Below are 72,089 nucleotides of genomic sequence, written 5' to 3' on the forward strand. Positions count from 1 at the left end.
CTATTCCTCCATCCAAATCTCACAATCTGAGATACATCTTTCCTCCATCAGTCCATCACCCCTCAAGGTGTGTGCCAATGTCAATCTTGCCAACATTTCTATCCACTCAAGCACAGTTCTTCCAATACCCTATCCATTATCCAATTCATATTTTCCATCCTTCCATCCCTCTGGTCCAATCCTTTGCATAAATCCTTGCCTTAATTTCATCTCTTTTTCCATGTCCTTATCCTACCAACGTCTTTGAGCATACTTTTAAAGGTCATGGTCCATTTTTTTAAAGGCTACTATCTAAACAAAAAGATGTTTAAGTCCTTCTTCCATCCCCTATCATGTGTCCATCTTCTATTGAAAAAGTTAAAATACAAAAAAAAAAAAGTGAAAAAAAAAAGAAAAAGAAAAAAAATGTAACGCAAAAAATAATTCGTCCACTGGTGAAAACCTGGCAAACAGGTGCCTTGGGTAAGTACTGTGATGAAAACCTGGCAAACAGGCACCTTGGGCAAGTACCGTGATGAAAACCTGGCAAACCCATGTCATACTCCTCCATTATCCTATTGTCCCTCATGTCCATTTCCTCTTTCCACCTTTGATCTTGACAAGGTTGATGATTTTCATGAGCATCATGCATCTTGTTTGCAGCTTTCAATCTATCATAGCTTTTGGTCATTTATCCATTTGCTTATTATAACTTTTCATTCATATTCCCTATCTTATTGCAACTTTCTGCCACTATCCCGTATCCTATCCCGACCTTCAGTCCATGTTCCTTATCCATTCTTGGTCTTGCTTATCCTATCCATATCTTATCACTATCCATACACTCTTTTTTTTGTTCCTTGATCTTGATATGACATAAGGATGCAAAATTTTAACATGGTTTCAAAAACCTCTTGACATGTCCCTCATGCCATGTTCCTGCTTTACATTGTCATATCCAGTCTCTTGTCCCATCATGCAATAGCCCTTGAAAATTGCATCTGTATTGTCTCCATGATAAAAGGCCTTTATCTTCCCTCTATCCACCATCATTTTAGAAAGCGTATTTATTCACCTGTCATATTCTTTGCCTTGCTAGACATTGGGGGCAAAATCATAAAAATTGAAAAATGTCTTGAAATAATCAAATAAATTGAAAAAATCCTAAAAATATTCAAAAACATAAAAAAATCATGTGTTCATTCTCAGCTAAAATGTCTTGAAAAAATCCCTAAAAAATCAAATAAAGTCCTGAAATAATTCAAAAAAAAAAATCAAATAAAGTCCTGAAATAATCCAAAAAAAAAAAATCAAATAAAGTCCTGAAATAATCCAAAAAAAAATCAAATAACGTCCTGAAATAATCCAAAAAAATAAAAAAATCAAATAACATCCTGAAATAATTTTAAAAAAAAAAAAATGTTCTAAAAAAATCCCTAAAAATCAAATAATGTCCTGAACAAATCTTTAAAAAGTCAAATAAAGTCCTGAAAAATGAACAAAAAAATTTCAAAACATCAAAATCCAAAAACAATTCTTTGGCATTTTACATTTTGTCAATAAATGGTCCCCTTTGTGCATAGACAGATCGCTGAGCATACATCCAACGACAATCTATCAAACATTGTACTTTAATGAAATCATGCATTAACAGATAAACTGTTTGACCAAGCAAGCATTCAACCTGATCATAGTTCTCACATCAATCAAAATAGCATCAACATTACCATTGATCCTTGTCAATATTATCATGGGTCTTATACAGGGTGTGGTATACTCAAAACCAGACTGTGTCCTGTCCTAGATGGGGTACCGCATTCCCTGGAACCAGACAGCATGATCATTCTTGTTTTCCACTTTTGACAATGACGATCAGACTATTTGTTTGACTTGGTTGAATTTGTGTGTCTTATCTTTTTATTGATTTATCTTTGGCTTCGATCATGTTCCTATGTTGTTCAATGATCTCACTAAGTGATTTAGAGTGACCGGGGTGGTTCATGGTCCCTTACCTTTTTTGTTGTGTTTGTTGTTTGTGGAATGTTTGTCACAAACTGAGGCAACTATATCATTGGGTGTCTATGATAAGTACGTTCGCTTTGTGAATGCCACACATACCTCGACCCTTGATGTATGCACCCTAGGATGCTTCACTCATTGCTTGTGTGCGATGTGACTGTCTTTTGCAAAAGGTTTGCATTCTAGCTCTGGCCTTCAATGCCATGATGCTCTGCATCCGCTTTGCTACAATAGATAAAGGTTCTCACCTACTTATGTGCATTTGTGAAAGCAATTTTTCCTTCATCTCTAACTATCCTCTGTCTAATTTCTTCTTACTAACATTTCTTCCATCAATCTTGGCAGTCCGTTTGACCCTATCATTTTCTATCATTCTTATCAATCAATTGGCCTCTTTTCTGGATGTTTTCGGCCAATTCCTCAAGGGGGCCTGCATATGTCATTGTTATTTTCTGGGGCATTCTCATTATTGTTCTTTGAAACAACACTTAGAATTGCATTGTCTCAAAGAGGGGCAAAATGTAGATGTCTAAAAATGGTCAACGCTTGCGGAGTCATACTTTAACATTCATGCATTGCCTTATTTTAGGGTTCTTGCAACGCATTAACATTTCTTCTATGTTGCGCACTTGGTCTTTATTATTTGCGAGCATCGAGTCCTTCTTCTACATTCCTCATTTTTATTGCTTTCGAATTAGGGTTTTGTCCTCTTGTCAATCTTGTCATTTTGCGATTGATTCATCATCGATCCTCGTCCTTGTCAATCTTGTCATTTTGTGATCGATTTGTCATCGATCGTTGTCCTTTTCAATCATGTCAATTTGGATCAATTAGTCATTGTTCCTCGTCAATTGGCACCTATCAATTTGGTCTCTTTATTAATCTTGGTCAATTTGTCAACCAATCTCAATCGTTTATCAACATTGGTCCTTTGTCAATCAAAATCATGATCGAATCGACATTAATTTCTTGTTGTCTTGACCCAATTCCTTGTCCTCTTATTTCTAGGATTTTATGATTTATTCATTTCATCTTGATTGTCATTTTCCCTCTAGGTTAAATAATTTATTTATTTATCCTAGGTCTTCTTCTCACAATTAAATATTTATTTAATTGGCTAATTAATTCCCCCTCTTTTTGTGAATTAATTAATGAATAAAAAATTATTAATTAATTCACCTAATTTTCTAATTTCATCAATTTCTAATTTCCTAATTTCCAATTCATCATTTCTAACCTTATTTATTAATTGCTCCTAATTCCTAATTTTCTATTTCTCCTATTTTCTTCAATTTTTCTAATATTTCTCCTAATTTCATGGGAATGGCATTTCAATTTTGTTAATTTGTCATAATTTGTCAATCAATCAATCTTGCATGTCAATTTGTCATAATTTGTCAATCAATCAATCTTGCATAGAAAGTGTCAATTTTGTCATAATTTGTCATATTTGACATTCTTGATTTGAAATTTCCTTTCAAATCTCTTCATGCTAATCTTGTCCTCTCTCCAATTTGTCTATAAATTGGATGATTTTCTTCAATAGAATCAATCACGCTTCTAGTAACCTTACGCTGCCATTTCATCTTGTCAATCTTGCTTTCATACTATGCTTTTGCACTTGTAGGTGAGATCCACAAACAAAGTAATTTGAAGGAGAAAGAAGGACAATGGAGAATTATGGAGGAGATATTCGTGTTTGTAATGGTTTGCATTTGGTTTGATTATCTTGTCTTCGTATCTCTATTGAATGTTTTTAGGATTTCTTATCATTGCAATCTAGTTTTTGTGATTGAGCTAGTTTAATATCTATTTGCTTTGATGTTTTCCAAATTCCTATCTACAAGTTCATCCTTTAACCATTCACAAATATCAATTTTAGCATTGTTTAATATCATCTCATGTCCACTATGACTGCATGAACTAGATACATAATTCAACCTATTAGTATGACCAACTTTATAGCCAATGACCATGCTAGCAAATTTAACATTTTTATCCTTTATATCATTGACCCTAAGTGACCGGTTGTCAAATGTAGCTCCGGTTAAGATCATAACCTCTTTGTTAGGGATTGTCAAATGTAGCTCTGGTTAAGGTCTAGAACTGGTGGAGGGTAAAATAGTAACAACCCTAATAGCTTCCTTGGTAATCTTAAATACTGAGTCCAACCACATAAATTCACCATGAACCTTGCTAAGAGCATAGCGGACGGCTTCATCTGAGAATTTTGGCATATGGAGGATATATATGAAACCTAAATCCTCAACTACCTTGTGTTCCAATTTCACTACCCCATTCTTGTCAGTGATTACATTCATGTACCTGTTCATCAAATCTTCAGACCCTAAATTTTCTATGTAACAATGTATGTATGCCCTAAGGTCTTCACCAAATGCAACTCCCTTCGGGATTCTAGAAAATGCACCAATAAAGTCATCCAGTTTTTCTATCTTAGGAATGATCTTGAAAATGGGTCTAGGTCATTTTATGTTCTCCACAATGGTAGGGTTTGCTATGAATTCAAGAACTAAAGATGAAGATGACATTACGAAAGATAAATACCTTTTAACTTAGGAATCCTTGAATGCTCTGAAAAGACCTTTGTTGCTTCACCTTTAGAATGCCTTTTCTCAATTTCACTCTCTTCAAATGCTTGGATGGTTGGTGAATTGAAATGAGAAGTTACCGAACCTTTGTAACCAAAAATTAACTTACAGCTGCAATAAATGCTTCGTCGGTGAAGTGAAAACTCCACATATCCATTGGTAAAGAAGAAATATAACTTCTTACCACCAATTGAGGGTAAATGCATGATTTTCAATCTGTTGCCTTACCCCTAAGGATTATTCCTTAGTTAGATGAAGAATCTCTTGCTGGTGCAGGATTACTCTATTCTGTCGGTGTAGAGACAAATTCATCACTTCTGTAATCTCTCTTCCTAATCCATTGTTTAGAAAATTCTTGCTTGATTTCAATCACCTTTTCTTTGTCTTTGTTATTGGATCCTTTATTGTTTGTCAATACAGACTTGCTTCTACAAAATTTTGCAATATGCTCAATCTTGTTACATGCATATAAAGTTACATTGTTCTTCTGAATAGTCTTTCCATTGTTGTATAATGATGAACAACAAATACCCTAATCAGTACTGTGAGGGGGGGGGAGGGGGTGAATCAGTATAGACATAAAATTTCTCAACAACTTATCAAGTTAAAACAATACCAACCGGTTGTCTTCATCACTGAACTTAACCATGGTAATATCAGTTAAATGTAGTAAGACTTCAAACAACATAAACTGATAAGTCTGAATACTTCAAATATATTCAATACTTGATAACAACTTCACCCACAAACATATGCATGTGGTATACTAGTAATACACTAACCTATTACCTCTGCATGCATAATCACTCAAACATAGAATACTTAATCATCACATGAAAAATGCACAACTCATGACACACAATATTTTTCATGTAGAAACCCAAATGGGAAAAACCATGGTGGGCATGAATACCCACAAGCTTGTTTTGAACTCTTTTGAAGCTCGCTCTGTTAGGAGCCTAGTCCAGTTAAAGACTTTACAATAAGGTTTAGTTAGGAACCGATCCTATTAAAGATTGTTGGTATTTTGGTTATGTTGATATGGTTTTGTCAATGATTTCAACACCTTAAGCACTTATCAACTCTAGCACTTTGGAGGATCGTCAATGTTCACTGGCAAGCAAGTGACTTTATGCATAGTCACTGGTATCTAGTACATCAGAAGGATATATTGTTCACCAACACTTGGAATGACATGGAAAACATTTGGTTATGTTGAAGACATCATTTAGACACTTTGTCTTGGAGATTTTTTCATTGGATTATTCATGTTTGCATATTTGTTGTTACCGGTAAATAGGTCCAGAATAAGCATTGACAGGATTATCTATTCTAGATCAGCATGACACGCTTTGGAGATGATTTTGTTGTTATTGTAAATGCATTAAGCTGACATGTTGAATCGGATATTGCATCATTTATTGATTTACTTGTAATTGTTTTATTGTAAAATCTTTTAGAAGCTGACCTACTAAAATTGGTCTTAAGTTATGGTAAATATATAAGATCTTATTTGTAAGATCGATATGCAATAGGGATAAGGAATTGTAAGAAGTTATATGTGAGAATAAGCAGAGCTATACATGTTGACATCATTTGAAGGTAAAGCAAGGTTTTTGTGAAGGCAATCAGAACTACACTGGTACTGAATCCAGCATATGAAGATGCTATTTTGAGTAGTACATCATTATTCGATTTAACCATCCAATTTTAGTCAGTGTGACTCCTATTTGTGTTTGAGCAGTGAGCTCTAGGTTCTTGGCCTTTCTACATGTGCAGACCCCATTTGTATACACATACTATCTGCAGTAGTATCATCTGATTGTGGGTAAGGTTTCCCATTGTGGGTTTTCCCCTTATAGGGTTTCCACATACAAATGTTGGTGTTATGTGTTGTGGATGTTATTGTCTTTTTGTTTCATGCATTAATCTTTACCGGTACTGCAATTAACTGATAAACTGTCTACCAGTATAAAGTTTGGTTTACCAGTATTAAGCATTAAGGTTGGTTAAGTTGTTTTTGGTTTGAATTTATTAGACAACTGATTCACCCCCCCCTCTCAGTTGTCTCCGGGACCTAACAATTGGTTTCAAAGCTTAGTCCTCTTTTTGCAGAAGTTTAACAACTTGAGGAGATCCAATGTCTACTAACTATTTTAGGAAGGACAGTCCTAAACTAGATGGAACCAACTATAGCATATGGAAGATCAAAATGGAGACACATCTAAATTGCATTGGAAAGGACATTTGGGATGTTACAAAGAATGGCTACTTTGCTCCTACTCAGATTTAGCCTAATCCACCTACCTTAGGAAAAGATGAAGAAAATGATTGCAAAGCAAGGGAAGCACTTTTGAGTGCATTACCAGATCAGAAAATCATGGGATTATCAGATAGGTCTACTGCTAAAGCTATTTGGGATCATTTGGAAACATTGAATGAAGGAGATTCCACAGTTGAAATTGCGAAACTTGAAAGATTCCGGGTCAGGTATGAAAATCTGAAAATGTAAGAAGATGAAAGGATTTCTGCTTCTATGGAAAGAGTTAATGAAATTTGTTTTCAGTATTAAATGTTGTGGAGGAACCTTAAGTGAAGATGAAATTGTTTCAAAAGTTTTAAGAGGATTGCCACCGACATATAAAATGAAATTTACTGCTATAAATGAGTTGAGAACAATGCCCAATACATCAGTAACTATGGATACATTGATTGGAAAACTTTTAGCTTTTAAAATTGAGGAATTTGGTCCTCTTGCTACTATAAAGACAGATTTGGCTTTTAAGGCATCAACATCATCTGCACCATCTTTTGACAAATCTGATTGGAAAGCCTTTTATGCAAGAGAACTTGAGGAAAGCATGAGAGAAAATGAAGAACTTGAAGCACTATTTATAAGGAAAATGCCTAAAGGTCCAGTTGGAAGTAAGTATGAAGGTAAAGCACCCTTTAAATGTTTTAACTATAATAAGATTGGTCATATGGCTTCAAGATGCCCTGAAAGACATGCTAGACTAAGAGAAGAAGATAGAAGCACATACAAGCCTAACCCTGACTATCACAGATACAGATTTAAGAAGAACAAAGATAAATCTTTCTATCTTGCTGATGAAGGAGTCACTGATGATTCTAATGAGGATCCGACAAACAATGGATGGGTTATTTTTGCTATAACTGAAGATCAACCGACACCTACTATTCAACCGGTAGAGCAAACCCTAGCAGCTAAAGTTGAAGTTAAGGATGAATGGATCATTGATTCAGGATGTTCATATCACATGACTGGTGATAAAGGTAAATTATTGAACTTTCAGGAATATAATGGAGGTCTGGTAAGATTTGGAGATGATAAAGCTTGTTTGATCAAAGGAAAAGGTACTATATCTCTTGATGGTAAGCATAATACTGACAATGTTTACTATGTAGAAGGTTTAAAGCATAATCTTTTGAGTGTTGGTCGATTAGTTGAAAAAGGATTTTATTTACAATTCAAGAATGGAAAATGAAAAATTATGAACATAACTGGTTTGGAAATTGCAATTGGTAGTCAAACTAGAGGTAATATCTTTCATTTGAATAATAGTGAAAAGACATGCTTGATTGCACACATTGATGAAAGTTGGCTATGGCATAAGAGACTCTATCATGTAAATTTTGATTGCATGGTAAAAATCAGTACTACTAAGGTAGTTAGAGACTTACCTAAGATTGTTAAACCTCACAATCCGGTATGTATGGAATGTCAATTTGGAAAACAAGTTAGAGCATCTGTTAAAAATATTCTAGAAAAATCCAATAATGCTCTTGACTTAATTCACATTGATTTATGTGGTCCAGCTAGAACTAAAAGCTTACAAAGTTATAGATATTTCATGCTAATCATTGATGACTATTCTAGAATGTGTTGGGTTACTTTTCTCAGAGAAAAATCAGAAGCACTTGGGAAGTTCAAACTATTGAAAGAAATGGTAGAAAATGAAACTAGTAAGAAAATCAAATGTATGAGATTAGATCAAGGAGGTGAATTCACATCTAAGGAATTTAATACATTCTGTGAAGTGAATGGAATTAGAAGACAGTTATCAGCACCCTAGACACTATAGCAGAATGGCATTGTAGAAAGGAAAAACACAACTATCTTGGATGCAGCTAGAAGTATGTTATCTGAAGCAAATCTACCATATGTATATTGGAGAGAGGCAGTAAGCACATCGGTCTATACATTTAAAAAAGTTCACATAAAAGGTGAAACCGATAAGACCCGTCATGAACTTGGTTTGGTATTACTCGTACTCTTAAATATTTCAAAATATTTGGAAGTAAATGCTATATTAGAAGAGACAAGTATATTGGCAATTTTGATCCTAGAAGCGATGAAGGAATATTTCTTGGTTATTCATCTAAGAGCAAAGCATATAGATGTTTTAACAAGAGATTATAGAAAAATGTGGAGAATACAAATGTGAAGACTGATGAATAGTTTAGAAGAACTTCAAGGTATATAGACTTTGAACTGGCAATAGAGATCCTAACAAATGAACCTACATGGAATCCACCAATACAAAATGAAGATCTAGGTACACTAGTATCATCTAAAAATTCTATTGTAACTGAGGAACAACAACAAACGAAGACACCCTAGTATGTAAGATTGAACCACTCTGAAAATTAGATAATTGGGAACAAGTATCGAGGAGTTATGACAAGAGGAAGACTGGCAAATGAAGAGGTATGTCTTATTTCTCAAATTGAACCATCATCAATTAATGAGGCATGTGAAGATAAACACTGGATTAAAGCTATGGAAGAGGAACTAGAACAAATTGAGAAAAATAACACATGGACATTAGTTCCCCGGCCTAAAGACAAAAATGTGATTGGAACAAAATCGGTATTTAGAAAAAAACTTAATGAAGATGGGAAGGTAATAAAAAATAAAGCAAGACTAGTGTGTAAGGGATATTCTCAGAAAGAAGGAATTGATTATAATGAAACCTTTGCACCGGTAGCTAGAATTGAGGCAGTCATATTATTCTTGGCTTTTGCAGCACACAAGAACTACAAAGTATATCAAATGGATATTAAATGTGCATTTCTGAATGGAGATCTTGAAGAAGAAGTTTACATTGAGAAACCTGATGGATTTTCTTTGACAGATAACAAAGATATGGTTTGTAGGTTAAGGAAAGCTTTGTATGGGTTGAAGCAAGCTCCAAGAGCTTGGTATGCTAGATTGGATAAATATCTTTTGACGATTAGTTTTTCTAAAGGTAATGTTGACAACAACTTATACTATAAAGTGACTAATGATGAAATCTTGGTTATAGAAGTTTTTGTTGATGATATAATCTTTGGAGGAGAAGATGGATTATGTAAAGACTTTTCTATTGAAATGCAACATGAATTTGAAATGTCTATGATTGGAGAGATAAAATTCTTTTTAGGATTGTAGATTTCATAGACTGATAAAGGTATATTCTTGAGTCAACCCAAGTACTTGAAGGAGTTACTAAAGAAATTTGGGATGGAGAACTCTAAATCGATAAGTACACCTATGGCTACAAATGACAAATTATCACTATGGGATGAATCTACACCTGTTAATCCAACTAGCTACAAATCTATGATAGGAGGCCTACTGTATCTGACTCAAACAAGCCCTGATATTATGAAAGCAGTATGTATTGTTTCAAGATTTTAGAGTAATCCTAGAGAAAATCATGAATCAACAGTAAAAAGGATTTTCTAGTACTTACAAGGCACTACAAATCTTGGTTTATGGTATCCTAGAGATGAAAACTTTGAATTATGTGCATACACAGACGCAAATTGGGTAGGAGATGTGGATGACAGAAAAAGGACCACCAGCAGAGCATTTTTTCTTGGAAGTAGATTAATTTCTTGGTTGAGTAAGAAACAAAGTTGCACATCTTTATCAACAGTAGAATCAGAATATGTTGCAGCAACAAATAACTGTACATAGGTATTATGGCTTAAGCAAATATTGAAGGACATAAAGGTAAAATGCAAGGAGCCTATAACTATCTATTGTGATAACACTGCAGCAATTGATATATCTAAGAATCTGGTATTACATTCTAAAACTAAACATGTTTCTATCAAATTAAATTTTCTGAAAGAGAATGTTGAAGCAAAAGCAGTAAAACTAGTTTATGTGAATACTAAAGAGAAGATTGTAGATATTTTCACTAAGCCTTTGCCTAAGGAGACTTTTTAATATCTTAGAGATCAACTTGGGGTCATACCCCCACTGGTAGAGACTTAGACAGTTGATGTTTTTTCATCAACCAACATAATTAACAGAGAAATCTTTCACTTTGTCTTTGATGAGGAGAACTACTTCTCAGGGGGAGCAGTTGGCATACTAAATTGGTTGGTATTTTATATTTGAACCTAGCTTCTGTATTGGCTTTGGCATTTGATGTCAAAGGGGGGGAGATTGATATGGAAAAACACAAGGAAAACACATGTTACTCTCAGGGGAGAGATTGTTACTTTGGGAGAGATTGAGTACTCTCTGTATCTGAATTTTAATTTCTGGTTATGATCTCTTTTGGGAGATTGTTGGTTTTTGGTATTTGGCATTTATGTTTTGGCACTTTGATGGTTTTTCCATCTTGTGTTGCCATCAATGCCAAAGGGGGAGATTGTTGGTATTTTGGTTATGTTGATATGGTTTTGTCATTGATGTCAACATCTTTAACACTTATCAACTCTAGTGGTGCAGGAGAACCTAACACAAAAGCACAAAAGGAGTCTATAAGAGGATAAAGATAAATTCATAAGTATATTCAATTACATTTTCATTTGTAATGTCATTTTGAGTCAATATGAATCAATATGCAAGGCTAAAAGAGCCTATTGTAATGAGTTGTCCAGGTTGTCCTAATAAGGTCTTGAATTAGTCATTTGGTAAAATTTGTATAAAATATCCTTGGAGGAATAAAATGGTGACAAAAATACATTATTATTCCATCCTAATATGTTTTGAAGGTTTAAAGTCATTTGAGTCAAAAGTTGTAAAAGTTGTAAAATGCAACTTTTCAAAAGTTATAAATAGACCAAAATGGGAAGTTGTATGGTCATAAGAGGAAGTTGGGTAGTTGTAACTTCCATGTGAAGATTAAAAGGCTATAAAACCTCTATAACGGTCGTTCATAAGAGGAGGTAAAAATTGGAGAAGGAAATGGAAAGCATTGGAAACATTTTGGTATCATATTTTCATTGTTTTCAATCTCTTGTTTTGTGATCTTGGAAGTTTTTCCTCTTGTTTCTAGGCCTGGTACAACCATGTACAGCCTGGAAACAATTGTATTTCCATAATTATAGTCTATTATATTGAATAATGTTTCCATTTCTTTTGGTTTGAGTTTATTTCATTCAGTTTTGAGAAAGTTATGAATGTTTTGGTGAAAACCGTTTGGAACTACCCAAAACCCTGATTCACGGCGACCAGTTTTGGCACAATCATCATAACTTTGGATTTCACCGTTTGATCTTTCTATAATTTTGAGGAAAGTTTTATAACTAGAATTTCTAGAATTTGACTGGAGAGATTATTTGGGTGAGTAATATTTTAAGAGTTATTAATGGCGTTTCATGACTGTAATTTCATGACCAGAATAGAGTAAATACCATAGTTTGGACAAATTCTTGGTTTTCATTTGCAAGAAATGAATAGATGAAGGGTTTAAATAATTCAAGTTTAATGTGTGATACATGGATATAAAATCATTATGGATTGATAGATGGAGAAGATTTGATAATGGTTATTTGATTGATGTTTTCATGATGTTCTACATCAAATTGGTATTAGAGCTCAGCAAAAGGTTTGGGTTGAGCAAGTGATTGGTATTTTGGTTTGCTAATGGTTGTGGTTGCAGATGTATATCCACTAGTTGTAAGTAGGTGAACATGAAGGTTTGTCATGGGGCCATAGGAGATGGTCCAAGGGGCCTGAGAAAGAGGTCCAGTGGGTTGCCAAAAGACCTGGGAGAGAGGCAAGGAAAGGACTCCTGGGTGAGGCAAAGTAGTTGGTGAGTTTGGTGCAGCATTGAGGGTGGACTTATGTTTGGAGCAACATCTTGAGGAGTAGCCAATATGAACTACATTGATGGGAGTTTTGATAGAAGTAGACAAAAAAAAAAAAAAAGAAGCAACAACATCAAGAGAATCCAAAGAGGCAAAGATTAATAAAGACAAAGGTGAAAATCTCACTCAAAAGTTTCTTGCAAGTTATTTTCATCCATGTTTCCAAGGGACTTGGAAACTTTTCAAAGTCGCGAGTATGATGCAGGAGCACCTAACACAAAAGCACAAAAGGAGTCTATAAGAGTATAAAGATCAATTCATAAGTATATTCAATTACATTTTCATTTGTAATGTCATTTTGAGTCAATATGAATCAATGTGTAAGGCTAAAAGAGCCCATTGTAATGAGCTGTCCAAGTTGTCCTAATAAGGTCTTGAATTAGTCAATTGGTAAAATTTGTATAAAATATCCTTTGATGGATAAAATTGTGACAAAAATACATTATTATTCCATCCTAATATGTTTTGAAGGTTTAAATTCATTTGAGTCAAAAGTTGTAAAATGCAACTTTTCAAAAGTTGTAAAAAGACCAAAATGGGAAGTTGTATGGTCATAAGCGGAAGTTGGGTAGTTGTAACTTCCATGTGAAGATTAAAAAGATATAAAACCTCTATAATGGTCATTCATAAGAGGAGGTAAAAATTGGAGAAGGAATTGGAAAGCATTTGAAACATTTTGGTATCATATTTTCATTGTTTTCAATCTCTTGTTTTGTGCTCTAAGAAGTTTTTCCTCTTGTTTCCAGGCCTGGTACGACCATGTACAACCTGGAAACAAGTGTATTCCATAATTATAGTGTATTATATTGAATAATGTTTCCATTGATTTTGGTTTGAGTTTATTTCATTCAGTTTTGAGAAAGTTATGAATGTTTTGGTGATAACCATTTGGAACTACCCAAAACCCTAATTCATGGCGACCAGTTTTGGTACAATCATCATAAATTTGGATTTCACCGTTGGATCTTTCTATAATTTTGAGGAAAGTTTATAACTAGCATTTCAAGAATTTGACTGGAGAGATTGTTTGGGTGATTAATATTTTAAGAGTTATTAATGATGTTTCATGACTATAATTTCATGACCAGAATAGAGTAAATTTCATAGTTTGGACAAATTCTTGGTTTTCATTTGCAAGAAATGAATAGATGAAGGGTTTAAATGATTCAAGTTGAATGTGTGATACATGGATATAAAATCATTATGGATTGATAGATGGAGAAGATTTGATAATGGTTATTTGATTGATGTTTTCATGATGCTCTACATCAAATTGGTATCAGAGCTTAGCAAAAGGTTTGGGTTGAGCAAGTGATTGGTATTTTGGTTTGCTAATGGTTGTGGTTGTAGATGTATATCCACTAGCTGCAAGTAGGTGAACATGAAGGTCTATCATGGGGCCATAGGAGATGGTCCAAGGGGCCTGAGAAAGAGGTCCAGTGGGTTGCCAAAAGACCTGGGGAGAGAGGCAAGGAAAGGACTCCTGGGTGAGGCAAAGTAGTTGGTGAGTTTGGTGCAACATTGAGGGTGAACTTATGTTTGGAGTAGCATCTTGAGGAGTAGCCAATATGAACTGCATTGATGGGAGTTTTGATAGAAGTAGACAAAAAACAATAAAAAATGAAGCAACAACATCAAGAGAATCCAAAGAGGCAAAGATTAATAAAGACAAAGGTGAAAATCTCACTCAAAATTTTCTTGCAAGTTATTTTCATCCATGTTTCCAAGGGACTTGGAAACTTTTCAAAGTCGCGAGTATGATGCAAGAGCACCTAACACAAAAGCACAAAAGGAGTCTATAAGAGGATAAAGATCAATTCATAAGTATATTCAATTACATTTTCATTTGTAATGTCATTTTGAGTCAATATGAATCAATGTGTAAGGCTAAAAGAGCCCATTGTAATGAGTTGTCCAAGTTGTCCTAATAAGGTCTTGAATTATTCATTTGGTAAAATTTGTATAAAATATCCTTGGAGGGATAAAATGGTGACAAATCTTCATACCGGTTCACCATCTTCTTCCAATCTACATACCAGTTCACTTTCACTTATTGACATCAATGACAACATACAATATCATCATATCATCATGTTGGTTTAGCATATGCCAACAATCTCCCCATTTGGCATTGATGACAATACTCAGTGTAGCATTGCAACTGTAAACATCATAGACTAGTGTATCTGCAATATCAAATATCTTCTCCCCATTCATCAGTTATCTTCTCCCCCTTTGACAAAAATGCCAAAGTGGAGGAACAAGCTTCCATTCTCTATTATGTTGCTCCCCCTATGGAGTAGCATCCTTCAACACATCAATCCCAAAAAATTTGAAACTGTACTTCCTGACTGATGCAGAGCACACAACTTTAGTTGACTTCATGAAGGGGTAGAACCCCTAATTTACCTCTCAAATGGGTAAATATATTCTTCGGTAAGGGCTTTGTGAATATGTCTACTAGTTGCTCCTTACTGGAAAAATGTTGTAGTACAACCTCCTTATTCTAAACTTTCTCTCTTAAGAAGTGATATTTAAGCTCAATGTGCTTAGTTCTAGCTTGCAATACTGGATTCTTGGAAATATTTATTGCACTTGTGTTGTCACAAAATATATTCACCGGTTCAGATACAGGTACTTTGAAACCTTCCAATACATGTTTCATCCAGATTGTTTGATTGTAGTTCATAAATGCTACCACATATTTTGCTTCAGCCATAGATTGGGAAATACAACTCTACTTCTTACTCATCCACAATACTAGTCTTCCACTGAGAATCTTGCTCCACTGGTTGTGCTCTTTTGGTTGTCCACATTACCTACCCAATCGACATTGATATACACTATGAGATTGAAGTCACCATTATATGGATACCACAATCCATAGTCAATTGTTCCTTTCAGATATCTAAGGATCCTCTTGACTACTATCAAGTGGGATTCTCTAGGACATTTATGAAACTGATCTACTATGCCCACTGCATGAGCAATATCTGGTCTACTGTGCACCATATAGTGCAGCTTACCGATCATTGAATGATACTCATTTTCATTTACCAGTACTGAATCATCTTCCTTAGTTAGTTTACAGCTGGTCACTATCATTGTACCAATTGGTTTTCTCTCCTCCAAGCCAAAAGTCTTCAATACCTCTTTTACATACTTGGACTGGGTAATAAAGATACCCTCTTTCATTTGCTGAACCTATAGACCAATGAAGAATTTTATCTCCCCAATCAGAGACATCTCAAACTCTTTCTTCATTATATCTGTAAATGCATGGTTCATTTCATCATCTCCTCCAAAGATTATGTCATCTACAAATACTTCACAGATCAGAATCTGATCACCTTCTTATTTCAACTAGATGTTGCTATCTTCACTTGTTCTCTGAAATCCAATCTTCACAAGATGAGAATGTAACCTTTCATACCATGTCATAGGTGCTTATTTCAATCAATACAGAGCTTTGTGTAATCTACACACCATGTTACTATCTTCTGATAGGGCAAACCCTTCTGGTTGCTCTATATATACTTCCTCTTCAAGGATTCCATTCAAGAATGTAGACATCGCATCCATCTGATATACCTCAAATCCCTTAAATGCTGCAAATGCAAGTAACATTCGAATACCTTCTAGTCTAGCCACAAGAGAAAAGGTTTCTCCATAGTCTTCTCCCTCCTCATGAGCGTATCCCTTGCATACAAGCCTAGCCTTGTTCCTTATAATTGTACCTTCTTCATTTAGCTTATTCCTGAAGACCCATTTGGTACCTATGATATTTTTTGTGTTCTGGTCTAGGTACCAAAGACCATGTTACATTCTTTTCTATCTGTTCTAGCTCCTCTTCCATTGCTTTAATTTAGTCTTCATCTGTAAGTGCTTCTCTAGAAGTCTTGGGTTCCAATTAAGAAATCACGCAAGAGTTTTCTTTCACTTTTCTTCTTGTGAGTATCCCTGCATCTTTATCTCCTATGATTTGCTTTGGATCATGATGTAGTTTCACATATCTAGGAATGACTCTAGCTGCTTCTTCTTCCTTTTCCTCTTATCCTTCTCCATCTTCTTCTTCTCCTACCACAACTTCTACTGGTATAGGAACATTGAGATCTTTGCTTGTTTCTTTTGTAACTGGTTCCCAGAAAGCTATTCCTGGTTCACCTTCCACTTGCTCATTGTTGGTTCCCTCAGATTTCTCAGGAGATTCATCAACCTTGACATTGATGCTCTCAACAATATTTTGAGTTCTATTATTGTAGCACTTGAGGGCCTTTCTCTTAGTGGAATATCCTAGAAATATTCCTTCATCACATTTAGCATCAAATTTTCTCAAATGCTCACCTCTCTTGATATAGCACTTACTCCCAAATACCTTAAAGTAACTCACAGTGGGAGTCTTCTCATTCTAGTACTCATAAGGGGTTTTATCTTTGCCTTTCTTGATAAGTACCTGGTTTATTGTATAGATTGCAGTGCTCACCGCTTCTCTCCAAAAAGTGTGAGCAACCTTTCCTTGAATCAACATTGTTCTTGTCGCTTCAACTAAAGTCCAGTTATTCCTTTCTCCTATGTCATTCTGTTGTGGTGTCCTGGGGGCAGACAATTGCCCCTTGGTGCTGATCTCTTCACAGTACTTGTTGAATTCATCAAAAGTTAATTCTCCTCCTTGATCAATTCTTAGGCACTTTATCCTTTGGCCACTTTCCTTTTCTACTAATGCTCTGAAGGCTTTGAATTTTCCAAATGCTTCAGACTTGTCTTTCAAGAATGTGACCCACATCATTCTTGAGCAATCATCAGTAAAAATCATAAAATACCTATCTCCCTGAATACTTCTTGTTTTCATAGGACCACACAAATCAGTTTGCACAAGATCAAGTAAATTCTCTGATAAAAAAGACTTACCTTTAAAATTTGAGGAAGACATCTTCCCAAGTTGACATTCTCTACACAAAGAATTCTTAGGTTTGTTTAGCAAAGGCGATCCTCATACCACCTTGATCTTACTGGCTTTAACAATATTGTTAAAGTTCATATGACAGAGTCTCCTATGCCATATCCAACTGTCATCAAACTTGGCCATCATACACTGACTAATCTTGGCATTCAACTAAAATAGGTTACCTTTGGTTTGCTTACCAGTGGCAATAAGTTCACCACTCTTTCCAATTATACTGCAGATTCCACCTTTGAATTTTAGAGTGAGTCCTTTGTCATTCAGCTGAGCAACACTTAAAAGGTTATGCTTTAGACCTTCTACCCAGTAGACATCATCTGCACTGCTCTTTCCATTCAGTGAGATGGATCCTTTACCTTTTACCAAGCATGGTGCATCGTTGCCAAATCTGACAGCACCTCCATCATATTCTTCTAGAGACAAAAACTTTCTCCAATCACCACTCATGTGGTGAGAACAACCACTATCAATAATTCACTCATTGGAGTTGTCAATGTGAGAGACAAGTGCTTTCTTGTCAAACACTTCTTCCTTTACAACTACAAACACTATGTTTTCACTCTCTTCATCCTCTGATTCTTCATTAGTAATGCCTTCATCTACAACACCAAGACAATTTCTCCTATTTCCTCCTTTATACTTTCTAAACCTCTCTGGTTTATCCTTATTATCATTGTTAGGACAATTAAAAGCTATATGTCCTATCTTGTTGTAGGCAAAACATTTTAAAGGAAGCTTACCTCTATATTTACTAGTTCCTTTTGGAAGTCTTTTAGCAAGAAAAGCTTCAAACTCCATCAGAATCTCTTCATCATCCATATCTCTCCATTGTTTGGATTCATAACTAGTACTAGTTTCTTTTCCTTTTCTAGATGGTGCAGCACATGCTCTAAAGGTTGACCCAGTCTTCTAAACACTGCCATCATAGCTATTCAAATCATATGCAATCAACTTTGCAATGATAGAGTCTAAGGATACCTTGGTTTTGTCAATAGACCCTAGTTCCTGGATAGCAGCAACTATGATTGCATAGATCGGTAACAATGATCTCAAAGCTTTACTAACAATGGTGGCATCCTCAATCGTTCCACCAGTGCTTTTGATATCTCCAACCACAGTCTTAATCCTAATGCCATATTGTTGAATTGTCTCTCCTTCAACCATCCTCATGTCTTCAAATTTTCCTCTAAGGCTTTGTTCCTTAGCTTGCTTTACATTCTCATCACCACCATAAATGGTTTCTAGTGTGTCCCATACATCCTTAGGAGTGTCTTTGTCTTGTACGTCAATAAAATCAATATTTGATAGGCTGCTGATAAGGGCTTCCTTGACTTGCCCATTTTCCTCAATCTCTCTCTTCTGATCATCGGTCAGAGTGCCATTGGGAATCACATAGGCATTCTCAACATAGCTCTAGTGTTGAGCACCCATACTCTTGATGTAAATATTCATTCTATCCTTCCATATCTTGAAGTTATCTCTATTGAACTTAGGACCTTCCCTCTTAATCATTAAAATAGGATCTTTTACCTCAAGTGGTTAAGCTTATATCACTGAGGACCTAGAGTTGCTTCGATACCAATTGTTGTATAATGATGAACAATAAATACCCTAATCGGTACTAAGAGGAGGGGTGAATCAGTACAGACAAAAACTTTCTCAACAACTTATCAAGTTAAAACAAAACCAACCGATTGTCTTCATCACTGAACTTAACCATGGCAATATCAATTAAACACAGTAAGACTTCAGACAACATAAACTGATAAGTCTGAACATTTCAAATCTATTCAATACTTGATAATAACTTCACCCATAAACATATGCATGTGGTATACCAGTAATACCATAATCTATTACCTCTACATGCATAATCACTCAAACACAAAATACTTAATCATCACATGAAAAATGTACAACTCATGAGACACAGATTTTTTTCACATGGAAACCCAAATGGGAAAAACCATGGTGGGGATGAATGCCCACAAGCTTGTTTTGAACTCTTTTGAAGCTCGCTCTGTTAGGAGCCTAGTCCAATTAAACACTTTACAATAAGGTTCTGTTAGGAACCGATCCTATTAAAGATCACCCGATTAAGGGATTGCCATATACCCTGTTAAAGATAGAAACCCTGTTAAAGGTTACCTTGCTAGAGGATTTGAAGAACTCAATGATCTTGAGTCAGCTGATAAAAGGATTTACAATAATCCTGTTAAAGCTACTCGATAAAGGGATTTTCCAACTATTGAAATGGTTAGAAGACAACAGGTAAAACTCTAATATGATAATAGCACTACATGCCAAGGCAGATCCTTTTCAATTCCTCTCTTCTGCAATCACACTCTGCAGTTTTGCTCTTACTGGTCTGGCAAGTATCTCATCACTCAGATACAGACACAACATTTTCCAACAACAAACAATAACAAACATCATCAATGTTATAGACAACACTTAGGTTAGTAGCATAAACCCTAAACCCTAAGCATTTAGGTTTACAATATAAGCAGTCCAATTCTGACCGTCCAAAACACTTTGCATAGATCAATACAATCTTAAATAGATCACAAGACAATCTACATTGTTCATTCTTCATCGCATATGGGAATTGGTAACCCATCATGCTCTCTTCTCATACTGCTAAGAAGAATGATCATTCCTGAAGTAGACATTTAATACAATCGATCTTCACATGCAAGATCCTCAAGGAAATCCTTCACACGCACAAAATTGACGTGGCACCTCGATCTCATTCTCATCTCTTAGATAACTCATCACAGAATGTCTTTGGTTGCATCGTACAAGCTGGATTGCCAAACTGGAAACCCTAGAGCGGAGACTAGCAATCGGTAGTCACACTAAGCGAAGCCCCAACACCAGTTCACTTACAAATCTTAATACTGGTTCACCATCTTCTTCCAATTTGCATACCGGTTCACTTTCACTTATTGACATCAATGACAACATACATTATTGTCATATCATCATGATGGTTCATCATATGCCAACAATATCCAACATCCATAACCTTGACCGGTTTGAGTTATGCATTGATTAGATAAATGTCCAAAATCTACCACAAACATAGCATTTCACATTCATTCTACAATTGTCTGAGTTATGACCATTTTTATTGTATTTTGAACATTGACCGATGGGTAGGTTTGTATTCTGATTATTCCTAAATCTGCACTGATTTGCTCTATAACCAAATTTGTGGCAATTAAAACATTTCCCATTAAATTTATAAGCATTAGGTTGCCTTACCAGTTTGATGTGGTCATGATTGTTTGCAATCTTGGAACTTTCTCCATGTTCAAATCCAAGTCCAGTTGTTTCTCCATCAGGTTTCTGACTTTTTAGCATATCATCAAGATTATTTGAAATCTTCTTGAATTTGTCTTTGTATTCATTTGCAGTGACCAAGTCACTTTCCAAAGTGCCAACTTGTCTCAAAAGTTCCTCTTTATCATGTTGCATGTGAATCGGATCTTTTTTATGCATATCATTTTCATAACTAAGCCTTTGAGATTCATCTGATCTTTCATTAAGTCTTCTGGCCAAATCTTCCTCATTCCTCTTTCTATCTTAAATATCCTTGCATAATCTCATGGTTAAGTCTTGCATCTCATTCTTCATGTTACTGTTCTCTTGTCTCAATTTCTCTGCAATATCTCTAAGAGTTTCTTTTTCTTCATCATCTTGATTTTGAAATTGCACATGTAATTATTTTCTCTTATTCTTTTCTATAACCAGGTTACCTTGAAGTGCTTTGATGAATTCCTGAGCAGTTCTGAGTTCATCTTCCAGTTTGATATTCTTCAATTTTTCTGCATCAAAATCTTCAAGAGCTCCTTCCAACTCTTGTCTCAAAATTTCCATTGGTACCGATTTTAGAATCTTCCTCAAGTTCTTAGGCTTCTACAAATAGAGGACTAAGCTCAGATACCAATTATTAGATACTTGATTTGTCCCAAAGACATTGAGAGGGGGGCGGGGCGCTGAATCAGTGTCTAACCGGTAAACAAAAGATTTAAACTTGTTTGCAACTTTATAACCCAAATTAATATACCGGTAAGAAAATAATAATGCAGTAAAGAAAAACAAAAGCATAACCATCAATGCACACTATAGCACAGATATTTTTGATGAGGAAACTCGGTAGGGGAAAAACCTCGGTGGGATTTGTGACCCACAATATTTACTCACTGGCCAATATGAATAAATATTACTTATACAATAAGGGCCTGCACATGCAGGAAGGCCAATATCCTAGAGCTTACTGCTCAACAACAAAAATGGAGTTCCACTTACTACAATTGGATGGTTAAATCCAATGACAATGTAATACTCAAAATAGCATCTGCAATGCTAGATTCAGTACTGGTTTAAGCTCTATTAGATACCTCTACCATAAACCTTTCTTTGCTTTTGTCTACTCTTATTCACTCATAAAATAATTATATCATAATGCATGTTATGAATAATGATGAACAAATAATACCCTAACTGGTACTAAGAGGGGGGGGTGAATCAGTATAGACAAAAACCTTCTCAACAGTTTATCATATTAAAACAATGCTGACTAGTTGTCTTCACCACTGAACTTAACCATGGGTACACCAGTTAAACATCGATACTTCAGACAACATTTGACAAATCTTAAACCTTGATGACTACTTCCTGATATAATCAAGCATGAGTTGTATCAACAATACCACAATCATTTAGCACTACATGCATTCAAATATAATCAAAGATTACTCAATCATGACATGAAAAACTCGCAACCTATAACACACAAACTTTTTTATGTGGAAACCCAAATGGGAAAAACCATGGTGGGGATGAATACCCACAAGCTTGTTTTGAACTCTTTTTAAGTCCACTCTATTAGGAGCCTAGTCTGGTTAAAGACTTTACAATAAGGTTTTGTTAGGAACTGATCCTGTTAAAGATCATCTGGCTAAGGGATGGCTATAAATCCTGTTAAAGGTTGAAATCCTGTTAAAGGTTATATTGCTAGAGGATTTAAAGAACTCAATGAACTTGAGTCACCTAGTTAGAGGATTTGCAACAAGCCTATTAAAGCTACTCGATCAAGGGATTTTCCTTCTTTTGAAATGGTTAGAAGTCAATACGTAAAGCTTTGATCTAATAACAACACTACCTGCTAAGGAAGATCCTTTTCATCTCCTCTCCTCTGCAATCACACTCTGCATATTCCACACTCTAGTTTTGCAAGTATCTCAACACACAAACACATCATTTGCCAACACAAACATTAACAAACATCATCGACCTTATAGACACCAATTAGGTCGGTAGCATAAACCCCAAACCCTGAACATTTTAGGTTTACAATTACAAGTAGTCCAATCCTAACCGTTAGATCCATTGCATAGAATTAAGTGATATAAAACAGATCTCAAGCCATTCTGCATCATCCAATCTTCACCACATCTAGAAATCAGTAACCCATCATGCACTCTTCATACACCACTCAGAACATCGCACATTCCTGAGGTAGACATTCAATGCATTCGATCTTCACACGCAAGATCCTTAAAGAAATCCTTCACAAGCACATAACTGACATAGAACCATGATCTCATCCTTATCTCTTAACTAACTCATCATAGAATGTTATTGGTTGCACCACATAAGCCAAACTAGAATCCCAAGGGATGAACAGAGACTACCAATTGGTAGTCACACTAAGTGAACCTCAACACCGGTCCACTCCATCTCGGTTTACCATAACTGCTTCAGATCTTCATACCAGTTCATACTGGTTCACTTATTGACATCAATGACAACATACATTGTCACCTCTTCATCATATGCCACTAATCTCCCCCTATGGCATTGATGGAAATACTCAATGTATCATTGCTTAGTAACATCTGATTTAGTTTCAAATGATCACTACCACCACCATCTAGATTGGTCAGTGTGTACATGCTCTATATATTCTCCCCAAACAAAATATCTTCTTCATCAAATATCTTCTCCCCCTTTGACAACAATGTCAAAGTGGAGGCACAAGCTTCCAAGCTCCACTATGCTACTCCCCCCGTGGAGTAACATCCTTCAACACATCAATCTTGTAAGATCTGACATGGTAGTACTTGACTTCATGAAGGGGTAGAACCCCTAGCACACAACTTTAGTTTACTTCATGAAGGGGTAGAACCCCTAATTCACCTCTAAAATAGGTAAATGTAGTCTTCGGTAAGGGCTTAGTGAATATGTCTGCTAATTGCTCCTTACTAGAAACATGTTCTAATACAACCTCTTTATTTTGAACCTTTTCTCTCAACAAATGATACTTGAGCTCAATGTGCTTTGTCCTAGGATGCAATATCGGTTTTTTGGAAATATTGATTGCACTAGTATTATCACAAAAAATACTCATCAGTTCAGATATAGGCACTTTGAAGCCATTCAATACATGCTTCATCTAGATTGCCTGAGTATAGTTCATAAAAGCTGCCACATACTTTGCTTCAGCTATAGACTGGGAAATACAACTCTGTTTCTTGTTCATCCATGAGACTAGTCATCCACCAAGGAAGAACACTCCACTGGTTGTGCTCTTTCAGTCATCCATATTACCTACCCAATCTACATCCGTAAACACTTTGAGACCAAAGTCACCATTGTATGGATACCACAATCCATAATCAACTATCCCTTTTAGGAATCTAAGAATCCTCTTTATCGCTACCAAGTGGGATTCTCTTGGACTCTTCTGAAAATGGGCTACTATGCCCCTACATGAGCAATATCCGGTCTGTTGTGCACCACATAGTGCAGCTTACCGATCATTGATCGGTACTCCTTCTCATCCACCAACATTGTATCATCGTCCTTGGTCAGTTTGCAGTCGGTCACCATCGGTGTTCCAACAGTTTTTCTCTCCTCCATGCCAAAGGTCTTTAATACCTCTTTGATATACTTCGACTGAGTAATAAAGATACCCTCCTTCATCTATTGAATCTATAGACCAATGAAGAACTTTATCTCTCTAATAAGAGACATCTCAAAATCTTTCTTCATTTCATCTGTGAATGCATGGCTCATTTCATCATCTCCTTCAAAGATTATGTCATCTACAAATACTTCACAAATCAGAATCTAATCACCTTCAGATTTCAAGTAGATGTTGTTGTCCTCACTTGTTCTCTGAAATCCTATCTTCACAAGATGAGAGTGTAACCATTCATACCATGCCCTTGGTGCTTATTTTAATCCATACAGGGCCTTGTGTAATCTACACACCATGTTACTATTTTATGACAAAGAAAATCTATCTGGTTGCTCAATATACACTTCTTCTTCTAGGATTCCATTCAGGGATGCAGACTTCACATCTATCTAGTATACCTTAAATCCCTTGAATTTTGCAAATGCAAGTAGCATTCGAACACCTTCCAGTCTAGCCACTGGAGAAAAGGTTTCTCCATAGTCTTCTCCCTCTTCCTGAGCATATCCCTTGCATACAAGTCTTTCCTTGTTCCTTACCATTGTGCCTTCTTCATTTAGCTTATTCCTGAAGACCCATTTGGTACCTATCACATTCTTGTGTTTTGGTTTGGGTACCAAGGACCATGTTATATTCTTTTCTATCTAGTTCAGCTCCTCTTTCATTTCCTTTATCCAGTCTTCATCGGTAAGTACCTCTCTAGTGGTCTTAGGCTCAAATTCTAAAATCATGCAAGAGTTTTCTTTCACCTTTCTCCTTGTGAGTGTTAGGTCCTAGAGACAACTGAGAGGGGGGGGGGGGGGGGCTGAATCAGTTCTCAAATAAATTTAAACCAAAAACAACTTAATCAACTTATTGCTTAGTACTAGTGAGATAGTCTATTATACCGGTGGACAAATTAATAGATAAATGCAATACTGGTAAAGATTAATGCATGAAAATAAAAAAAAAAGTCATCCACAACACATAACACCAATATTTGTACGTGGAAACCCTATAAGGGGAAAAACCATAGTGGGAAACCTTACCCACAATCAAATGATACTACTGCAGATAGTAAGTGTACATAAATGGGGTCTGCACATGCTGAAATGCCAACCGCCTAGAGCTCACTGCTCAATCACAAAATGGGAGTCACAATGACTACAGTTGGATGGTTAAATCCAATAAGAATGTACTGCACAAAATAGCATCTTCATATGCTGGATTCAGTACTGGTGTAATGCTGATATGCTTTCACAAAAACCCTCCTTCAATCTTCAAATGATGCCTGCATGTATAGCTCTACTTATTCTCACATATACCTTCACGCAATCCTTTTTCAAATTCCACATTTGATCTTACAAACAAGATCTTACATTTATACCATAACCTAAGACCAATTTTAGTAGGTCGGTTCTAGAAGATATTACAATAAAAACATTTTACAAACAATATAATATCCAATGCAATAACCTATTGAACATGTCAGCTTAATGCATTTACAATAATAATTAATCATCTCCATAGCATGCCATGTTGATCTGGAAAAGATAAACCTGCTAGTGTAACCCTAGACCTATTTGCTGGTAACAACAAATATGCAACTATGAATATACCAATGAACAAAACTCCAAGACAAAATGTCCAAAAGATTTCTTCGACATAACCATGTGTTTTCCATATCATTCCAAGTACCAATGATCATTATATCTTGCCAGTGTACCAGATACCGGTGACTATGCATGAGTCACTTGCTTGCCAATGAATGTTGTTGATTCTCCAAAGTGCCAGAGTTGATAACAGTTTAGTAGGTGTTGACATCAATGACAAAACCATACCAAAATACCAACAATCTCCCCATTTGGCATTAATGGCAACACAACATGGAAAAATCATCAAAGTGCCAAAATAGAAATGCCAAGTACCAAAAACCAACAATCTCCAAAAACATCATAAACAGAAATCAAAATACAGATACAAAGAGTAATAATCTCTCCTAAACAACAATCTCTCCCCCTGGGAGCAACATGTGTTTTCCTTGTGTTTTTCAAAGTTTTTCCATACCAATCTCTCCCCCTTTGACATCAAATGCCAAAGTTACAATAAAACTAAGTTCATATACAAAATACCAATCAATTCAATATACCAACTACTCCCCCTGAGAAGTAGCTTCCCATCAAAGACTAGAATAAAAGATTTCACTGTTAATTCTGTCCGTTGATGACAATCATCAACTATCTAAGTCCCTACCGGTGGTGGTATGACTCCAAGCTGATCTTTGAGATATTCAAAAGTTTCCTTAGGCAAAGGTTTAGTGAAAATATCTACAATCTGCTCTTTAGTATTCACATAAACCAGTTTTATCTCCTTCGCTTCAACATTTTCCCTTAGAAAATTCAGTTTGATAGAAACATGTTTGGTTTTAGAATGTTATACTGGATTCTTAGATATATCAATTGCTTCAGTGTTATCACAATAGATAGTAATAGGTTTCAACATTTGCTTAAGCCATAGTACCTATGTACAGTTAGTTGCTGCAAAATATTATGATTCTGCCTTTGATAAAGATGTACAACTTTGTATCTTACTCAACCAAGAAACTAGTCTGTTTCCAAGAAAGAATGCTCCGCTGGTGGTGCTTTTTCTATCATCCACATTTCCTACCCAATTTGCATCTGTGTATGTACATAATTCAAAGTTTTCATCTCTAAGATACCATAATCCAAGATTTATAGTGCCTTGTAAGTACCGAAAAATCCTTTTTACTGCTAATTCATGATTTTCTCTAGGATTACTTTGAAATCTTGAAACAATACATACTGCATTCATAATATCAACTCTGGTTTGTGTCAAATATAGTAAACCTCCTATCATAGATTTGTATCTAGTTGGATTAATAGGTGTACATTCATCCCTTTGTGATAATTTGTCATTTGTTGTTATAGGTGTGCTTATCGGTTTAGAGTTCTCTATCCCAAATTTCTTTAGTAACTCTTTTAAGTATTTGGATTGACTCAAGAATATACCTTTATGAGTCTCTGAAATCTGCAATCCTAAAAAGAATTTTATTTCTCCAATCATAGACATTTTAAATTCTTGCTGCATTTTAATAGTAAATTCCTTACATAATCCATCTTCTCCTCCGAAGATTATATCATCAACAAATACTTCTATAATCAAGATTTCATCATTAGTTACTTTATAATATAAATTGTTGTCTGCATTTCCTTTAGTAAAACCAATCTTTAAAAGATACTTATCCAATCTTGCATACCAAACTCTTGGAGCTTGTTTTAGTCCATACAGAGCTTTTCTTAACCTGCAAACCATATCATTGTCATCTATCAAAGAAAATCCATCAGGTTGTTCAATGTATACTTCCTTTTCAAGATCTCCATTCAAAAATGCACATTTAATATCCATTTGATAAACTTTGTAGTTCTTGTGTGCTGTAAAAGCCAAAAATAATCTGACTGCCTCAATTCTGGCTACCAGTGCAAAGGTTTCATTGTAATCAACTCCTTCCTTCTGAGAATATCCCTTACACACTAGTCTTGCTTTATTTCTGACAACCTTACCTTCTTCATTAAGTTTGTTTCTAAATACCCATTTGGTTCCAATTACATTTTTATCTTTAGGCCGGGGAACTAATGTCCAAGTGTTGTTTTTCTCAATTTGTTCTAATTCTTCTTCCATAGCTTTAATCCAAAATTTATCTTCACATGTCTCATTAACAGATGATGGTTCAATCTGAGAAATAAGACATACCTCTTTATTTGCCAATCTTCCTCTTGTCATAACTCCTTTAAACTTGTTTCCAATTATCTGATCTTCAAAATGATTCAGTCTTACATACCGGGGTGTCTTTGTTTACTGTTGTTCCTCAATTACTATGGAATCCTCAGATGATATCGGGGTAACTAGATCTTCATTTTGTATTGATGGATTCAAAGAAGGTTCATTTGTCAAAATTTATGTTGCCAGTTCAAAGTCTATATACCTTGAAGTTCCTCTGAATTGTTCATCAATCTTTACATTTGTACTTTCAACAATTTTCTACAATCTTTTGTTGAAACATCTATATGCCTTCCTCTTAGATGAATAACTAAGAAATATTCCTTCATCACTTCTAGGATCAAATTTTCCAATATACTCATCTCTTTTGATATAACATTTACTTCCAAAAATTCTGAAATACTTAAGAGTAGGAGTATTACCAAACCATAGTTCATGAGGGGTCTTACGAGTTTCACCTTTGATGTGAACTTTGTTAAATATATAGACTGTTGTACTGACTGCTTCTCTCCAATATACATGTAGTAAGTTTTCTTCTGATAACATACTTCTTGCGGCATCCAAGATAGTTCTATTTTTCCTTTCAACAACTCCATTCCGTTGTGGTGTCCGAGGTGCTGATAGCTATCTTCTGATTCCATTCACTTCACAGAATGTATTAATTTCCTTAGATATAAATTCACCTCCTTGATTGGATCTTAAACATTTGATTTTCTTAAATTCACCTCCTTGATTGGATCTTAAACATTTGATTTTCTTACCGGTTTCATTTTCTACCATTTCTTTGAATAGTTTGAACTTTCCAAGTGCTTCTGATTTTTCTCTGAGAAAAGTAACCCAACACATTCTAGAATAGTCATCAATAATTAGCATGAAATATCTATCAACTTGTAAGCTTTCAGTTCTAGCTGGACTACATAAATTAGTGTGAATCAAATCAAGAGCATTATTTGATTTTTTTGGAATACTTTTGAAACTAGCTCTAACTTGTTTCCCAAATTGACATTCCTTACATACTGTATTCTGAGGTTTGACAATTTTAGGTAAATCTCTAACTGCCTTAGTAGTATTGATCTTTACCATGCAATCAAAGTTTACATGACAGAATCTCTTATGCCTTAACCAACTTTCATCTATATGTGCAATTAAGCAGGTCTCTTCATTGTTATTCAAATGAAAGATATTACCTCTAGTCTGATTACCGGTTGCAATTTCCAAATCAATTCTATTCATGATTTTGCATTTTCCATTTTTAAATTGTAACTAAAATCCTTTCTCAACTAATTGACCAACACTCAAAAGATTATGCTTTAATCCTTCAACATAGTAGACATTGTTAGTGTTATGCTTACCATTAAGAGATATTGAACCCTTACCTTTGATTGAATAGGCTTTGTCATCTCCAAATCTTACTAAACCTCCATTGTATTCTTGAAAGTTTAAGAATTTACCTTTGTCTCTAGTCATATGATGTGAGCATCCTGAATCAATGATCCATTCATCCTTTGCTTCAACTTTAGCTACTAGGGCTTGTTCTACCGGTTGAGCCATAGGTGTCGGTTGATCTTCTATTATAGCAACAAAAACCCATCCATTGTCTGGTAGATCCTCATCAGAATCATTAGTCACACCTTCATTAGCAAAGTAACAAGATTTGTCTTTATTCTTCTTAAATCTGTATCTCTGATATTCAAGGTTAGGCTTGTATGTTCTTCTAGCTTCTTCTCTTAGTCTAGCATGTCTATCAGGGCATCTTGAAGCCATATGACCAATCTTATTGTAGTTAAAACATTTAAAGGGTGCTTTACCTTCATACTTACTTCCGACTAGACCTTTAGGCATTTTTCTTGCAAATAGTGCTTCAAGTTCTTCAAGTTCTTCATTTTCTTTCCTACTTTCTTCAAGTTCTCTTGCATAAAAGGCTTTCCAATCAGATTTGTCAAATGATGGAGCAGATGATGTTGATGCTTTAAAGGCCAAATCTGTCTTTATAGTAGCAACGGGACCAAATTCTTCAATTTCAAAAGCTGAAAGTTTCCTAATCAATGTATCCCTAGTAATTGATGTATTAGGCATTGTTCTTAACTCATTTATAGTAGTGACTTCATTTTATATGCCAGTGGAAATCCTCTTAAAACTTTTGAAACAATTTCATCCTCACTTAAGGTTCCTCCACAACATTTAATACCCAAAACAATTTCATTTACTCTTTCCATAAAAGCAGAAATCCTTTCATCTTCTTCCATTTTCAGATGTTCATACTTGACTCAGAAGCTCTCAAGTTTTGCAATTTTGATTGTGGAATCCCCTTCATTCAGTGTTTCCAAATGATCCCAAATAGCTTTTGCAGTGGACCTATCTGATAATCCCATGATTTGTTGATCTGATAATGCGCTCAAGAGGGCTTCTCTTGCTTTGCAATCATTTTCTTCATCTTTAGCTAAAGTAATGGGAGCAGTCTAACCAACTACAGCAGCAATATAACCATTCTTAGTTACTTCCCAGATGTCTTTACCAATGCAATTCAGATGTGTCTCCATTCTGATTTTCCATATCTCATAGTTGGTTCCATCAAGTTTAGGACTATCCTTTCTGAAATAATTAGTAGACATTGGATCTCCTCAAGCTGTTAAACTCTTGGAAAAAGAGGACTAGGCTCTAATACCAATTGTAGGTCCCAGAGACAACTAAGAGGGGGGGAGGTGAATCAGTTGTCTAATAAATTCAAACCAAAAACTTATTAACCAGCTTAATGCTTAATACCAGTAAATCAGTTAAGTATGCCGGTAGATAGTGTTAACAATAAATTGCTATACCAGTAACAATTAATGCATGAAACATAAGCACAAAGTCATCCACAACACATGACACCAATATTTGTACATGGAAACCTTGTAAGGGGAAAAACCATGGTGGGAAACCTTACCCACAATCAGATAATACTACTATAGATAGTAAGTGTACAAGAGGGGTCTGCACATGTAGAAAGGCCAACAGCCTAGAGCTCTGTGCTCAATCACAAATGAGAGTCACAATGACTATAGTTGGATGGTTAAATCCAATAAGAATGTACTACACAAAATAACATCTTTATATGCTGGATTCAGTACTGGTGTAATGCTGATATGCTTCTACAAAAACCTAACTTCACCTTCAAATGATGTCTTCGTGTATGCCTCTCCTTTATCTCGCATATACCTTTTCTTAAATCTTTTCCGCATTCCACACTTTATCTTACATTTATACCATACCCTAAGACCAATTTTAGTAGGTTGGCTCTACAAGATATTACAATAAAAACATTTTACAAACAATACAATATCCGATGCAATAACCGATTGAACATGTCAGACATTTTACAAACAATACAATATCCGATGCAATAATCGATTGAACATGTCAGACATTTTACAAACAATACAATATCCAATGCAATAACCGATTGAACATGTCGGCTTAATGCATTTACAACAATATTAAATCATCTCCATAGTGTGCCATGCTGATCTGGAAAAGATAAACCTACCGGTGTAACCCTAGATAACCTAGACCTATTTGCCTGTAAAAGCAAATATGCAAATAAGAATATACCAATGATTATTACTTCAAAATAAAGTGTCCACATGATGTCTTTGACATTACCAAGTGTCTTCTATGTCATTCCAAGTACCAGTGAACATTATATCCTATTGGTTAATCATATACTGGTAACTGTTGCACAGTTTACTATTTGCCAGTGAATGTTGTTGGATCTCCAAAGTAGGTGTATTTAGTAGGTGTTGACATCAATGACAAAACCATACCAAAATACCAAGAATGGACCTATTTGCCAGTAACAACAAATATGCAAACCCGAATAGATCAATAACCAAATCGCCAAAAACAAGTGATCAAATAATGTCTTTGACATAACCAGGTAGTTTCCAAGTCATTCCATGTGTCAGTGAACAATATAACCTATCGGTGAACCAAATACTTGTGACTGTGCATAAGTTACTAACTTGCCGGTGAACAAAACCGAAGATCTCCAAGTGCTGATAAGGTTGACAAGTGTTGAAATCAATTAAAAAACCATATCAACATATCCAAAATACCAACACAATTGAAGAGAACTCCAGCCCAAATTTCATTATTTGAGTTGTTGCCCATACCACCATCCCATAAAGCAATCTTAGATAAAGCCTTACAAGATTCAGTTGTTGCTAAGGACATTGAAGAAAACACATTTAAATCAATGGCGGGAAGATTGTCAGTCTCAAAGGTCACATTGACTGAACAAGATGTTCCTACAAACTGACTCATGCATAGTGATCCATTGCACTTAGAAGCTTTCATTGATCGAAAAAAGGTTCAAAGAGTACTAATATATGGTGGCGCAGGTCTCAATATTTGCACTCTACATTTGATCAAAGCTCTGGGATATTTTGAACATTATATTGACTCTACTAAGAGAATCAATATAAAAGCCTATGATGATGAGGAACGCCCTTCCAAAGGTATGGTGACTTTACCAGTACAAGTGGGACCGACTACAACAAATATCACCTTCCAAGTACTAGATAGAGAATTGGGGTACAATATGTTGTTAGGTCACCCATGGATACATACAATGCAAGTAGTACCATCAACTTTTCACCAATGTGTAAATTTACCATATAATGGTATAGAGATCACTATACATGGTGACCCAAACCCTTTCCAACATTGTTATCATTTAAGGGCAAGCTCAGAGAATCAGGAAGCTCCTATTCACCTACAAATGGAATCATTATCAATTAAAGAAATAGAGAAAAATACACCAACTACATCTTCTTTGCATATAAAAGAAGTTGGTTGTGGAGAATATTCCATTTCAAGAACATCAGATGACAAACAATCATCTTTTTCTCTAAGGTCCTTTGGGAAGCCTCAAAACACAACAATGAAGCAAGATAAAGGCAAAGAAATAGTAAAATATTCATATTCTTGTTCATTCATTAGATGGGGAGAGCTACAAGAAGAATCTCTAAATGAAGATATTAATCAGTGAATATATAAAGAGGAGGATGACATGGTAGTACCCAGGATACCTCTACATCAATATGGAAATGTCTTCAAGATGTTACAAAAACATGGATATGATGGCACCATAGGATTAGGGCTACAAAAGAAAGGAATATTAGAACCTATTTTTCCAAATGAAAACCCAAAGAATCAAGGCTTGGGATATAAATATGTGCCACCAATAATAGAAGCTAGACAATGAACATTGGACATATTGAACAGGCCAAAGATACCGTCAGATTTCCTACCTATAAGCCAAATGGATTTCTTTCCACCTCAGAAAAGAAAGAAGCTGCCAACATCTCCTATCACAAAATCAGATGGTGAAGAAATGAGGAAATTTTTGCAAGAACCCAACTTAGAGACAACCAACAGTATAGTACCTGAATCATATGCACAAGCAAACATGTCAACATATACAATCTTAATACTAGCAGATGAACCAAATCATTGGTTATAGTCAATACTCTTGCCAAGAGAAACAACTTCAGCACCTCCATTTGAATCAGATGAAGAAAGACTGCAAAGACTAATACCTGGCTGAAGAAGGGTATCCACAATACAAAGGAGGCATACTCATTTACAACAAAATCAGTTACTAGAACAAGAGCAGATAAGTGATACAAAATCAGAAAGTAAAATGTACATAGAAAGCACCACAAATTCTCATGACTATGAATTTCCATCTGACAATGAAGACAACTCATCACCAATATATGATGAAGAAACAATAGATCATAATCAAGTATGTATGATATCTGGATCATCTGAAGTGACACGAGATAAAGATTTGCCCCTCATACATCCATGTTTGATTGACTGGGGCCAAGAAGGAGAGCCACAATTAGATTGGTTTCGAAATGACAAAGGTATAGCAGAATTGTTAGGTGCAAGGGATGGATTCCCTTATAATGATCACAAAGCAAGCTATGCAATATATCTAGACAAAATTGCATATTTTGGAGAGGCAATCTCTTCTCTTAATCATGACAATGATGATAAAGCTGAACACATAATAGCTTCCCTACGTGTTGCTAAAGAATGGTCAACTTTACTGGTAGAAGAAAATGAGGAAATCAACATCAGCGATGCTGAGAAGGTTCGTAATATTCACTTGGAAAAATCCCTCGATCCGGTGGAAAAAGAGAAATTTATCAACTTATTTAAGATAATACCTATCAATTTTGCATGCTCTTATGTAGATATGCTTGGATTAGACCCAAAATTCATCTTACATCACTTGCCTTTACTTCTAGGGGTAAATCCATACAAACAAAAGATCTAAAAAATGCACCCTCACATTGCCTTGTTAGTCAAAATTAAGTTACAAAAATTGTTAGATGTGGGTTTCATCAGACCTATAGACTATGCTAAATGGATTTCAAATATAGTCCCAGTATCCAAGCATACTAGAGGTATCAGGATCTGTACCGACTTCAGAGTTCTTAACAAAGGCGTGTCCCAAAAATGACTTTCTACTCCCTAATATAGACATCATAGTGGACTTAATAGCTGAAAATTAAATGCTATGACTCATGGATGATTTTTATGGTTATAATCAAATCAAAATTGTGCTAGAAGATCAACTAAGAACAACATTTACTTGCCCATGGGGAACCTATTGCTGGAATGTGATGCCATTTGGTTTTAAGAATTCATGTGCCACTTATCAAAGAGAAATGGCCACCTTATTTCATGATATGATACACACAATCATGGAAGATTATGTAGAGGACTTGCTAGAAAAATCCAAACAAGGGATAGTCACTTAAACATATTGGCTAAGATCTTTGATATACTGGAGCAATACAATGTAAGACTAAATCCAAAATAATGTTTCTTTGGGATAACCTCTGGTAAACTCTATTAGGATTCCCACAGATACTGAGAGGGGGGGGGTGAATCAGTATCTAACTGGTGATAAGAATTTTCTAAGTTAAAACATGCAGAACATAAAATAACAGTATACTAGTATGCAAAAATTAATGCAATAAACAAAATCAGAAACATCCACATGAAAAGAACACCATAACACAAGGTGTTTAACGAGGAAACCTGGTGTGGGAAAAACCTCGGTGGGATTTGTGACCCACAATATTCACTCACTAGCCAATAAGAGAATATTACTTACAATAGGGGCCTGCACATGCAGGAAGGCCAACTGCCTAGAGCTCACTGCTCAATGAGAAGTTACACTGACTTACAATAAGGATTATACTCCTCTATATAGCTACAACAAATTCTTCATCAGGCACTCTCCTAGCGCAACATGATGAGCAAGGAAAAGAGAGAGTCATGTACTACATTAGTAGAACACTAATTGGATATGAACTCAACTACACACAGATAGAAAGAGTGTGTCTTGTAGTAGTCTTTGTATCACAAAAACTAAGACATTATATGTTGAGTCATAAAATACAAATGGTTGCACAATTTGATCCACTCAAATATCCAATGAATAGAGCAACACTAACCAGAAGACTCACAAAATAGGTCATGATACTCAGTGAATTTGACATTGAATACATCAGTAGAAAGGCTATAAAGGGATAAATCATAGTAGACCAACTTGCAGAAGCACCTTTACAAGACAACCATCCAATGGTAATAGATTTTCTAGATGAATCAGTATTTGCACTATCAACACAAACACAATGAAAATTATTCTTTGATGGTTCACATACAAATCATGGAGCAGGAGCAGGAATTCTATTCATAACTCCTCAAGGAGATTCAATTCCCAAATCATTTAGGATTAGCTTCCCTTGCACCAATAACATTGTTGAATACGAAGCCCTAATGGTAGGACTACACACTGCACTACAATGGAATATCAAAGATCTACAGGTCTTTGGAGACTCACAACTCATCATTAATCAAGTTAATGATGATTACAATACAAAAGATGATAAGTTACAACCATACAAACAATTGGTAGAAGAATGCAAGCAATATTTCACCAAGGTCACATTTGAATAGATTCCAAGAGTGCAAAATAGGGCAACAGATGCAATGGCAATAGTAGGATCTCTCTTGGATATTCCAAATGATGGAACTCACTTTGAATTTCAAGTGGAACAACTTATTGTCCCAGCTTATGAAATACCATCCAATGAATATGTATGTATGATAGTAGGACTTGACTCTCCACGGTATAGAGATATATGCACATACCTACATGATCAATATATACCTCCCAATCTTTCATGGAATCAAAGAAAGGTACTCATACAAAAATCATCAAAACATGCAATAATTGCTGATACTTAATTCAAGAAAAGTATAGACAACACCTTACTTAGATGCCTTGATATGGGGGAGACACAAATTGCCTTAAAAGAAGTTCATGACAAAATATGTGGTGAACATTCTTCTTGACCTCCTCTAGCAAAAACACTATTACGAAAAGGTTACTATTAGCCTACAATGGAAAAAGATGCTTACAAGTATGTCCAAAGATGTAAGCAATGCCAAATACATGAGAATCTCATTCATGCTTTTGCTCAAGATCTTCAGCCAATAATATCACCATGTCCATTTTCACAACGAGGATTAGATCTTGTAGGGAAAATAAATCATACCTCTTCCAACGGATATAAGTTTATTCTCACCACTATAGAATATTTCACAAAATGGGTTGAAGCAACCTCGATGATTTTCACAACAAGAAAACAAATAGAAAAATTTATCTTAAATTATATCATTTGCAGGTATGGGGTACCCATGTGAATCGTGACTGATAATGGATGACCCTTTAAAAATCAGGAAGTGAGAGAGCTTTGTGAACAATTTAAGATCCAGCAATGTTTTGGAACACCTTACTATCCCCATAGAAATGGTCAAGTGGAAGCAACAAACAAAACTATTTTGAAAATCTTAAAGAAAGTTGTCAATGACAGTGGATGAGATTGGCATCTCCAACTAAATCGAACTCTATGGGATTATCAAAATAGTATTTGTACAGCAAATGGTACAACACCATTCTCTCTAGTTTATGGTACCAAATCCATTTTATCTATCGAAGTAGAATTTCCATCCCTAAGAGTCTCTCTAAAACACATTATCTCAAAAGAAAACCATAGAGTCTCACATTTGCAAGAATTAGAATTCCTAGATGAAAAATTTACAAAGCGCTCTAAACCATTTACAAGGCTACCAAAATAGAATGAGAAGAAACTAAAACAAATGAGTCAACCCACATTGCTTTGAAATAGGAGATATCATTCTTAAAGAAAATCAAAGAAACCTTGTTGAACGTGAAAAACTAGGAAAGTTTGAACCTAACTAGTTAGGTCCTTTTGTCATAATGAAAGTAATTGGAAATTGTACTTATCATTTGCAAACAATGGAGGAATATTCACTCCCCGATCCCATCAATAGTATGCACCTAAAAAGATATTACATCTAAGGGTGGGTTCATTTCAATTCCAATACTGCATTTGCATCTCCTTATTGCATTACATTATATCTTCTCATATAGTTGCATCAATAAAACATGGTGATTTTTTGAGTCATTCACCTGTCTGCACTAAAAGGAATGAAGGTTGTCTCATTTCCTAGATACTTGTTCATGAAGTCTTTAAGAGGTCTCTAGTCATTCATCTTCAACATCACGTTGTGGTTACACTTTATCTTTAGTTGGGTAGAGGATTCCTTATCAAGTCTTGTTACCAAAAATCTATCAATTTCTATATCTTACACATTAATCAAAAGCTCTAAGTCATTACAAATACCTAGTTGGTCATGTGGCTAGTGAAAAATCCAATATTCTACTTCAGTGCTGTTGTAATTGTCATACCCAAGTAGGTTTCATTACTTACAAGTCAAGCCAAGAAAAAAAGTGTTATGTCAACTTCAAGACAAAACAAAAAAAAAATGGTATATTACTGAAATATCACGCATACAAGTGCAACAAAAAAGAGAAAGATTGACTATGGGAACATGCAAGAAACTCCATCAGGGCTATGGACGCCTATTTGCAATGGAGCAATATTGGAGAGATTATAGTGCATAACCACGTCAAAGCCCTAAAGGCTTGCTGGTAGCAAGGCTCTATCCAGGTTGCTTTTGAAATCAGAATAACTCACATATCTAGCCACATAGTATTCCAAGGGTCTTTAATGGTTTAAGAGTCAGAATGAACTCAAACACACACACATGGGCAAAAGAAGATCAAAGTTGCAAGAATTGATGGAGAAGTTTTCTGTGCCTCCATTCATAAATCTTGGTTACATAGTGTGTTAGGTTGGATGGTCCAAGTCTTTTGAGAATGGATTGAACTCCTATCTCTGAAATGTTTTGCACCTTTAATCCAATTAGTGCATTTCAGAATGAAAGACACAAACACTCATCCTTGTTCGAATAGGAACTGCACTTTTGTTATGCATCCTGCATTAGCATAGCTCATATCAAAAATTTATTGTCTCCACCACATTATGCATCATCATGTTATCATCATAGGTATGCATACTTGGGGGCATAACTAAAAACATTATTCCTAAAAAATCAATCAAAAACATTTGAAGAACGGTCCTAAAAACAACAAAAACATTCAAAAATGATCTTGAAAAAATCTTAAACAATCGAAAAACGATCCTGAAAAATAAAAAACATTCAAAAAAAGTCCTGAAAAAATTAAAAACCAGAAATCATCAAAATGAAAATAAAAACATTCAACTACATTCCTGAAAAAAGAACAAAAACACTAAGAAAATACCAAAAAATCCTAAACATCGGAAAAGATCTTCGAAAATAAAAAACAATCAAATACCAATTGTAAAACTTACAATAAATTGTCTCGCAAGAATCAAACACCCTAGCAGATGTCCAGCAAACACTTCGCATGAAGTTAAACAAAGGATACAACTATCTTGCTGAAACATCTACAATCAACCTGATCAACTGTCTAATCTATCGAATCACTATCAAACAATCAACGTGATCAACATCTTGTCTTAAATAGAATTGGTACACTCGAAACCAAACAGATCAGTCTTATACGAGGTCCAAAACTTCTGAAACTAGACATTATCAAAATCACATCAAACATATCAAAGCAAAGGCACACTCAGTCTAACTGCTAAGTTTTGTCTATTTTGGTTGACTCTTTTTATCAAATTGGCAAAGATCATTGCTTTTAGCTACTCAAGGATGTCTAAAAGTGACTAGAGGAGCCATGATGGGCATGATCCTTTTCTTTGTTTTCTTTTTGTGGTTTGAACAGATGAATTTTTAGGGCAATCACTCTAGTGGGTGTTTGTGATAGGAGAATTCAGCTTGTGAATGCCACACATACCTTGACCCCTAGTGTAATTCCCAGAATGGAGGGTTCATTCCTTGTCTGTTGCATGTTTGTTTCTTTGCAATGAGATATCTATACATCTTGGTTCCTTATGCCCTAGTGTAATAAGCTCCATTGTTATATAATAAGGCTCAATGATGATAATATATTTCACTATGAATAAAGAAATGAAGACTTTCTCATCAAAATTTCTATCATATCATCCATTATTACATCAAAATCTGGCTTACAAAGATTGATTCAGTTGATTGATTATTTTCTATATTTAACAACTAACAATTCTTCTACGATATTTAACATGTATTTTGACAAACAAAAATATATAAGAATCATGACATTGCATCTTCATTACCATTTCATACTCATAATAAAGTTTTCATCAACCATTATGCATGACAACATAAAGCTACATCAAATCACTGCATGATATCACATTCATGTTGCATTCATCATCACAATAAAGATGCATTAGACCATGAAGTTCACAATCAAAAGCTCATCAAGAACGTATATCATATATATCATATAAAAATGTGTCAAATACAGTGTATCTACATCATGAAAATCAACATCTAATCTCTCAACCTATATTGTCTCTATCAGTAAGTACATCTCGACTAGCTCTAGCCTATTCCAACGGTGCTCTAGGTGGACCCATCACTCCCCCACCACTAGTCTGTCAAGAAGTAGATCGACTCGATATTCTCCCCATGAAAGCACAAAAACTAGGTTCCCTTTGACCCTTAGGGATAGCTCTCTCATAAACATGTTGATAATAAATATCCTCCTATGTTGCAGCAAAATATCTATCTGCCTGGATACGTGCCTCCGTCACTGGCCCAAATAACTAATGATATGCATTCATAGTGATCTAAGACTGCCTAACTACCTCATCCCTCTCTCGCTTTAATCAAACTCTATTAGAAGCTATCCAATCCCTCTATGCGGTCAAATCCTCCATCGCATGCCAATACTTATCCCTATCCTCCATCCGCCGCTGTCGCAAAGTAGTGACCAAATCCTCTAAAGGCCTAACCTGATCTCTCAATCTCTCCTCATCTCCTCTATCCACACCTATAGACTCTATAGCCTAGGACATCTCCACATAATAACCATCATCCCTACCCTCATCTCCATCACTGCTTGATAACCCTAATCCTGACTCATCACTATCATCAGAACTGCTCATGGATGTAGTCTCTCCACCAATATCCACATCATCTCTATCACTATCCACCTACCCTGCGACTGATGTTGTCAGATCTATACCTCCTCCACCCCTACCTCCTCCACCCCTACCTCCTCTATCCCTACCTCCTCCACCATTACCTCCTCCACCATTACCTCCTCCACCTCTAACTCCTCCACCCCTATCCTATCCACCTCTCCCTCTGGGACCCCTGCCATGTCTAATCTGTTGAGCACCAATTGGAACTGTCGGATCTATCAAAGGTATAGGCCTATGTTGTATCCACCATACATTATACTACATTGTGGACCCTGGATCCACTACACCAAGCCGCCATCCTCACAAAATAGGAGCAAGGGCATCAAACTCAACAATAGCAACATGAGGCTGTATACAAGCACCCCAATCACCAATCTCTCGAGTAGTGCAAGAAAAATAAGTTGTCATGTATGGAATACACTGTACTTCCCCAAACTGTTTGAGCACATGGCCAGGAAGATGCATATCAATAACCCTATGATTACCAATATCTCAACCAATAATATATCTTTGCTGTCGACAAGAAGGAAGATGTTGAGCATCATTAGTCCAACTAGGACAAGTAAGATAAGGTCTCCATGAGAAGTACTGTAAGTTACCAATCTGATGTCATCAATACAAGATGTTACCCGATGCCCTATGCCTCACACCAATAGTATATCCATAATCATATGGCTGCTCTATCTCTAAATCTATATGTAACATAGGACGAAAAATAGCAATGTGTTCCCAAGCCCATGTCTGAAGCAAAGTAATACCACATCCAACTGATTTTTGTTGCAAGTAAACAATCCCACGCATTTGATGATACAAAGTCACAAAAAGACAAGGACCCCAAGAAAACACACATCTATCAATAGTCATATCATGTATAACATGTCCCCATCCAACAAGAAAACCATGGGCATGTCTATCAGGAATCAATAATCCAACAACAATACAAGCAAGCACAACATCAAGATCATCATAATCAAAATCATCCCAACGAATATCATAACGACCACGGATATGTAGATCCTTCTCCTCACACTCGAATAAGGTAAAAAAGATGAAATACCATCATCACGATTAAAAGTAACTCACCTACCAGATATCAGAATGTATAAAATACGCCACACATCCTCAAGTGCAATAGATGCCTCGCCAGTTGGTAGATGAAAAGAACATGTCTTTAAATACCATCGCTCAACCAAAGTAGTAATCATAGCCTTGTTAGCCGCAAGCTTAGGAAAATGTGCAATATAATATAATCCAACCTATCATAACAAAGCGGTATTCTCTGCATCCAACTCATGACGTCGATCAAGACTATCTGGCCATGTCTGCCTAGAAAGAAGTACTGGATAATGCGCCTACATTTGGGAAATATAAAAATGAGTCAACTATGTCATCAAAACTATCAAGACGCATAAGCTGAAGAAAGAAGGGCTTTTATTATCAATTGCAATTCAATATTATCATATGCGAAGCAAAATAATCAAATGTGATACAAAAAGCTCAACTGCGATACAATTTTGTCAAGTGTGACATAAAGTTAACAACTACGACATAAAACATCAAATGCGATACAAAAAACTCAATTGCAACATAGTAAAGTCAATTGCGGCAATATCGATACTCAATTGCGACATGTATTAAAAATGACACCAAAAAATGATTAAATTTTTTGAAAAATATAGACAAACAACAAGTAGAAAGTCAGGCAACTCACCATGCCACTAGTGTCGGGAGGTCTTTGATAAGATCACACTCACTCAGATAAATGCAGCCTCGCTCTATGACCTACCATTTCAATCCAAGGATGCTAGAAGCTCTAATATCTCTAAGAAATTCTTCTAAAACAAAAAAATACAAATGAGCTCAAACCCATAGCAATCCTCAATTTATAAGCTAAAAAATGAGGGCTTAACATAAACGCCCATGGACCCCTCCAGCTTCAATGCAGTGTTAGACATAATAAATGAGATCAAAACTCTTTCAAACTTCATATTATCATTATCTACCATATTTCCAAAAAATTGGTCTTCGATCCAAAATTTTCCGACCACTTTTTTTGAGGGGCCATTATCCCTTAGCGTCACCGGGGCAATTTTTTCTATTCATTTTCTTTGAAACAACATCGCTTTGACATTGTCTCAAAGAAGGGCAAATGTAGACACCTAAAAATGTCTCTTTAATTCTACACTAATTATTCATCTATTTAATTAAGTAATTCTTTAATTATTTGATTAAACTAACTATTTCTTCTAATCATGACCTTTCAACACTTTTAATTATTCTATTTCTATTCTCAAATCATTTTAATCACTTAACCATATCTCAATTGTTAATTAAATATCAATTATTTAATTAATTGCGACATTTTCCTTAGTTAAATAATCTTTATTATTTAATTAATTCAATTTCCCAAGTTTAACTAATTTCATTTAAATTATTTAAATTAATTAACTTTTTCCTCCAAATCCCCAAATTATAATTCCAATTAGTTCCATCTAATTTCATCTCATTTCCCCAAATTCGAATTTCACCTTCATTCAATTTCATATTTCCAAATTCACATTTTCCCCAAATCTGAATTTCAGCTAATTTCATGTGCATTTCAGCATTCGAATGACCAAATTCAAATCCAAATTGAAAATGAAAACCAAATTCAATTTCAATTTCCTACAACACATGCTAAATCAAAATTGACTAATCAAATCAGTTGTCTAATAAATTAACTCAGTTAGCTCATCAATCATCCTTTTTAACTCTCAATCACCTTTTTATGACTAATTCATCTATTCAGTCTTCTAATCAATCAAGTGAGTCATCTCCTCAATCTATTTAGTTCACTAATCAATCAAGTGGGTTGACTAATCCATCTATCCAATTCACTCTTCAATCAATCTAGTTCACTACTCAATCAAATGAGTTAACAAATCAATGAACTTTGTTAACTGATCAATCAATTTCAGTTATCTATCAATCAAAACTTGAGTTCTACTTCTCACCCCCTTTGTGTTGAAAATCTATAAATTCAACCTTTTTGCTCAATTGAGTCTAGAATCACAATCTTCAATATTGCTGATTATCTTATGCAGGAAATAAAGTCCAATACCTAAGAGCCACCTACTGTTAGGTCCCAGAGACAACTGAGATGGGGGGGGTGAATCAGCTGTCTAATAAATTCAAACCAAAAACCAATTAACCAACTTAATGCTTAATACCAGTAAACCAGTTAAGTATGCCGGTAGACAATGTTAACAGTAAATTGCTATACCGGTAAAGATTAATGCATGAAACACACACATAAAGTCATCCACAACACATAACACCAATATTTGTACATGGAAACCCTGTAAGGGGAAAAACCACGGTGGGCAACCTTACCCACAATTAGATGATACTACTGCAAATAGTAAGTGTACATAAATGGGGTCTGCACATGCAGAAAGGCCAACAGCCTAGAGCTCACTGCTCAAACACAAAATGGGAGTCACACTGACTATAGTTGGATGGTTAAATCCAATAATAATGTACTGCACAAAATAGCATCTTTATATGCTAGATTCAGTACCGGTGTAATGCTAATATGCATCTACAAAAACCTAGCTTCACCTTCAAATGATGTCTTTGTGTATACCTCTTCTTAATCTCGCATATACCTTCACTCAATTCTTTTTTTCACATTCCACACTTGATCTTACAAATAAGATCTTACATTTATACCATACCCTAAGACCAATTTTAGTAGGTCAGCTCTACAAGATATTACAATAAAATCATTTTACAAACAATATAATATCCGATGCAATAAATGATTAAACATGTCGGCTTAATGCATTTACATCAATAATAAATCATCTCCATAGCGTGCCATGCTGATCTGGAAAAGATAAACCTGCCGGTGTAACCCTAGATAACCTGGACCTATTTGCTGGTAAAAAAAAAAATGCAAATATGAATATACCAATGATTAATTATTCAAAACAAAGTGTCCACACGATGTCTTCAACATTACCAAGTGTCTTCCATATCATTCCAGAGACCGGTGAACATTATATCATGCCGGTGAACTATATACCAGTAACTGTGCAATAGTTACTTGCTTGCTAGTGAATGTTGTTGGATCTCCAAAGTGCTTATTTTCAGTAGGTGTTGACATCAATGACAAAACCATACCAAAATACCAACACCTACATCAACAACAATGGAGAAGGACAATGGAAGCTTAAGTGGAGAATAGGGAGTTTTAATTAGTTTAATTTTCTTATTTCCTTCATTTATTTCATTGAATTGTGTTTAGAATCAGTTTAATTAGTTAAAGATTCTTGTGATTCATCCTTTTAGTCTAATCAGCCTCAGATTCCTGATGATTTCAAGAATGATGACAATATTATATTTAGAGTCAACCCTTTCCATTGTTTTTTCCTAACGGGTTTCCATACAAAAAAGTCTGGTGTTCTCTTGTATGTTGTTGTGGATGGTATCTTTACTTTTACTTCTTTTTTGATCATACATTTCTTTTTATTACATGTTAATTGATGTGAATCTAGAAAGTGACAATTGGATTGATTTTAAAGTATCAGAAAGGAATATTGATTCACTCCCCCCCCCCTTCTAAGTATTTTGGTTGTTCAACAATTGGTATCAGAGCCTCGTCTCTTGTTTTATCTTAACCACTTTTGGGAGATCTTGTTGGTTGAGCAAATGACTCCAGAGTTTAGTGTTGAAGATTTTTTTATGGATGAAGAGTTGCAGACTAATCTTGAAGATCTTGAGAATGAGGAAAGTGAAACAAAGATCTGAAAGAAAATATCAAAGAGGAAAATGAATACATTAGAATGCTGAGTGAACAAATCAAGAAATTCATAGAAAGATATAAAGAGGTTAGGAAGGAATTGAAACAAGCAAATTAAACAATCGTTGATTTGAAGCTACAAGTTTAGGAAAGTAAGAAAACTGAGGAATGTCTAAATGACTTAATCAAACATAAGACTAAAGAATGTGCAAGAATAGAATAGGAAGTTGTAACCTTGAGATTTGGAGATAAATTCAAGGAAAGTACAAAGAAACTTGATGAAATGATGGCTATGCGAAAAACATAGCAAAATAAAAGTGGTTTAAGTTTTGGAGCTAGTGAATGTTCAAATAAAAGGACCAAAGATTAAGGCAAGATGAAGAAGACTAAATCTAAATGGCAGACTAAAGAAGCAAACAAAGGATGGCATCCCTGAAACCAAAGAAGCTCTGCAAGAAAACCTTCGATCAAACAACCTAATGGGTATGTAAATGATCAAGAGGGGCCAAAAGGTGGTGATATTCTGATTAAAGTCTTGATTGATAGGTTGATTGAAAAATATATATAACTTTCAAATGGTATCACATTTTTTGACATGCGTCACATTCCATGCTCTCTATAATATAGGATTTAAAAAAAATGAATTTCATATAGTTTTGACCAAGTTATGGTGGTCAAACATACGAGTTTTTTATATTTTTAAAAAGTTGTAGTAAAAAAAACATATTTAATTATTTATTTAAAAAAATGCAAAAAAACATGTGTTGTAACCGGACATGACTCTTCTACTTATAGCTAAAATATTATATAAAAAATATTATGTTTTGATTGTGGTTAGGGTGGTCATATAAACACTCGCTTCTTATCGTTTTCCTGAAATTTTAGTTCTACTATATTGAAATTTCAATTTTTTGTCAAATAGATTTATGTTTTCTTAGAAAAAAACTAGTAGCTTAGAAAATAAATTTATTTTTCTACAGATTTGTTTCTTACATAATTTTGAAATAATGTGGGTAACTTATTCAAATTTGTATGTCAAGTTACCTAACTTTATTTTTTTGATTTTCATTGCCACTTAAGGGCCTGTTTGGCCCACCATGATCTTGCACATACCCTAGTGCTCAAAGGTACCCTTCATTCAATAGCTATTGTTTTTCCTATAATAAATTTAGACATAAGGCTCTAGAATGTAGAAATAGAATGAATCAAAATGTTTAGTATTTTACTTGAAAGAGATTTGGTCGTAAGGCTAGTGATTGTAGAAGTCAAATTATGGATGGAAGAAATAGAGTCTTTTATGGTTATTTTCAGTTATGCAATGGTTTTTGACACAAAGATAATCAATGCAAATCTAGAATGAATAAAAAATATTAGAATGGAGGAATATCAAGTACTTTAGGTGTAACAATGTTGGGTAAATTGCTAAAACATGCAGAAGTAGGGATATGAAGAAAGATAATTCAGCAAAAATGAATGAACTTGCAAAGAAGATCGATGTAGAAGAGATAAGGAATGAATGAAAAATATTTGGAGAAAGAAGGAAGTAGACTTGACACAAAATGTTGTTGCATCTCGCTCTAGTGTAGAGACCCCCTCTAGAAACTAGTTTGGAAGCTTTGATTCAGGGGGAGCTACAATGAAGATCATTTTCCCTTGCCAAAGAGGTTGATGTTGTTGTCCCAACATGTTGATATGTTGGATAAACTAATGAACTTGAACTCTTGGTAAATACTGCAACAAAATATATTGTTGTGTGGTAGAATGTGAAGCTTTGGAAAATGACTATTCGCACAGGCAAAGATGTTTAGCAACTTTTTGGTGATATAATGGTTTTGATGGAAAAAACCCTAGGTTATTTGGTAGAATACATAATATTTTATGTTCATTTTTGTTGGAAAATTTGAGGAGCAAAGATAAGTATTCAAGTGGCATTTTTATTAGTAGATCTAAGGTATTTACAAGTTCTATCTCATGGATTCCAACTAGTTTGTTAGTTGTGAAGATAAATCTCGACCTAAATTCAAGAGATTTATGAAAGAGATGATAAGAGATGTTCCAATTGATACATTTTTGTCACTACTAGCTAGGGTATTATGTCTTGAATATGTCTAAAAGTTTGCTAATGTATAGATTAAGGAGTATGACAATGTAAAAATAAAAAATTTAAAAGGTTCTCTCTCTACAGAAAATTTATAGTTAGTCACCAAGTTAGGGTACAAGGGTTTGAATATTTGGAGTGAATTTTTTATTATAGTTGATGAAAAATTGGTCAAGATTGTGTTGAGTAGAATTCATGATGACTTCATTTGGCTAAATAGACTATATCAAATCACAAAAGAAGCCCTAAAGGCTATTATCGGTCTTTTTTGGGATGAATTGTACCTATGAAGAAGACAATAAAAAACAAAGAAGTTTAAGCACTGACAGATGTGACTTTAGATCAAAGATCTCTACGGACTGACACCATTACAGACCCTTTGGTAAAATATGTTGCTATGGGTATTACTTATAAGATTTACTCTTGGAATAGAGAAGGTTCTACATGTACTATTGTAGTATATGTTGCTTATCATATGACTAAGACAACAAAGGACTATGATTTATGTGAACTATTGAGACAACAAGTATTAAACAATATCAAGTTGACAAAGAATGAATGTTATGCTTTTCATTTTGGATTATTGATTGTATGTTTGGTATTTTCCTTTTTAAATTGATTACCAGTGAAGGAGAATGTTGTTTGGGATGAGAAATTACCTATAGGAAAGAAACTAAAAGATATTTAGATAATTTGAATGACAAAGACAAGGTGTGCAAAGAGTATTAATGTGAACTCTGGAAGAACTCGATTTCAAGATTTAGGATCCTGAAAAGACGTGTTGAGATGTACAAGGATAAAATTACTTTCTTGGTTGATATAGATCATTATTTCATGGAAGTTGTGTTGCCTCGAAAGCTCTGACTAACAAAATTTGGATATGGAAATAGCATTGAAGAGTGTATGATATATGTAAATGAGATTCTAAAAATTTAGGTAGATCTCAATGAAGATGAGTTTGGTACTTATGAAGAACTCAATTGGATCAAATTTTATTGGACATATTTGTCTCAAAGGATCCTCCTTTGGTAAGAAGAGAAGCAAAAAATCTATTGAGATCCTCTCTCAAGTTTCAAAGAAGAAGTCAAATATAAAGGAAAAGAATGAAATCATTAGAATTGATGATGTTGAGACCACTAAAGTTGATGTGAAGAAAAATGAGATAATTGTTGTAGAAGAAGAAATGTAGAAGGAACCCTCTTGTTCTTCTAGTGAAGATCCCTTTGAAGATGATAAAGTGCTAAAAATGCTTAGAGATCCTGATGTCATAAAGAGAATAGGAGATGTATGGTTATCACAAACATCTTATGCCAAATAAATGATTGAAGAAGCTTTGATGCAAACTTGGTCAATTAGTTGTTGATGCATCTGACCAAATTAAGTCCGTAGAAGAAGCAACACAAACATATGTTGAGAAGAGTTACAGGAAGAAGCATGGAGAGTAGCTTATGATAGAGATTGATACAGGAAAAAATTATCTATTTCTTAATAAAGATTTATTAAGGAAAGCTATGGAAAAAGGAGGGAAATATCTTGCTTCTACTTCTAATATTTTATTCTGTTATTCTGATATCAATACCAGGTGAACTGAAATAGAGAAAGAGCTAAAGAAGATATGAAATGCATATGTACCACTTCAAGATGCTATTTTTGCTTTTAGCAAATATGTGGATGATTTGAAAAATAGGTTAGATACCTATGATCTTGAAAAAGAAAAAAGACTATGGTCACTACAGGAATTGAAGAGTATACTCACATCCCAAGTGGACATACTACAAAGAGCCTACAAGAATGCATAAGCTATGTTGGCTACACCAAAAACTTGTACACTTGATTCAATGGAAGAATTCCATACTCAGATTATGTCTACACTTGAGCTCACTGAGAACTTGTTGGAGACATGGGAACATGCTTTATCTCAGATGAAAAGAAACTTTAATGCTATTTTTATGAGACTAGCCATGCATGAACCTTGATTTAGTTTTTCAAGTTTTTGTACATGTAAAACATTTTGATACAAACTTATATATATATATATATATATTGCTTTTCAATTTGACATTGTTGTCAAAGGGGGAGTAGAAATATGTATGTGTGTTGTGAAAAATTTGTATGATGTATGTTGTAAGGGGGAGTATATGTATATGTGTATAATTTTTTTTTAAAGCACACTTAGCATTATTATTGTAAATTTTCTTAGTGTTGACATCAATGCCAAAGGGGAAGATTGTTGGCTTGATGATGATTGTAATGATTAAACTTCATCATATGTTGTCATTGATGAAACACATACACATACATATGTTCATATTGTCTACCGGTGTGACTTCAAAAGTTATTTATATTACAACCGATATACTAGAGGTTTATATCTAACCAGTACATGGTGACAACCGGTATATGCATGGAGACAACCAATGATTATACTTACCTCAACATCAACATGAAGATCCAGCGAAGATTATCAAAGGAGCATCAAAGGCTAAATGGTTTATATGTTTAACTCCAACCAGTATTGATTATTCCAACTGATATTCATTGATTATGTGATGAGTTATCACTAGTCGTGATGAGTTATCCTTACTGACAAGTTTTGGCAGTATTTTTGTGATACATTATGATTGTTTGATTAGATACACTACACCTAGGTAATTGTGATATGATTTCTAGAGGCCGACATGAAGTCTAAATGTCTATATATTGACATCATAATGAATTATTTTAGATGAGTGAAGGAGATATGTTATGTTCAAAGGTAGAAGTATTAAGCTGCAAAGTATAATGGTAAATAAGTGTTAAGTGTGCAAAAGAGGATCTATCCATGCAAGTTGTGCTACTACTAGATCACACTACCTATTGTTTTCTAATCATTGCAACAGTCAAATCCCATAACCGGGTAAGCTCTAACAAGCTTCATTGTACAAATCATCTAACCAGGTGATCCATTAGTTTGGATTTAGAAATCCTCCACTGAGGTTACTCCATACAGGGTACTACCTTTTACAGGGTATAGCTTTTAACTAAGCTTTGGGATCTTTAACAGGATTCACTCCTACTAGAGAACTTGGTATACCTTAACCGGTCAGTTATCTATTACTGCAGATAGTTAACTTGTGAGTTCCATCTCACTATGGTTTTTACCTATTTGGGTTTTCCATGTATAAACACTTGTGTTATGGTGGATGTTATACATATTGTGCATGTTGTTATATCATTTTGGATTGCATGCATATTATTTAACAAACTTATTAAGTATTTCTATTGATCAGTATTTAAAGTAGTTTTGTTTTTAGTGTCACTAATTCACCCCCCCTCTCAGTGCTTTACAAGTCCATCATGGTTTGGCAGTTTAGCCTATCAATTGCTCTATTCCTCAAGAATAGATCATTTTGTCTAAACATTTGTATTTCATCAGTTGATTGTTTTTGGTCCTATGGTTTTAGGACATGATCAAGAATTATGGATAATGTGTGTATTCAAGTTGGCATTAACTTTTGTTATATATTGGCCTATCTATATGGGTGAAACATATGAGGTATATTATGGTAACATGTAAATTATTTTCTTTGTAAGGTATATGTGTGGCCGACTTGAGATATAGATCAGTACATGTATGAGATATACTCTTTCAATGATGAGATACATAGATAGAGAGATGCAGATATAAATATGCAATATAGTGATTAGATTGTTAGGTCCCAGAGACAATTGAGAGGGGGGGGTGAATCAATTGTCTAATAAATTCAAACCAAAAACCAATTAACCAACTTAATGCTTAATACCGGTAAACTAGTTAAGTATGTTGGTAGACAGTGTTAATAGTAAATTGCTATACCAGTAAAGATTAATGCATGAAACACAAACATAAAGTCATCCACAACACATAACACCAATATTTGTACGTGGAAACCCTGTAAGGGGAAAAACCACAGTGGGAAACCTTACCCACAATCAAACGATACTACTACAGATAGTAAGTGTACATAAATGGGGTCTGCACATGCAGAAAGGCCAATAGCCTAGAGCTCACTACTCAATCACAAAATGGGAGTCACACTAACTACAGTTGGATGATTAAATCCAATAAGAATGTACTACACAAAATAGCATCTTCATATGCTGGATTCAGTACCGGTGTAATGCAGATATGCTTATACAAAAACCTAGCTTCACCTTCAAATGATGTCTTTGTGTAAACCTCTGCTTGATCTCGCATATACCTTCACTCAATTCTTTTTCACATTCCACACTTGATCTTACAAATAAGATCTTACATTTATACCATACCCTAAGACCAATTTTAGTAGGTCAGCTCTACAAGATATTTCAATAAAATCATTTTACAAACAATATAATATCCAATGCAATAACCGATTAAACATGTCAGCGTAATGCATTTACATCAATAATAAATCATCTCCATAGCATGCCATGCTGATCTGGAAAAGATAAACCTGCCGGTGTAACCCTAGATAACCTGGACCTATTTGCTGGTAAAAGCAAATATGCAAATATGAATATACCAATGATTAATTCTTCAAAATAAAGTGTCCACATGATGTTTTCAACATTAACAAGTTCTTCCATATCATTCCAAATACTGGTGAACATTATATCCTGTCGGTGAATCATATACCAGTAACTGTGCAATAGTTACTTGTTTGCTAGTGAATGTTGGTGAATCTCCAAAGTGCTTGTTTTCAGTAGGTGTTGACATCAATGATGAAACCATACCAAAATACCAACAATCTCCCCCTTTGGCATTGATGGCAACACAAGATAGAAAAACCATGAAAGTGCCAAAACAAAAATGCCAAATATCAAAAACCAACAATCTCCATTTCTCCCCCTAGGAGCAACATGTGTTTATCCAAAGATTTATTTTCAATACCAAATCTCCTCAAAAGATAATGTGTTTTTCCATAGATATCTCTCCCCCTTTGACATCAAATGCCAAAGCTACAAAAATTAAGTCCATACAAAATACCAACTACTCCCCCTAAGAAGTAGCTTCCTCATCAAATACCAAAATAAAGATTTGTCCTTTTTAATTATGTCGGTTGATGACAATCATCAACTGTCTAAGTCTCTGCCAGTGGTGGTATGACTCCAAGCGGATCTCTGAGATATTCAAAATTTTCCTTAGGCAAAGGTTTTGTGAAAATATCTGCAAGTTGTTCTTTAGTATTCACATAAACCAGTTTTATCTCCTTTTCTTCAACTTTTTCCCTTAGAAAATTCAGTTTGATAGAAACATGTTTAGTTTTAGAATGTAATACCGGATTCCTAGATATATCAATTGTTGTAGTGTTATCACAATATATAGTAATGGGTTCCTTGCATTTTACCTTTCTGTCTTTCAACATTTGCTTAAGCCATAATACCTGTGTACAGTTAGTTGCTGTTGCAACATATTTTGATTCTATTGTTTGTAAAGATGTACAACTCTATTTCTTACTCAACCAAGAAACTAATCTCTTTCCAAGAAATAATTCTCCTCTAGTGGTGCTCTTTCTATCATCTACATCTCCTGCCCAATTTGCATCTGTGTATGCACATAGGTCAAAATTTTCATCTCTAGGATACCATAATCCAAGATTTGTTGTGCCTTGTAAGTACCGAAAAATCCTTTTCACTATTGATTCATGATTTTCCCTAGGATTACTCTAAAATATAGAAACAATACATACTGTATTCATAATATCAGGCCTGGTTTGTGTCAAATACAGTAAACCTCCTATCATAGATTTGTATCTAGTTGGATTAACAGGTGTAGATTCATCTCTTTGAGATAATTTGTCATTTGTAGTCATAGGTGTGCTTACCGGTTTAGAGTTCTCCATCCCAAATTTCTTTAGTAATTCTTTCAAGTACTTGGATTGACTCAAAAATATACCTTTGTCAATTTGTGAAATCTACAATCCTAAAAAGAATTTTATTTCTCCAATCATAGATATTTCAAATTCTTGCTGCATTTTAATAGAAAATTCCTTACATAATCCATTTTCTCCTCCAAAGATTATATCATCAACAAATACTTCAATAATCAAGATCTCATCATTAGCTATTTTGTAATATAAATTGCTATCTGCATTTCCTTTAGTAAAACCAATCTTTAAAAGATACTTATCCAACCTTGCATACCAAGCTCTTGGGGCTTGTTTCAATCCATATAGAGCTTTTCTTAACCTGCAAACCATATCATTGTCATCTGTCAAAGAAAATCCATTAGGTTGTTCAATATATACTTCTTCTTTAAGATCTCCATTCAAAAATACACATTTAATATCCATTTGATAAACTTTATAGTCCTTGTGAGCTACAAAAGCCAAGAATAATCTAACTGCCTCAATTCTAGCTACCAGTGCAAAGGTTTAATTGTAATCAACTCCTTCTTTCTGAGAATATCCCTTACACACTAGTCCTGCTTTATTTCTGACAACCTTACCATCTTCATTAAGTTTGTTTCTAAATACCCATTTGGTTCCAATTACATTTTTATCTTTAGGACGAGGAACTAATGTCCAAGTATTATTTTTCTCAATTTGTCCTAATTCTTCTTCCACAGCTTTAATCCAAAATTTATCTTCACATGCCTCATTGATAGATGATGGTACAATTTGAGAAATAAGACATACCTCTTCATTTGCCAATCTTCCTCTTGTCATAACTCCTTTAAGTTTGTTTCCAATTATCTGATCTTCAGAATGATTCAATCTTACATACCGGGGTGTCTTAGTTTGTTGTTGTTCTACAATTACTATGGAATCCTCTGATGATACCGGAGTAACTGGATCTTCATTCTATACCAGTGGATTCAGTATAGGTTCATTTCTCACAATTTCTGTTGCCGGTTCAGAGTATATATACCTTGAAGTTCCTTTGAATTGTTCATCAATCTTTACATTTATACTCTCAACAATTTTCTGCAATCTCTTATTAAAACATCTATATGCCTTGCTCTTAGATGAATAACCAAGAAATATTCCTTCAGCACTTCTAGGATCAAATTTGCCAATATATTCATCTCTTCTAATATACCACTTACTTCCAAAAATTCTGAAATACTTAAGAGGAGTATTACCAAACCATAGTTCATGAGGGGTCTTACCGGTTTCACCTTTGATGTGAACTTTGTTGAATGTATAGACAACAGTGCTAACTACCTCTCTCCAATACACATGTGGTAGATTTTCTTCTGATAACATACTTCTTGCTGCATCCAAGATAGTTCTATTTTTACTTTCAATGACTCCATTCTCTGAGGTGTTGATAACTGTCTTCTAATTCCATTCACTTCACAGAATGTATTAAAGTCCTTAGATGTGAATTCTCCTCCTTGATCTGATCTTAAACATTTGATTTTCTTAATGATTTTATTTTCAACCATTGCTTTGAATAGTTTGAACTTTCCAATTGCTTCTGATTTCTCTCTGAGAAAAGTAACCCAACACATTCTAGAATAATCATCAATAATTAGCATGAAATATCTATCACCTTGTAAGCTTTTAGTTCTAGCTAGACCAGATAAATCAGTGTGAATTAAATCTAGAGCATTATTGGATTTTTCTGGAATACTTTTGAAACTAGCTCTAACTTGTTTTCCAAATTGACATTCCTTACAAATTGTATTATGAGGTTTCACAATTTTAGTTAGATCTCTAACTACCTTAGAAGTACGGATTTTTACCATGCAATCAAAGTTTACATGACATAGTCTCTTATGCCATAACCAAATTTCATCTATATGTGCAATCAAGCATGCCTTTTCATTGTTATTCAAATGAAAGATATTACCTCTATTCTGATTACCGGTTGCAATTTCCAAACTAGTTCTATTCATGATTTTACATTTTCCATTTTTAAATTGTAACTGAAATCCCTTCTCAACTAATTGACCAACACTTAAAAGATTATGCTTTAATCCTTCAACATAGTAGACATTGTTAGTGTTATGCTTACCATTAAGAGATATTGAACCCTTACCTTTGATTGAACAGGCTTTGTCATCTCCAAATCTTACTAAACCTCCATTGTATTCTTGAAAGTTTAAGAATTTACCTTTGTCTCCAGTCATATGATGTGAGCATCCTGAATCAATGATCCATTCATCCTTTGCTTCAACTTTAGCTGCTAGGGCTTGTTCTACTGGTTGAGCCGTAGGTGTCGGTTGATCTTCTATTATAGCAACAAAAACCCATCCATTGTCTGGTAGATCCTCATCAGAATCATCAGTCACACCATCATTAGTAATGTAACAAGATTTATCTTTCTTCTTCTTAAATTTGTATATCTGATATTCAAGATTAGGCTTGTATGTTCTTCTAGCTTCTTCTCTTTGTCTAGCATGTCTATAAGGACATCTTGAAGCCATATGAATAATCTTATTGCAGTTAAAACATTTAAAGGGTGCTTTACCTTCATACTTACTTCCAATTGGACCTTTTGGCATTTTTCTTGCAAATAGTGCTTCAAGTTCTTCAAGCTCTTCATTCTCCTTTCTGGATTCTTCAAGTTCTCTTGCATAAAAGGCTCTCCAGTCTGATTTGTCAAATTATGGAGCATATGAAGTTGATTCTTAAAAGGCTAAATTAGTTTTTATAGTAGCAATAGGACCAAATTCCTCAATTTCAAAGGCTAAAAGTTTTCCAATCAATGTATCCCTAGTTACTGATGTATTAGGCATTGTTCTCAACTCATTTATAGCAGTAACCTTCATTTTATATGTCGGTGGCAAACCTTTTAAGATTTTTGAAACAATTTCATCCTCACTCAAAGTTCCTCCACAACATTTGATACCCAAAATAATTTCATTTACTCTTTCCAAAAAAGAAGAAATCCTTTCATCTTCTTCCATTTTCAGATATTCATACCTGACTTGGAAGCTTTCAAGTTTTTCAATCTTGACTGTGGAATCTCCTTCATTCAGTGTTTCCAAATGATCCCAAATAGCTTTACCAATAGACCTATCTGATAATCCCATGATTTTTTGATCTGATAATGTGTTCAAAAGTGCTTCTCTTGCTTTGTAATCATTCTCTTCTTCTTTGGCTAAGGTAGTTGGAGCAGTCTGACCAGCTATAGTAGTAGTATAACCATTTTTTGTAACTTCCCAGATGTCTTTACCAATGCAATTAAGATGTGTCTCCATTTTTGATCTTCCATATCCCATAGTTGGTTCCATCAAGTTTAGGACTATCATTCCTAAAGTAGTTTGTAGATATTGGATCTCCTCAAGTTGTTAAACTTCTGCAAAAGAGGACTAGGCTCTGATACCAATTTTTAGGTCCCGGAGACAACTGAGAGGGCGGGGGTGATTCAGTTGTCTAATAAATTTAAACCAAAAACCAATTAACCAACTTAATGCTTAATACTGGTAAACCAGCTAAGTATGTCGGTAGATAGTGTTAACAGTAAATTGCTATACCGATAAAGATTAATGCATGAAACACAAACATAAAGTCATCCACAACACATAACACCAATATTTGTACATGGAAACCCTGTAAGGGGAAAAACCATGGTGGGAAACCTTACTCACAATCAAATGATACTACTGCAGATAGTAAGTGTACATAAATGGGGTCTGCACATGCAGAAAGGCCAACAACCTAGAGCTCACTGCTTAATCACAAAATGGGAGTCACATTGACTACAATTGGATGGTTAAATCCAATAAGAATGTATTGCACAAAATACCATCTTCATATGCTGGATTCAGTACCGGTGTAATGTTGATATGCTTATACAAAAACCTAGCTTCACCTTCAAATGATGTCTTCATGTATACCTCTTCTTGATCTCGCATATACCTTCACTCAATTCTTTTTTGCATTCCACACTTGATCTTACAAATAAGATCTTACATTTATACCATACCCTAAGACCAATTTTAGTAGGTCGGCTCTACAAGATATTACAATAAAATCATTTTACAAACAATATAATATCCAATGCAATAACCGATTAAACATGTTAGCTTAATGCATTTACATCAATAATAAATCATCTCCATAGCATGCCATGCTGATCTGGAAAAGATAAACCTATCGGTGTAACCCTAGATAACCTGGACCTATTTGTCGGTAAAAGCAAATATGCAAATATGAATATACCAATGATTAATTCTTCAAAAAAAAGTGTCCACATGATGTTTTTGACATTACCAAGTGTCTTCCATATCATTCCAAATACCGGTGAACATTATATCCTGTCGGTGAATCATATACCAGTAACTGTGCAATAGTTACTTGCTTGCCGATGAATGTTGCTGGATCTCCAAAGTGCTTGTTTTCAGTGGTGTTGTAATCAATGACAAAACCATACCAAAATACCAACATAGATTTTATATGTGATTGAAGTAGATGTGAATGACAAAAGAGCTAATGAAGTGTGTGAATTCTATCCACCGAGCCTAGTTGGAACTGTTCTCCATGCATATGTAAGATGCAACTATAGGGTTTATTTTGTCTACTTGTTCTTTTTTGGGTAGTAAGCCCTTTGATAGTGAGCCTTCATCTTTTGGATATTAAGTATTTTGTAACATTTTATAACTAGTTATATGATATTAAGAGTAAACCCTCTTGATGTTTTTTCCCTAATGGTTATCCATGCAGAAAATCTAGTGCTCTCTTATATGTTGCTATGGATGGTATCTTTACTTTTGTTTCTTATTTGATCATACATTTTTTATGTTAAATGCTAATTGATGTTAATCTACAAAGTGATAGCTGGGTTGATTTTAAAGTACTAGAAGGGAATATCGATTCACCTCCCCTCTCAGTAATCCATTTTTTCAATTGACCATAAAAATGTCCACCTAAAAATTAACCTTTAAAATTATATTTTAAAATTTAATTTTAAAAAAAAATCTGAAATTTCACAATGAATATCTTGTCTAATGTGTACAAATGTCCATGAACCAACTCATATATTTAATAATATCCTTGATTAATTTGTGCCAATATGGGATTGAAACCAAGGGCCTTAAGGCACTAACTAAAATCATAGAAAATTTATAATAAATGCCAATTCATTAATACCTCCTAGAAGCAATGATTATGTTTGTTCCTTTCATAGAGGACTCTTGCACTAGTGACTACTAAAAACTAATGGAAAGCCATAATGACAAATATTTGGCTTTAAGTTGTTGGGTTTAGGTAAAATAATATTAATTAATATCTCTGAGAAAATACCTAAAAACATAATTAAAATTACTATATGACTCCTACATTTACCATAAATGCAATCAAGCAAAATATATAGCCTCTTAAAATTAAATAAGATGGACCAAAAATCAATATCATAGCTTTGATTCATTTTGGAATTTATCATAAAAAATAAATCTACTTAGGAAATGATATCTATGAGCTAATCACAAAATCTAGATTTGACATAAAGATCTTGTATATTGATTATGATAGAATAAATTACACATAATAAAGTATAAATATGTAGGCATATTGGATGCATCCATGAAGGATGCCACATGTCCAAGATATCACAACTTATCTTTGAACCAATCATAATTAAGACATGAATTAACTTAGCTAGCTAAGATACATGTGACACATAACTTATATCAATGAAGACTTGATGAGGAAGTAGTGGCTCTTGATAAGCTCAAATAAATTGCTACATATTCTATTATGATAACCTCAAGTGAGGATGAATAAATATTTACATCATTAAAAGTAAACTTATTAATTAGGTGTAATAATACTTTTAGGATATACAATATAACAATGAATGCTAGTATTTATACTGATATGTCATCAGTTAGGTAATGTAGATGTCTTTAGGGAGTCTATAAACTAAATGTTTGGGGACAATAGAAGAAAGGTTTTGAAGATTAGGAATAATTGTGTTATTCTTTCAATGATTATAGGAAATGCTATTTTATATGGTGAAAAATGATGATAATAAACTATTGTAAAACCACAAAAGATCCAACCACAAGCAACCATAGTTATACAATAAAGAATTCACCATACACCAATGAAGAGACCTAAGAACATGCAAATCAACAAATAAGATAATAATACCATTCACATGCCAAGTAGGATTTGATTTCCATTGTCTCCTATCTCCATTGATCTTGCTTGATATATTTGCTCTCAAATTTTGTATGTGCACAAAAGATCAACAAAGAATGGATTGTGGTTGTGAAGTCGCTTGATCGCTTCAAGGCTAGATTGCATAAAAGTGTTAGGATTGTGAAAGGATGAAGGAATCCTCTTATATACAGAACACCATAGGAAATGGAGGGATAGGATTAAGAGGTGAAATGATAAATGGTCGGCTAGGATAAAAGGGTAGGTAGGAAAAATGATAAAATATGAAGGGGGTAGGTAGAAGAAAATTAAAAGATAAATGACATGTGTCATGGAAGGAAAAATATAATGAATTAATTAAATAAATAAAGATCCATTTAATTAATAGAAGTTGGACCAATTAAAGGAAAGGATAATTTAAATAAATAAAATATTTATTTAAATAGGAAAAGGCTAGACAAGGATAAATGAATTAATTAAATAAGAAAAAATCTATTTAATTAAGTGAAGTATTAGGATAAAATAATTAAATAAATTAAATATTTGTTTAATTAGTGAGGACAATTTTAGGTGTCCATGGTTTTGATCAAGTAAAAAGGATTTAAAAATATAATAGGTGTAAGGATACTAAAAGAACAATAGAAATATAAGGTGATGATTGTAAAGTAGACAATTTTTCTATTCTTATATTCATAGATCTACAATAGTGTGTCCCACTTGTCAGACATTATAATATTACATGTTTTAAGAGGAAAATTGATAAACACAAATGTTTTTTTTAGATGAAGGTAGTTTCATTCAAAGTTTCATATAGATTTAATATTTTAATTGAAAGGGGCCTTCAAATGAAGTCCTTGGATACCTTCATTTGAAGGTCTTTAGATGAGCTTTTCTTCTTTTGTGCTCAATTATTTTTTCAAAATATTTTATTTTAAACCTTGTGTTGGACCATCTAATCAACATGATATAAGGTTAATACAATATCATATCCATGAAAGTAAGATTTACGAAGGGTATATTTTTAATACAACTATTTTTAGTGGGGGATAAATGCTTTTGACTGGACCTATGAATTCGTTAGGCTATTATCATTATGTTATATGTCATTGATGTCAAATCATATGGTCTGGTTAGGTCTGGATGTGGAAGTTTGGTATGTATATGATGTTGATGGTTGTTTGGTGATTTATCAAAAGATTTGGCTTCTTGGTAGATGTGTTGCTAATGTTAGTGCTATTTTTTGGGTTCGACATGATCTTGAAGTTGAGGTGTTGATTTGAAAGTCAAGGATGTGTAACGATGTTTTAGTTTTGGGTCCGACATTGGTAATGTAGTGTCATAAAATTGTGACCCTTGTAATTTACGACCACATTAGGGTCTTCATGTTGGTGATTTGAATCCCCAAGCCTGATCAAAGACCTGAGACTTGCTCAACCCCCAAAAACTGCACTTGTTCTACCCTCCGCACTACCTAAACCTACTTCCTATCCTAAGACAACATCATGATAGGGGTGTGGTGCCTCAATTAGGATAGGGGTGTGGTACCCTTGTCCTTGCCCTATTTTGGGGCCCCCTCTGTCCTATCCTTGCATTGGGCTTTGCATAAAGTGGGAAAAACTTTCCCTATGTTGACTTGTGACAAAAAATAAGTCAATTAACCCTAATTGACAAGTATATATGTCCCATTTGTCCTTCCCATTTGTATGAGCTAGAAGTTGGATAAGTGGGAATACATGAGATCATGCATTCAAGCATTCAAGCATTCCTTTCCAACATTAAGCATTCTCAACTCTCCCTTCAAGGCTAGGTGTTGCATTTGTTAATCCTATAAGGATACGGTTAATACTGAGAGGGGGGGTGAATTAATATTAAGAAAATTTATAACTTCAAATATAAAAACCATTTACAACAGATCTAAAATCAATGAATCTAACCCTTTAGCAGATCTCATTCACTTGTTACCCACTTATATAATATTATTAATCAGAATATTCACCAACCTAGATATCTGATCAACACATACTCATACTGACATATTAGTAGATCATAATACTTCTTCTATCAACTCATTAACATTATCAGTAACCACTTATAGATCTTTGATAAACAACAGTAAACTCATCATAACTGATAATCAGAAATAATGCATGAAAACATAAACACTACAAAAAGAAATTCCACACATGAACACCAAGATTTTTGATGTGGAAACCAAAATGGGGAAAACCATGATGGGGATTGAAACCCATAATAATTTGTGCTCCTTCAAAGTACGCCCTGTTAGGAGCTTACAATATGCCTGGTTAGGTGCATACACTATTAGGAGTCACTTGGTTAAAGGATTTACCTATCACTCTAGCTAGGAGCTTAATGATCTGTTAGGATCAACCTAGTTAGAGGATTTAAAAACTCTTTTGTGAGCTGCCATGTTAGGGGACTTAGATAGAAAAGTCCTATTAAGACCTACCCGGTTAAGGGATTTATGTTGTTGTAATTGTTAGAGAACAACAATGAAAAATGATCTGTTACTTTGCACTTTCAGTTTGCTAGATCAGATCCAGTTATGCTTCATAGTTTGCAACACTTAGGAAGATCTCTATCTTCTCTAGGATAGATTAACTCATTCTCCTAATGCCACCAACACATGAAAATTCATTTGTGTCACCCTAAATAGCCATCTCAACTAGGTCAACTACAAAACCTAATTACATCTTGAATTTACAATTGAAATCATAAGAGATCATCACATATCATTATATAGATCATTAGAATAAATTAAAATGCAATATCAACTATCGGTTGATCGTAACCCATTATGAAAATCTGATCTGTATCCTCAAAACACTCTACTAAGTGTTACGTTGATTCCCAAGAAAATCTTCCTTGAATTGCGCCAAAAAAACAATTGAAACTCATCATGCATTGTGTTTCGTGTTACCAACTTCATGTAGACTCGTCGTCAATCACCGTCATAACAAAAATCATTACCAGTTGAGTGAATTCATCATCGATCCTAAAACCCTACTAAAACCTTAGTACAACTCCATCAGAAATTCAAACACACGCCTTCCGATAATCAACATAGGATGTGGTTCCGGTCACATACACAAATACATCATAAAAGCTTATGTCTCAAACCATAAGTCTCCAACCATCACAATTTACCGATTCCATCAAAACCATGTCATACTTACAAATTCTAAATCCGATAGACCAATTTACTTATCCAACAAGACAGACATCAAAATTCATCTGTAACCATCATCAAACATTAGTTGAACCTATTTTCCATCAATGACAACACAAATAACTAATCATGTCATCATCATCTACCTGTACAATCATCCACCAGCATCTCATCTTCATCAGTTATGCCAAACATGCCAACAGTCTCCCCCTTTGGCATTGATGGAAACACCAATCAGTTATATAAATGGCAATACCAATCATTTATACAAACATATATGCTAATCACCTGCATCTTAGCACATTAATTGTCGGTCTCTGCATCTATCAGTCTTCACTGTCTTTTCTTCTCCTTAAGCTTGATAATCAGATTTCTTTTTCTTCTCCATAATTGATTAGCTGATTTCTTTTTCTTCTCCCCCTTTAACAACAATGCCAAGGTAAAAAATGCATCACTTGACTTCAATCTGACCAGAACTGCAAATTGTATCATACTATATTAGAGTCGCTCCCCCTACGAAGTAGCTCACATCTTCATCAATCCTTAGTGAAGAAGAAACATGAAATCCATAGGATTGATGCAACTCCAACATCTTAGTTCTTCTGGTGTAGGGGTCTAACCCCTAATTTACTTCTAAGAAACTCAAAAGTAGTCTTTGGCAATCGTTTAGTAAAGATATCAGCTAGCTGATCTTTACTCTTCACATACTCCATCTTTACCTACTTCTCCTAAACTCTTTCCCTTGAGAAATGATACTTAAATTATATATGCTTGATTCTTGCATGAAGTATATGATTCTTGGAAATATTTATTGCACTCATATTGTCACAATAGATAGTCAATGGTTCAGACATATCTATCTTGAAACCTTCTAGCACATGTCTCATCCATATGGCCTGCGTGCAATTCATGGATACAGAAACATACTCAGCTTCATCTGTAGATTGAGAAACACAAGTTTATTTCTTTCTTGTTCATGCTACAAGTCTTCCTCCAAGTAGAAAAGCTCCACTGGTTGTGATTTTCCTATCATCCACATTGCCTACCCAATCTGCATCAATAAAAACATCTAAAGTGAAATTTCATTTGCAGGGATACCATAATCCATAGTCTAATGTTCCTTTAGGATATCGAAAAATCCTCTTAGCAACCACCATGTGACTTTGTTTGGGATCTTTTTGGAATCTTGCAACTAACCCAATAGCATGAGAAATGTCTAGTTTTCTATGTACAACATAATGTAATTTACTAATAATAGACCTATATTCTTTTCCACTAGCATCAGGTGAATCATCTTGCTTTGTCAACTTGTAGCCTGTTACCATCGGTGTACCTACCAGTTTACAGTCTTCCATGCAAAAAGTCTTCAACACCTCTTTCATATACTTGCTTTGACAGATAAAAATACCACCATCCAATTGTTGGATCTATAATCCAATAAAGAACTTTATTTCACCAATTAGAGACATCTTGAATTCCTTTTTCATCTCATCAACAAACTCCATATTCATATTATCATCTCCATCAAAAATTATGTCATCTACAAATACTTCATCTATTAGCATCTTGTCTCCATCAATTTTTAGACAACTATTATTGTTTGACACACTGGTACATTGGAATCCAATCTTGATTAAATGTGTATTGAATCTCTCATACCATTCTCTTGGTGCCTGCTTTAGACCATACAAAGCTTTATGCAATTTACATACCATGTCCTTATCATCAATCAAGGAAAAACCATCCGGTTGTTCAATGTAAACTTCCTCTTCCACTTTTCTATCTTTATTTAACTTATTCCTGAAGACCCATTTGGTTCCAATCACATTCTTGTCCTTCGATCTAGGAACAAGTGACCATGTCTGATTTTTCTCTATTTGATCTAATTCCTCATCCATTGCTTTCACCCAGTCATCATCTTTGAGTGCTTCCTTAATTGTCTTGGGTTCCATTGTAGAGATCAAACAAGAATTTTCTCTAATCTTCCTCCGAGTCTTAACACCTACATTCTTATCATCAATTATCTGGTCCTGAGAGTGATTTAATCTCACATATCTAGGTATAGTTTGTGTTGGTTCTAATTCACTAGTCGATTCACTACTTTCTTCTTCACTGTCCTTGCTTACCGGTACTGCATTTTTTGGTTGATCATTATTTTGTGCTTCAAGTTCAAATATCTCCAATCTTTCTTCATTATCATCCTTTTCAAGTTCAGACCTACTTGATCCTTCAGATTTATTTGACAAATCATCCACCTTCACATTAACACTTTCAACTATTTTCTTAGTTCTCTTATTATAGCATTTATATGCTTTTCTTTGAGAAGAATAACCAAGAAACATTCCTTCATCAGATTTTGCATCAAAATTTCCAGTGTAGTTATCCTTTTTAATAAAGCATTGACTTCCAAAGATTTTGACATAACTAACATAGGGATTTTTACCATACCATACCGTATAAGGTCTCTTACTGTTGTCTTTCTTTACAAGTATTTGGTTTAATGTGTAGAATATAGTACTTATCGCTTCTCTCCAAAACATCTTAGGCATATTACCTTGCAACAACATTATTCTAGCAACATCAACAATTGTTTTGTTCATCCTTTCTGCTACACCATTTTATTGTGGTGTCATTGGAGCATACATCTATCTTTTGATACCCTGTTCATCACAATACTTGACAAACTCATCAGATGTGAATTCTCCTCCTCGGTCAGATCTTAAGCATTTCAAGTTTTTACCGGTCTCATTCTCAACGAGAGCTTCAAATTCTTTAAACTTACTAAAGGCTTCAAATTTCTCCTTTAGGAATGTAACCCATATCATCTTAGAATAGTCATTGGTAAAAGGCATGAAATATCTATCACCAAAATAAAGTTTTGTTCTAATAGGACCATAGAGATTAGTATGAACTAAATCCAAAATATTTTCATATGTACACTTCTTTCTCTTAAATGAAATAGAGGTCATCTTACCAATTTGAAAGTCTTTACACATCACATTATCCGGTTTAACAATTTGTGGTAATCCTGTCACAACACTAGACTTGCTTACCTTCACCAAGTTATTAAAATTAATATGACAACATCTCTTTTGCCATAACCAACTATCTTCCATATTTTCAACTAGACAACTATTGACATTAGTATTTAAATGAAATAAGTTACCTCCTATTTGTTTTCAAGTAGTAATCAGTTCACCATTTCCTCCAAGAATTCTACAGATTTCACCATTAAACTCAAGCAAATAACCTTTATCATTGAGTTGTCCAATACTTAACAGATTATGTTTTAGACCATCAACCCAAAATACATCATCAGTTTTATTCTTTCATTCAAAGAAATAGAACCTTTACCTTTCACCATGTAGGGAGAGTCATTTCCAAATCTAACAACACCTCCATCAAATTCATCAAGAGTTAGGAACTTACTCTTATCTCTGGTCATATGGTGTCAATATCTACTATCTATAATCCATTCATTACTATTTTCTACATGAGAAACTGGTGCCTTCTCATCAAACAATTCGTCCTTTAAAACTACAAACACATTCTCTTCATCATCATCTTCATCTTCATATTCTTCATCGGTCACACCTTCATCCACTACAACATAACAGTGTTTTCTGCCTTTCCCTTTGAATCTCTTGAACTTATCTTTCTTATTGGTGTTAGAGCAATTAGCAGCAATACGACCAATCTTACTACAAGAGAAACATTTTAAAGGTATCTTTCCTTTATACTTAACAGTGCCTCTTGGAAATCTCTTGGCTAGTAGTGCTTCAAGTTCCAATACTTGATCTTCATTGTCTTCACTTTCCTGGTTACCTCCATGACTAGATTTGTACTCATGACTTTGACATACATTCTTTCCTTTTCTAATAGATGAACCAGTAACATAAGATTTAAAAGAAGATTCAGTATATTTTGCCACACCATTGTCAAAACTATTTAACTCAAAGGTTGTAAACTTACTAATCAAAGAGTCAATAGTTACCTTACCCTTTACTTACCACCACATCATACTGAGGTTGAAGAGTTATGAACAATTTACTTACAACCACATCATCACCAATTTTACCACCAGCACCTTTTATACCACCAACAACTTCTTTAATTCTCTGACCATACTGTGCAATGTTTTCTCCTTCTTGCATTTTTATTTCATCAAATTTACCTCTCAAGCTTTCCTCTTTTTCTCTTTGGACATTCTCATATCCTCCATGAATTATTTCTAATTTTTCCCAAACCTAATGTGAAATTTCCAATCCTTGAACATCAATATATTCAAAATCAGATAAAGTACTCACAATAGCTTCAAGGGCTTGCATGTTCTCTTGCTGATCTTTAAGTTAATATGGTGTCAAGGCAGTAGTAGCAGGAGCCACATATGTTGTTTCAACATGTTTCCAGTATTGAGTACCAAGACCTTTGAGATATATCTTCATTCTATCTTTCCAGATCTCATAGTTGTCCTTGTTGAATCTCGAGCCCTCTTTCTTCATCATCTTGTCTTCCTCAAAATATTTTCCTCAAGCGATTAAGCTTTTCTGCACATAGAGGACCAAAGCTTTGCTACCAATTTTTAATCCTATAAGGATCCAGTTAATACTAAGAGGGGAGGTGAATCAATATTAAGACAATTTATAACTTCAAATCTAAATACCATTTACAACAGATCTAAAATCAATGAATCTAACCCTTTAGCAGATCTCATTCACTTGTTACCCCCTAATGCAATCTTATTAATCAAAATATTCACCAACCTAGATATCTAATCAACACATACTCATACTGACTTATTATCAAATCGTAATACTTATTCTATCAACTCATTAACATTACCGGTTGTTGGCATATGCACACTCCAATGAGACATTGTAGGTGATTGAAGGTTTTGTCATTGATGGCAACCTTACAATCTTATGGCATCGGCAAGGAATTACACCAACACTAGCAAGATCAGACTCTACACAGGCACTCAAACCACTAGCACCGGCAGAGAATGGAAGCATACCGGCATAGAGGCTGACAAGATTTTTGTTATATTATATTTTGTTTATTATTGTAAAATCTTTGTAAGCCGACTTGGCATCATTGTAAAATGACTCTTATATAAGAGAGATCATTGTAGAGCATTTAAAAGAAAGGAAAAAGATTGTATTTAGGTGAAATAAGGTAGACCTATTATGCAAATTATAGGTAAAGGGTTTATGTAAGAAGCATAGCATAAACCGGTACTGGATCTGGCATTATAGATGCTATTTTGAAGCAGTACAAGATACTAGATTTATATAATCCATCATTGTAAGTTAATGAAACTTCCCATTGAGCAGTGAGCTCTAGGCAGTTGGCCTTCCTACATGTGCAAGCCCCTCTTGTAGCAGCAATATTCTCTTATTGGCCAGTAAGTGAATATTGTGGGTCAAAAATCCCACCGAGGTTTTTCCCACATCGGGTTTCCTCATTAAATCATTGTGTTATGGTGTGTTTTTGGGTGAACTCACAATAATGGTTCCCACTTTTTTGCCACTTTTGACACTGAGATGAACAATTTTAAAATAATCTTCAACTTCCGACAACTATAACTTTTAAACTATTAAGAATTTGAAGATGATGTAAATTAGTGATTTGTATAATTTTGTTTGTAGATTCTGTGCATATTTTTTTCAAATTTTTTTTAAGGATTTTTTTTTAATTTTTCCATCTCCCTCGAAAAGTAGTTTTTTACAACAAACTACATTTTTTAAAAGTGATGTGTCTGCCGAAACTCATAACTTTTTTTCTATAAATGATAAAAACTCAATTCTTTCGAATTTTGGTTTGTAACATCAATATCCAGGGCTTGTAGTTGTTTTGATAGTGATATGTTCAATATTTTTCATTTTATTAAGTTTTGAAGTCCAACTAGTCATAATTCAAACATAGGTTTACGTTTGAACACATAACTTATTCTATATATATCGAAATTCAATTTTATTTTTTTTGTTAGAAAGAAGACATCAATACCTAGGGCTTATATATTTTTCAGATTTTTTTAAAATTAGTTTCCTATTTTTCCCAATGCGTTGAACAGAGAAGTTCATGTTCGATGAAAAACCTATATTTGGTAAAATTAAAAAAACAAGTTCATAATAAACTCAATATGTAATAAAATTATATTCATTGGAAAGCTTGCTTCGAGGACTATAATACTACATTTTGGGTTGTCAAGATCATTCCATTTGAGCCTTCAACTAGAGGTTTCAAGGCCAAAAATCTGCAAAAAAATGTAGAAATTTTCAGAGAAGTGTTAAAAAAGGGGTTCGAACGAAGGGGGGTTCGAGCGAACCCCCTATTTTTAGGGGGGTTTGAATGAAGGGGGGTTCGAGCGAACCCCCGCGCTATAATTGAAAAATGACATAAAAGGGCATTAAAGGTGCTTCGCTCGAAAGATGGGGTTCGAGCGAAGTGGGGTCTTCGCTCGAACCCAAAAGGGTATTCCATTCGAACACCCCCACTTTGCTCGAACCCCTCGTAAATTTTTTTTTTCACTTTCGCCAATTTCCTTCATTGGCAAAAGTGGGAACCAGCTTTGTGAGTTCACCCTTTTCATGTGGTTGCTTTTAATTTTGTTTATTCCATTATTTCTTGCATACCGGTACATTGTTATAATGTGTTCTACATGTTTTAAGTTAAGAAATTCAGTTCACCGATTAGATACTGATTCACCCCCCCCTCTTAGTATCTATGAGAATCTTAACAATTGGTATCAGAGCTTGGTCCTCTATTTTCAGAAGCCTAACAGCTTGAGGAAGATCTTGACATTGGTAGATATGGAAAATCTAATGAAGCAACTAGAAGCAGCTCTTTCAGACTATGATGCAAAGAAACCAAAAAATATCAAACTAGAAGATGATCTAAAGGTAGCCCAGGATATCATTCAGGCACTTCAAGAAAATCTTACCATTTCAAGAAACAAGAGAAGAGAACTTTGTGAAAAGATGCAAAATGAGAATGATGAAAAAGAAACTCTTAATGATATGATAAACAAGCTAATACAAGAGAACATGACAACAAAGAATGAGATGCAGGATATGACTATGAGATTTTGTAAAGAAATTGAAGATAGAAAGAAGAATGAAGAAGATTTGACCAGAAGACTAAGTGATGCTGCAAATGAAAACACAAGACTTAGTTATGAAAATGATTTGTTGAAGATAGATCTGATGCACACTCAGAATGACTCCAATGAACTAATGAGGAAGAAAGAAGTCTTAGAAAGAGAACTAGATACTGCAAATCAACATAAAGAGAAATTCAAGAAAAGCTCAGAGGAACTTGGTAACTTGCTGAAGAATAAAAAACCTAAAGGTGACACTTCTGGAATTGGCTTTGAAGTTGGTGAAAGCTCCGGTACTGCAAATACACAGGATCATAGCAAACTGGTAAGGCAGCCTAATGCTTATAAATTCAATGGAAAATGCTTTAACTATAATAAGTATGGTCATAGAGCAAATGAATGTAGATCTAGAAATTATCAGAATATCAACACACCCACAGATCAATGTTCAAAATGCAAAAAAGTTGGTCACAACTCTGAAAATTGCAGAATGAATGTGAGATGTTATGTTTGTGGAAGATTTGGACACCTATCTAATCAATGCAGAACACAAACCGACATAGGTTATGGGAAAGATATTAAGAAGAATAATGTGACTTGTTATGCATGTAACAAGATTGGGCATATTGCAAAATTTTGTAGAAGTAAGGGATCACCGGTAGACAACAAAAGTTCTAGCTTGAAAGGTAAAGAAAAAGTTGAAGAGGTTAAGAAAGAATTTTCAAAACAATGGATTAGAAAGTCAAACCTAAATATTGTTGGGAATACTCCTCCACCAGTAGAACCAATCAACACTTCATCGGTAGGACAAAGTGATGCTTCACAGGGAGGATCGAGTAATACTCCATTGGTAGGAAACTCTTCATCACATTGAAGAAAATTTTCTTGAGGGTTTGGAAATCAATGAGACATATGTTATAATTCCCTTAGTTAATTGTGAGAAGTTGGAAATTACTTCTATACCGGTAGACAATGTTAAGTGACTACTTAACCAGCATACATTAAATGTGGTAGATGGCAAATAAACATTATACATTTGTGGTTTTAGCTCCATTTCACTTCATCGAGATTTCAAACATTCGAAGAGCGCAAAATTTACAGAGCTAAGGGATTTCAAGCAAAGAGGCAAAGCACTTTGGCAATCAATCCATCCAAAGGCAGAAAAAGGTATTTATCATCATGGCATCCTCCTCTGCACTTGAATTCATAGCAAACCCTATAGTAGTCAAGGTTATAAAATGCCCTAGGCCCGTATTTCAGCTAGTTCCCAAGGTAGCTAAGAAAGATGACAATGTAGGTGCTTTTTCCCAAATTCCAAAGGGAGCTGTTTTCGCAGAAGATCCCTGAATATATATTCATTGCAACATAGAGGAATTAGGAGATGAAGAAATTAAAAGCATGTATAAGATTGTTATATGTGACAATTCCGATAATGTGAAACCGGAACATAAAATTGTTGAAACCCTAGGATTCACTGAAATCCTCTGCATTCTTGAATTTCCCAAGGAGGTGATTATGATAGTTTTAAGCAGGGTACATTGTTCATTCTTTTGGCTTGATTCAGTACACAAAATAACAAAGGAAGTTGTGAAAGCAGTAATGGGGTTACCTTCCACCAGTAATGAACTTAACTAGTGCAACATCAGGCAAAAGGTCTCTAAGGGTTAATGATGTGACTGATATAAATGTGAGATTTGTTAGCATGATTTTAGGGTACAAAGCAACTCATGCAAATAGACTTAACTCAGTTTCCAATTGATGCATTAAAAGTTCTTATGACATGGTTAAAGACAATGTGAAAATTGATGTATAATTGTTAAAAGATGAGTTGATTGATAACTTAGGCAAAATCA

Source organism: Cryptomeria japonica, chromosome 6 (genome assembly GCF_030272615.1).
Source record: "Cryptomeria japonica chromosome 6, Sugi_1.0, whole genome shotgun sequence".
NCBI classification, from domain to species: Eukaryota; Viridiplantae; Streptophyta; class Pinopsida; order Cupressales; family Cupressaceae; genus Cryptomeria; species Cryptomeria japonica.